This window comes from Rhinoderma darwinii, chromosome 4, assembly GCF_050947455.1.
Source record: "Rhinoderma darwinii isolate aRhiDar2 chromosome 4, aRhiDar2.hap1, whole genome shotgun sequence".
Taxonomy (NCBI): domain Eukaryota; kingdom Metazoa; phylum Chordata; class Amphibia; order Anura; family Rhinodermatidae; genus Rhinoderma; species Rhinoderma darwinii.
In genome coordinates, this window is record NC_134690.1 from 363,124,898 (window position 1) to 363,196,499 (window position 71,602).

General features: G+C 43.0%; 1 protein-coding gene across 2 annotated transcripts; it reads right to left on the reverse strand.

Moving 5' to 3' along the window:
* Positions 1-30,736: 30,736 nt before the first annotated feature.
* HAO1 (hydroxyacid oxidase 1) lies at positions 30,737-60,512 on the reverse strand. 2 transcript variants are annotated; one of them, XM_075863058.1, is made up of 9 exons: positions 60,319-60,512; positions 52,030-52,181; positions 47,156-47,411; positions 46,093-46,268; positions 44,471-44,562; positions 43,110-43,268; positions 42,938-43,007; positions 42,202-42,264; positions 30,737-30,983 (listed from the first exon to the last, which is right to left on the reverse strand). In XM_075863058.1, the coding sequence occupies exons 1-8, from the start codon at positions 60,453-60,455 to the stop codon at positions 42,203-42,205; spliced, it is 1,104 nt and encodes a 367-aa protein (XP_075719173.1). In that variant the 5' UTR covers positions 60,456-60,512; the 3' UTR covers positions 30,737-30,983; position 42,202. The 2 variants fall into 2 exon arrangements, with proteins under 2 accessions (XP_075719173.1, XP_075719172.1); XM_075863057.1 differs by lacking the exon at positions 42,202-42,264 and having other exon boundaries at positions 60,319-60,511.
* Positions 60,513-71,602: the final 11,090 nt, after the last annotated feature.

Consider the following 71,602-nt stretch of genomic DNA (forward strand, 5'->3'; position numbering starts at 1 on the left):
CCAGAGGAACCACTTGATCCTGCTGGAGGTAGTTTTTCGCGGAACCTGAGTCCAGATAGGCAGAGACCCGGTGCGTCTTTTCGCCAGACTCTATAGTCAAGGGGATGGACAATTTGGGAGTTAGTCTTTTATTTAGCGCCCTTCTGCCTAAGGAATGTCTCTCCAACTAAATCTGGGCACTGGAGTTTTTGGGGGCACATACGCACAATATGGCCTCCGAGGCCGCAATACAGACATAGTCCCGAAGTGCGTCTGCGTGGTTTTTCTTTGATAACTTGAGGCAGTCTACTTGCATAGGCTCCTCAGATGAATTAGATAATGAGGGCAACAGGGGTTGCTGAAATTTAGGAGCCAGCCTAGGAAGTCTTCTGGATCGGCATACCTCTTGAGACCGTTCCTGAATCCGCATGTCAATCCGGGTGGCTAGAAGAATGAGGTCTTCTAGGGTAGAGGGTGCCGCTCATCCTATCCTGATACACACCGACCACAAGCAGCTTACTTATCTCCAGTCGGCTTAACGGCTAAACCCTCGTCAAGCCAGGTGATCGCTGTTCTTCACCCGTTTGCCAATTTGTGCTCCACTACCGTCCTGCTGACAAAAATGTGAGGGCTAATACCCTATCCAGATAGTTTAAGACGGAGGACATTGTGGAGTCCCCCCAATGTATCGTAGACCCGTCCTGCATTATTACGGCTAATCCCCTGCAAGTTAGAGACATCCCTCTGGGGAGGACTTTTGTGCGGTTGGCAGACAGGAAGAGAATCCTTCGCTGGGGACACCGCTCCAAACTGACTGGACACGAGGGGGTTTGTAAAACTCGAGACCTGATAGCTCGTCATTTCTGGTGGCCCACGCTGCCCAAAGATGTTATGGACTTTGTCTCTTCCTGCACTGTGTGTGCTTCAAACAAGGTTGCTCACTCCCAGCCTGTCGGTCTGCTCCAACCTCTGCCTGTACCCAATACCCCATAGCAGCACATTGCAATGGACTTTGTCACTGACCTCCCTCCCTCAGCTGGATGAAATACTGTCAAGGTGGTGAACTGGTTTTCGAAGATGGCACATTTTATCCCGCTGACCGGCCTACCTTCTGCTCCCCGACTGACAAATCTCTTCATTCAGCACATCTTCTTGCATGGCTTGCCCCTTCACATCGTGTCCGATCGGGGGTTCAATTTACCTCAAAATTCTGGAGAGCCCTCTGTAAACTCCTGGATGTGAGGTTGGACTTTTCCTCAGTCTATTACCTCCAGTCCAATGGGCAAGTCGAGAGGATTAACAAGATCATGGAAAATTATCTCCGCCACTTCAGCTCCGTGCAGCATGATGACTGGGTACAGCTTCTTCCGTGGGACGTATTCTCGTATAACAACCACATCATTCTACATTGTGTACGGTCAACATCCTAGAATCCCTCTTCCTGTGTCGGCTACATCTCATGTACCCGCAGATGGCTCTGCATTTGAGGACTTTCTGCAAATCTGGAAACAGACCCGGTCCTCTATTGTGCTGGCAGTTGATCGCATGAAGTGAGATTGGTATAAAAACCATGTGGGCAACGCCATGAAAAGGCCTTTGTAACATCCACGGCCACGTACTTTTGGGACTACTCACCCCCCACCGGCCGCAGCCATGGATTTGTGAGCGCTGGTCCGCACCTCCTCCCCAGGAGATGCCAGCGCTCAATTCCGCTCCACTCTGCTGTGTCCCGTAGGGTGTTCACAGACGCTCGCGCCCGGCCTTAATCGGCCAGTGCGCGTACATGTTTAACATGTTTAACATCACTAATTAGTCAATGATCACCCTGGACATAAGTAGGGCCCTGCCCTTTTGCTCATTGCCTGAACGTTGTTTGTATTCATCTGTTAGTCTTGCAAATGGTCCCTTAGTGTTATCCTGTTCCCGTTTTTCCAGTGCCCTGCTACCTGTATCCTGTATCCCGTGTTGTAGTTGTTCCCACTATAGTGTTGGAGTCGAGTTCTGCCATCTGCCACGTCTGCTGTGTTACACCCAATGGCGGATCATCATTGGGCATTTTGGGCGGCCGCCCGGGCCCATGGCCGCCCCAAGTATAATGCGTTTTTGCAGCGATTTTGCAGTGAATCACGGCAAAAAACGTGACAAAACAGCATTGTGTATATCCCGTAAAGGACCTGCAGACATAAAGGTCACATGAGCTTATGTCTGAAGTTCTTGTTACTGATCAGAGACCTGCTGGTCACATGACCGCGGGTCCTACAACAGCAGCAAGAGAGATAAGTATAAGGGGATAATGGATTTGTTTAAGGGGTCTGTGTTTAGGGGGTATGGTCTAGGGGTCTGTATTTAGGGGTCTGGTCTGGGGTCTGTATTTAGGGGATCTAGCTGGGGTCTGTATTAGTTTAAGGGGTCTGTATTTAGGGGGTCTGTATTAGTTTAAGGGATCTGCCGGTCTGTATTTAGGGGGTCTGTATTAGTTTACGGGGGGTGTATTTAGGGGGTCTATATTAGTTTAAGGGGTCTTGGGGTCTTGGGGTCTCTGGTCTGGTGTCTGTATTTAGGGGTCTCTATTAGTTTAAGGGGTCTGGGGTTTGTATTTAGGAGGTCTGGTATCTGTATTTTTAGGGGGTCTGGTCTGGGGTCTGTATGCATTGTAATTTATTCATCTGAGTAAAAGGGGTTGTCCGGGCACATCAATAGGTCTTCAGTACGAAAAACCGGTCCATGCCCGGACAACCCCTTTAATGTATGGTCCTGGACCTTGGTGTCTGAATTTTTGTGTGTGAAGCGAGGAGCAAAGATGTCTCATCAGGAGAAGTCACCATACCGGTCTGTGTCAGATGGAGAAATCACTTGTGAGTCACTGGATCTATAGAGGATCTGTCCCCTCTCCTGACATGACTGTTGTAGGAAATCATTGTATTCCACATAAAGTCTTTGTGTACCCAGGACTAATAGACAAATGCGTGTTACCATTCCCATTGTCAGGAGGATGTGTCCCTACACAGTGTTATACTGTCAGTGATGGTTGGCGACTGTCAGTATGTAGAGACAAAGTCCTTTGATAAGAGGAATCGTAACACCCATTTTTCAATGCTCGCACAAAAAGGTGGTGTTCACTATAGACACGGCAGAGCGGCAGAGTTGGGAAGGGGGGTCCAAGTTTGTGGAACATCCCAGGGCATATGGTCTACTTGATCCGCAACTGGTTACGCCACGTCTTGCGTCATCTGTCTCGTCTGCATTACCTGCCGTCAAGATCCCATCTGTGCCTAGCCGTTGCTACTGTCTGGACTATCACAGGTACCCTTGTGCTTGGACTAAATATATTAACTTGGTACACTGTAGTTTGGCCAGCTGCCATCCCGCTATGGCGGTGCGGCCCTGTGGGTCCACACACCCACAGATGGTGACAGCCTTCAAAAGGGAATGTCACACCGGTCCTACTCTCAGTATTATGGTGTGGGGTCGCATAATGTACGGTAGCCAGACCCCTCTATACTTCATTTCAGGTACACTTACAGCTCAACGTTACATTAATTTGGACATGGAACCAATGGTACAGCCATTTCTCATAGAAGCCGTTTTTCAACAGGACACCTGGTCGCATATTGTTTGTGCTACTGTGAGCAGCCTGTGTGGGCTAAACGTGCTACCATGACCTGCAGCGTCTCCGGGCTTGTCTCCCATCGAGCACATATGGGTCATCAATGGCCGGCAATTGCAAAGGGAGCTGCCAGCAGCTAATCTTGATGATTTGCATTTCCCAACTTTCAAAAATTGCAAAAAGTGGCAACTTTTTCTGTTTTAAGCCACGCCTCTTATCCCACACCAATCCCCGCCATACACACCCAATTTAGCCCACACAGTATCATGCTCCCATAGTGCCTCCCAGCAGTATAATGCCCCCCTAGAACTCCCATAAACAGTGTAATGCCCCTATAGCTTCCCTGCACACAGTATAATACCCCAGAGTGCCTCCCACACAGTATAATGCCAAATAGCTGCCCCCACACAGTATAATGCCCCCATACAGTATAATGCCCCCACATATGCCCGCATACAGTATAAAGCCAAGACAGATGCCCCCATACAGTATAATGCCCACACAGATGCCCCCATACAGTATGATGCCCACAAAAATTCCCCTATACAGTATAATGCCGCATAAGTAAACCTCATACAGCATAATGCCCCTATAGCTACCCGATAGAGTATAATGCCCTCATAGATGCCTCATACAGTATAAGGCCGACACAAAATCCCCCATACAGTATAATGCCCCCATAGCTGCCCCAAACAGTATAATGCACCATAGCTGCCTCCATACTATATAATGCCCCAAAGCTGCCCCAATACTGTACAATGCCCCATACCTGCCCCATACAGTACAATACACCCACGGTTGCCCCATACTGTATAAAGCCCCTATAGCTGTCCCATACAGTATAATGCTCTTATAGCTGCCCTCATACAGTATAATTCCCCCACAGCTGTCCCCATGCAGTATAATGCCCCCTTAGCTGCCACCATACAGTATAATGTCTTCTTGGCTGCAACCATACAGTATGTCTCCATAGCTGACTTCATAAAGTATAATGCCCCCTTAGCTGCCCCCATACAGTATAATTCCCCATAGCTGGCCCCATATAGTATAATACCGCCTTAGCTGCCCCTATACAGTATAATGCCCCCTTAGCTGCCCATATTGTCAGCGCCCACATATAAACTGCCAGTGCCCACTTAGATAGTGCCACAGTGCCCATGTAGATAGTTCCACATCCACCATGGAGATAGCGCCACCCACCTTTAGAAAGCGATACTCCTCCCTGTATATAGCGCCATTGGGGCTCCCTCTTGGAGTGTAATCCCCAGCCAGAGAATAGGCCATGCTCTGGCCGGGGATTCTGCTCCAGGAGTAGGCCATGACGTCACTGTTCATATATGGATAGTGACGCCAGGGGCTCGACCAGGAGCGGAATCCACGGCCAGAGCATCCTGGAGGGAGCCTTTGACTACACTATAGTGATGTCAGGGACTACTTCTAGGAGCGGAATCCCCAGCCATATATGGACATTGATGTCAGGGGCTCCCTCTAAGAGCGGAATGCCCAGCCAGAGCATCGTCAACACTCTGGCCGGGGATTCTGCTACTGGAGGAACCACTAACGTCACTGTCCATATATGGACGGTGACGTCAAGGGCTTTTCCAAGACAGGTCTTCATAGTTGAAAGCCTGACATCACTATCTATATATGGACAGTGACGTCAAGGGCTGCCCCGGACTCAGCGTTTAAAGTAGCGCTGTGCCCGGGGAGTCCTCAACGAGTGGACCATCAATGCTGAAGCAGGGAGCTGACAGTTTATTGCTTCAACATTGGATGCAACTGTATCTGCGTCCTGAGGACGCAGATACATTTGACAGCGGGACTTACCACCGGCCGCCTGGGACAGTGCCCGGAATCTGGGACTGTCCCGCTGAATCCGGGACGGTTTGTAGGTATGCATTCCTCAGACAACCATGAATAACCTCATTGATAGCATGCCAAGGCGTGTAAGCGCATGCATTTCTGCACATGGCGCTCATACTCAATACTGAATAAACCAAGATTTTAGAAAAATTTGGTTAACATTTTTCTGTAATTTGCATATCATTAACATGTCTATCAATTCTGTGATTACTACAATTCCAAAACGTTTCCTTCTTGGTGTTGCAATTTCAATGTTGAGGAGTGCATTCATGTGTCTATACCAATCAACAATTAGCCTTTTATAATCCGGGGATAGCAGCAATTATATTCATTCATACAAAGGAGTTTAACCTTACCTGGGAAAACAACTGATCGTCTCTAATTTCGGAGGCCGAAACCCACAGCAATCAGCTGATCGCCATGCCAGCTGCCATTGAATAAGGGGTTGTAAAGATGACCCTTTTAAGATAGACCACAAAGACTTCACATCTATTAGTTTGAATTGGGAAAAATTCTTCCACCGGAGGTAGGGTTTTGACTCTATGGGCTTTACCTTACGCAATCTTCAGGAAGAATAGCTTGAAATAGATCTCTTAGTATGTAGGTCAAAATCCGAGTATTTCCTAATATTTCCCCATTCCGATCCCATTTTTGACCCAAAATATACATGGACCACAATTGTAAATAATTTAGATTATTTGTGGATATTTGTATTCAATTTGACATTAGTTGTTTCTGTTGGTCATTGTCAAATAAAACCTAATTAAAACCATTCTGACTCAATGTCATTGCACAATTAAACTTGAAAAGTCCAAGGAGTAAAAACTTTTTTATAGGCACTGTGGACGCCCTAATATAAGATTGCCTGTCTACTTACAAACAAATCATAGCTCTCTGCATTATCATATAGGTAGCAATTCACTTTGGACTGAAATGTTGGGGATCATTTAGTATGTATTATTAGCCCAGCTTTATTACGGCATCTTAGTCCCTAAGTTAAAGATGCCTGCTTACTAGAAGACGAATGCCTGCTAACTAGAAGACGAATGCCTGCTAACTAGAAGACGAATGCCTGATTACTAGAAGATGAATGCCTGATTACTAGAAGATGAATGCCTGATTACTAGAAGACGAATGCCTGCTTACTAGAAGATGAATGCCTGCTTACTAGAAGACGAATGCCTGATTACTAGAAGATGAATGCCTGATTACTAGAAGACGAATGCCTGCTTACTAGGAGACGAATGCCTGCTTACTAGAAGATGAATGCCTGATTACTAGAAGACGAATGCCTGCTTACTAGAAGATGAATGCCTGATTACTAGAAGATGAATGCCTGCTTACTAGAAGATGAATGCCTGATTACTAGAAGATGAATGCCTGATTACTAGAAGATGAATGCCTGATTACTAGAAGATGAATGCCTGATTACTAGGAGACGAATGCCTTCTTACTAGAAGATGAATGCCTGATTACTAGAAGACGAATGCCTGCTTACTAGAAGACGAATGCCTGCTTACTAGGAGACGAATGCCTGCTTACTAGGACACGAATTCCTGCTTACTAGAAGATGAATGCCTGATTACTAGAAGATGAATGCCTGCTTACTAGAAGATGAATGCCTGATTACTAGAAGATGAATGCCTGCTTACTAGAAGACGAATGCCTGCTTACTAGAAGATGAATGCCTGATTACTAGAAGATGAATGCCTGATTACTAGGAGACGAATGCCTGCTTACTAGAAGATGAATGCCTGATTACTAGAAGATGAATGCCTGCTTACTAGAAGATGAATGCCTGCTTACTAGGAGACGAATGCCTGCTTACTAGGAGACGAATGCCTGCTTACTAGAAGATGAATGACTGATTACTAGAAGATGAATGCCTGCTTACTAGAAGATGAATGCCTGATTACTAGAAGACGAATGCCTGCTTACTAGAAGACGAATGCCTGCTTACTAGAAGATGAATGCCTGATTACTAGAAGATGAATGCCTGCTTACTAGAAGATGAATGCCTGATTACTAGAAGATGAATGCCTGATTACTAGAAGATGAATGCCTGATTACTAGGAGACGAATGCCTGCTTACTAGAAGACGAATGCCTGATTACTAGAAGACGAATGCCTGCTTACTAGAAGATGAATGCCTGCTTACTAGGAGACAAATGCCTGCTTACTAGGAGACGAATGCCTGCTTACTAGAAGATGAATGCCTGATTACTAGAAGATGAATGCCTGCTTACTAGAAGATGAATGCCTGCTTACTAGAAGATGAATGCCTGCTTACTAGAAGATGAATGCCTGATTACTAGAAGATGAATGCCTGCTATAGTGTTGGAGTCGAGTTCTGCCATCTGCCACGTCTGCTGTGTTACACATCTGGTATCATCACCTGCCGTCAAGATCCCATCTGTGCCTAGCTGTTGCTACTGTCTGGACTATCACAGGTACCCTTGTGCTTGGACTATATATATTAACTTGGTACACTATAGTTTGACGAGCTGCCATCCCGCTACGGCGGTGCGGCCCAGTGGGTCCACACACCCACAAATCGTGACAGTCATAAGACCGGTGTGGAGAAAGCATCTCAGCCTCCCTTCTGCAGAAGACGTCTGCAAACTGGGAATGAGTGGGTAATCCCGCTACTGACTGAGGCAGCGGAGGCTGGACGGGATGGATCTGTACCAGGCAGTGGTGGGGACATTTTGGGCCCCATTGGAGAACTTATCCAAGTGGAGCCAAGGCAGACCCAGCAAAAGCAGATTGACAGCTTTAGGCAAAACAAGGAATGTGATCAGTTCCGTGTGAATAGCTCCAACTTGGAGATTCAGTGGCTTGGTCTCAGACACGATCGGATCGGGCAGAGGAAGACCATTCACCGAGGCAACAGCCAAAGACGTCTCCAGAGGAACCACTTGATCCTGCTGGAGGTAGTTTGCCGCGGAACCTGAGTCCAGATAGGCAGAGACCCGGTGCGTCTTTTCGCCAGACTCTATAGTCAAGGGGATGGACAATTTGGGAGTTAGTCTTTTATTTAGCGCCCTTCTGCCTAAGGAATGTCTCTCCAACTAAATCTGGGCACTGGAGTTTTTGGGGGCACATACGCACAATATGGCCTCCGAGGCCGCAATACAGACATAGTCCCGAAGTGCGTCTGCGTGGTTTTTCTTTGATAACTTGAGGCAGTCTACTTGCATAGGCTCCTCAGATGAAGTAGATAATGAGGGCAACAGGGGTTGCTGAAATTTAGGAGCCAGCCTAGGAAGTCTTCTGGATCGGCATACCTCTTGAGACCGTTCCTGAATCCGCATGTCAATCCGGGTGGCTAGAAGAATGAGGTCTTCTAGGGTAGAGGGTGCCGCTCATCCTATCCTGATACACACCGACCACAAGCAGCTTACTTATCTCCAGTCGGCTTAACGGCTAAACCCTCGTCAAGCCAGGTGATCGCTGTTCTTCACCCGTTTGCCAATTTGTGCTCCACTACCGTCCTGCTGACAAAAATGTGAGGGCTAATACCCTATCCAGATAGTTTAAGACGGAGGACATTGTGGAGTCCCCCCAATGTATCGTAGACCCGTCCTGCATTATTACGGCTAATCCCCTGCAAGTTAGAGACATCCCTCTGGGGAGGACTTTTGTGCGGTTGGCAGACAGGAAGAGAATCCTTCGCTGGGGACACCGCTCCAAACTGACTGGACACGAGGGGGTTTGTAAAACTCGAGACCTGATAGCTCGTCATTTCTGGTGGCCCACGCTGCCCAAAGATGTTATGGACTTTGTCTCTTCCTGCACTGTGTGTGCTTCAAACAAGGTTGCTCACTCCCAGCCTGTCGGTCTGCTCCAACCTCTGCCTGTACCCAATACCCCATAGCAGCACATTGCAATGGACTTTGTCACTGACCTCCCTCCCTCAGCTGGATGAAATACTGTCAAGGTGGTGAACTGGTTTTCGAAGATGGCACATTTTATCCCGCTGACCGGCCTACCTTCTGCTCCCCGACTGGCAAATCTCTTCATTCAGCACATCTTCTTGCATGGCTTGCCCCTTCACATCGTGTCCGATCGGGGGTTCAATTTACCTCAAAATTCTGGAGAGCCCTCTGTAAACTCCTGGATGTGAGGTTGGACTTTTCCTCAGTCTATTACCTCCAGTCCAATGGGCAAGTCGAGAGGATTAACAAGATCATGGAAAATTATCTCCGCCACTTCAGCTCCGTGCAGCATGATGACTGGGTACAGCTTCTTCCGTGGGACGTATTCTCATATAACAACCACATCATTCTACATTGTGTACGGTCAACATCCTAGAATCCCTCTTCCTGTGTCGGCTACATCTCATGTACCCGCAGATGGCTCTGCATTTGAGGACTTTCTGCAAATCTGGAAACAGACCCGGTCCTCTATTGTGCTGGCAGTTGATCGCATGAAGTGAGATTGGTCTAAAAACTCCTGGATGTGAGGTTAGACTTTTCCTCAGCCTATTACCTCCAGTCCAATGGGCAAGTCGAGAGGATTAACAAGATCATGAAAAATTATCTCCACCACTTCATCTCCGTGCAGCATGATGACTGGGTACAGCTTCTTCCACGGGACGAATTCTCTTATAACAACCACATCATTCTACATTGTGTACGGTAAACATCCTAGAATCCCTCTTCCTGTGTCGGCTACATCTCAGGTACCCGCAGATGGCTCTGCATTTGAGGACTTTCTGCAAATCTGGAAACAGACCCGGTCCTCTATTGTGCTGGCAGTTGATCGCATGAAGTGAGATTGGTATAAAAACCATGTGGGCAACGCCATGAAAAGGCCTTTGTAACATCCACGGCCACGTACTTTTGGGACTACTCACCCCCCACCGGCCGCAGCCATGGATTTGTGAGCGCTGGTCCGCACCTCCTCCCCAGGAGATGCCAGCGCTCAATTCCGCTCCACTCTGCTGTGTCCCGTAGGGTGTTCACAGACGCTCGCGCCCGGCCTTAATCGGCCAGTGCGCGTACATGTTTAACATGTTTAACATCACTAATTAGTCAATGATCACTCTGGACATAAGTAGGGCCCTGCCCTTTTGCTCATTGCCTGAACGTTGTTTGTATTCATCTGTTAGTCTTGCAAATGGTCCCTTAGTGTTATCCTGTTCCCGTTTTTCCAGTGCCCTGCTACCTGTATCCTGTATCCCGTGTTGTAGTTGTTCCCACTATAGTGTTGGAGTCGAGTTCTGCCATCTGCCACGTCTGCTGTGTTACACCCAATGGCGGATCATCATTGGGCATTTTGGGCGGCCGCCCGGGCCCATGGCCGCCCCAAGTATAATGCGTTTTTGCAGCGATTTTGCAGTGAATCACGGCAAAAAACGTGACAAAACAGCATTGTGTATATCCCGTAAAGGACCTGCAGACATAAAGGTCACATGAGCTTATGTCTGAAGTTCTTGTTACTGATCAGAGACCTGCTGGTCACATGACCGCAGGTCCTACAACAGCAGCAAGAGAGATAAGTATAAGGGGATAATGGATTTGTTTAAGGGGTCTGTGTTTAGGGGGTATGGTCTAGGGGTCTGTATTTAGGGGTCTGGTCTGGGGTCTGTATTTAGGGGATCTAGCTGGGGTCTGTATTAGTTTAAGGGGTCTGTATTTAGGGGGTCTGTATTAGTTTAAGGGATCTGCCGGTCTGTATTTAGGGGGTCTGTATTAGTTTACGGGGGGTGTATTTAGGGGGTCTATATTAGTTTAAGGGGTCTTGGGGTCTTGGGGTCTCTGGTCTGGTGTCTGTATTTAGGGGTCTCTATTAGTTTAAGGGGTCTGGGGTTTGTATTTAGGAGGTCTGGTATCTGTATTTTTAGGGGGTCTGGTCTGGGGTCTGTATGCATTGTAATTTATTCATCTGAGTAAAAGGGGTTGTCCGGGCACATCAATAGGTCATCAGTACGAAAAACCGGTCCATGCCCGGACAACCCCTTTAATGTATGGTCCTGGACCTTGGTGTCTGAATTTTTGTGTGTGAAGCGAGGAGCAAAGATGTCTCATCAGGAGAAGTCACCATACCGGTCTGTGTCAGATGGAGAAATCACTTGTGAGTCACTGGATCTATAGAGGATCTGTCCCCTCTCCTGACATGACTGTTGTAGGAAATCATTGTATTCCACATAAAGTCTTTGTGTACCCAGGACTAATAGACAAATGCGTGTTACCATTCCCATTGTCAGGAGGATGTGTCCCTACACAGTGTTATACTGTCAGTGATGGTTGGCGACTATCAGTATGTAGAGACAAAGTCCTTTGATAAGAGGAATCGTAACACCCATTTTTCAATGCTCGCACAAAAAGGTGGTGTTCACTATAGACACGGCAGAGCGGCAGAGTTGGGAAGGGGGGTCCAAGTTTGTGGAACATCCCAGGGCATATGGTCTACTTGATCCGCAACTGGTTACGCCACGTCTTGCGTCATCTGTCTCGTCTGCATTACCTGCCGTCAAGATCCCATCTGTGCCTAGCCGTTGCTACTGTCTGGACTATCACAGGTACCCTTGTGCTTGGACTAAATATATTAACTTGGTACACTGTAGTTTGGCCAGCTGCCATCCCGCTATGGCGGTGCGGCCCTGTGGGTCCACACACCCACAGATGGTGACAGCCTTCAAAAGGGAATGTCACACCGGTCCTACTCTCGGTATTATGGTGTGGGGTCGCATAATGTACGGTAGCCAGACCCCTCTATACTTCATTTCAGGTACACTTACAGCTCAACGTTACATTAATTTGGACATGGAACCAATGGTACAGCCATTTCTCATAGAAGCCGTTTTTCAACAGGACACCTGGTCGCATATTGTTTGTGCTACTGTGAGCAGCCTGTGTGGGCTAAACGTGCTACCATGACCTGCAGCGTCTCCGGGCTTGTCTCCCATCGAGCACATATGGGTCATCAATGGCCGGCAATTGCAAAGGGAGCTGCCAGCAGCTAATCTTGATGATTTGCATTTCCCAACTTTCAAAAATTGCAAAAAGTGGCAACTTTTTCTGTTTTAAGCCACGCCTCTTATCCCACACCAATCCCCGCCATACACACCCAATTTAGCCCACACAGTATCATGCTCCCAGAGTGCCTCCCAGCAGTATAATGCCCCCCTAGAACTCCCATAAACAGTGTAATGCCCCTATAGCTTCCCTGCACACAGTATAATACCCCAGAGTGCCTCCCACACAGTATAATGCCAAATAGCTGCCCCCACACAGTATAATGCCCCCATACAGTATAATGCCCCCACATATGCCCGCATACAGTATAAAGCCAAGACAGATGCCCCCATACAGTATAATGCCCACACAGATGCCCCCATACAGTATGATGCCCACAAAAATTCCCCTATACAGTATAATGCCGCATAAGTAAACCTCATACAGCATAATGCCCCTATAGCTACCCGATAGAGTATAATGCCCTCATAGATGCCTCATACAGTATAAGGCCGACACAAAATCCCCCATACAGTATAATGCCCCCATAGCTGCCCCAAACAGTATAATGCACCATAGCTGCCTCCATACTATATAATGCCCCAAAGCTGCCCCAATACTGTACAATGCCCCATACCTGCCCCATACAGTACAATACACCCACGGTTGCCCCATACTGTATAAAGCCCCTATAGCTGTCCCATACAGTATAATGCTCTTATAGCTGCCCTCATACAGTATAATTCCCCCACAGCTGTCCCCATGCAGTATAATGCCCCCTTAGCTGCCACCATACAGTATAATGTCTTCTTGGCTGCAACCATACAGTATGTCTCCATAGCTGACTTCATACAGTATAATGCCCCCTTAGCTGCCCCCATACAGTATAATTCCCCATAGCTGGCCCCATATAGTATAATACCGCCTTAGCTGCCCCTATACAGTATAATGCCCCCTTAGCTGCCCATATTGTCAGCGCCCACATATAAACTGCCAGTGCCCACTTAGATAGTGCCACAGTGCCCATGTAGATAGTTCCACATCCACCATGGAGATAGCGCCACCCACCTTTAGAAAGCGATACTCCTCCCTGTATATAGCGCCATTGGGCCTCCCTCTTGGAGTGTAATCCCCAGCCAGAGAATAGGCCATGCTCTGGCCGGGGATTCTGCTCCAGGAGTAGGCCATGACGTCACTGTTCATATATGGATAGTGACGCCAGGGGCTCGACCAGGAGCGGAATCCACGGCCAGAGCATCCTGGAGGGAGCCTTTGACTACACTATAGTGATGTCAGGGACTACTTCTAGGAGCGGAATCCCCAGCCATATATGGACATTGATGTCAGGGGCTCCCTCTAAGAGCGGAATGCCCGGCCAGAGCATCGTCAACACTCTGGCCGGGGATTCTGCTACTGGAGGAACCACTAACGTCACTGTCCATATATGGACGGTGACGTCAAGGGCTTTTCCAAGACAGGTCTTCATAGTTGAAAGCCTGACATCACTATCTATATATGGACAGTGACGTCAAGGGCTGCCCCGGGCTCAGCATTTAAAGTAGCGCTGTGCCCGGGAGTCCTCAACGAGTGGACCATCAATGCTGAAGCAGGGAGCTGACAGTTTATTGCTTCAACATTGGATGCAACTGTATCTGCGTCCTGAGGACGCAGATACATTTGACAGCGGGACTTACCACCGGCCGCCTGGGACAGTGCCCGAAATCTGGGACTGTCCCGCTGAATCCGGGACGGTTTGTAGGTATGCATTCCTCAGACAACCATGAATAACCTCATTGATAGCATGCCAAGGCGTGTAAGTGCATGCATTTCTGCACATGGCACTCATACTGAATAAATCAAGATTTTAGAAAAATTTGGTTAACATTTTTCTGTAATTTGCATATCATTAACATGTCTATCAATTCTGTGATTACTACAATTCCAAAACGTTTCCTTCTTGGTGTTGCAATTTCAATGTTGAGGAGTGCATTCATGTGTCTATACCAATCAACAATTAGCCTTTTATAATCCGGGGATAGCAGCAATTATATTCATTCATACAAAGGAGTTTAACCTTACCTGGGAAAACAACTGATCGTCTCTAATTTCGGAGGCCGAAACCCACAGCAATCAGCTGATCGCCATGCCAGCTGCCATTGAATAAGGGGTTGTAAAGATGACCCTTTTAAGATAGACCACAAAGACTTCACATCTATTAGTTTGAATTGGGAAAAATTCTTCCACCGGAGGTAGGGTTTTGACTCTATGGGCTTTACCTTACGCAATCTTCAGGAAGAATAGCTTGAAATAGATCTCTTAGTATGTAGGTCAAAATCCGAGTATTTCCTAATATTTCCCCATTCCGATCCCATTTTTGACCCAAAATATACATGGACCACAATTGTAAATAATTTAGATTATTTGTGGATATTTGTATTCAATTTGACATTAGTTGTTTCTGTTCGTCATTGTCAAATAAAACCTAATTAAAACCATTCTGACTCAATGTCATTGCACAATTAAACTTGAAAAGTCCAAGGAGTAAAAACTTTTTTATAGGCACTGTGGACGCCCTAATATAAGATTGCCTGTCTACTTACAAACAAATCATAGCTCTCTGCATTATCATATAGGTAGCAATTCACTTTGGACTGAAATGTTGGGGATCATTTAGTATGTATTATTAGCCCAGCTTTATTACGGCATCTTAGTCCCTAAGTTAAAGATGCCTGCTTACTAGAAGACGAATGCCTGCTAACTAGAAGACGAATGCCTGCTAACTAGAAGACGAATGCCTGCTTACTAGAAGATGAATGCCTGATTACTAGAAGACGAATGCCAGCTTACTAGAAGATGAATGCCTGATTATTAGAAGATGAATGCCTGATTACTAGGAGACGAATGCCTGCTTACTAGAAGACGAATGCCTGATTACTAGAAGACGAATGCCTGCTTACTAGAAGATGAATGCCTGCTTACTAGGAGACGAATGCCTGCTTACTAGGAGACGAATGCCTGCTTACTAGAAGATGAATGCCTGATTACTAGAAGATGAATGCCTGCTTACTAGAAGATGAATGCCTGCTTACTAGAAGATGAATGCCTGCTTACTAGAAGATGAATGCCTGATTACTAGATGAATGCCTGCTTACTAGAAGATGAATGCCTGATTACTAGAAGATGAATGCCTGCTTACTAGAAGATGAATGCCTGATTACTAGTAGATGAATGCCTGATTACTAGAAGATGAATGCCTGATTACTAGAAGATGAATGCCTGATTACTAGAAGATGAATGCCTGATTACTAGAAGATGAATCCCTGATTACTAGCAGACGAATGTCTGCTTACTAGGAGTCAAATGCCTGCTTGCTAGGAGACGAATGCCTGCTTACTAGGAGACGAATGCCTGCTTACTAAGAGACTAATGCCTGCTTACTAGGAGATGAATACCTGCTTACTAGGAGACGAATGCCTACCCACTAGAAGATGAATGCCTGATTACTAGAAGACGAATGCCTGCTTACTAGGAGACGAATGCCTGCTTACTAGGAGACGAATGCCTGCTTACTAGGAGACGAATGCCTGCTTACTAGGAGACGAATGCCTACTTACTAGGAGACGAATGCCTGATTACTAGAAGACAAATGCCTGCTTACCAGTAGACTAATTCATTGTCTCCACTACAATATGTATATTGTAATGAAGGTGGAAATGCATAATAAATATGTGATTATTATTATTTCAGGTCAGTTTAGTACAATCCAAATGTCCATAAGGGAAATCTTGGCTAACTGCTTGAGTGAACACCTCATAAGAAAATTTAAAGCTTTGACATATTGTAACATTATAACTTTAAACTCTGTCCCAACCTTGCTGAAGTACTTAACAGGGAGCCAGCTTCTGTGGTTCCTGCAATGAAGAGGCTATTTATAATAGCTTTCAATAAATTGAGAGCCAGTTTCACTTCAAAAGCAACTTTATAACAGATATTCTTACACTGAACCTCAGCGCACAATCATGACTTCATACTTCAGCATTCTGCATGCATACTCTGTTTGATTTGAGTCCTTGACAGATGCCAATGAAAGCATGCTTATTCCAGCCCCGTTACATTGAAGAGTTTCCTTATTTCATCCTCTGCATTCTCCACAGAGCCAAAGGCTGTGCTGTGTTAAAGCTTTGAGATGGCTCGTTGGCATTTTTCTCCACTTCCAAGGGAATTACCATTCAGAGGCCAACAGGGGTTCATTTAGTTTGTGTTGTTCAAAGGATATAAAAAAGCCTTTCTATGATTAGCTGGCACAATTCTCACATTTACTGTAAGCTTTCCTCTTACTTGTGGACAGATACAGTACTACAGGCGAGTTGTTGTTTTTTTTAATGTTCCTTTTGGATTTGTGAAACTAATAAATACAATATGTTAATCCATTAAGAAGAAAGCTCATTTGCTTTGGCCTGTATAGAAACAATTTTTTTTTATCTTCAACTCATGTCGTTCCTTTTCAGTTTACCTACTAGTATATGTTTTCTTTTTTCACTTTTATGCCAAAGCATTAGTTTCATTATCGTTTATATTTAAAGGGGTTGTCTGATGACAACACAATTTTTTCTTTTATAACCCGTCAATCAGACAAGTCATAAAAGTAAGTTAGATGGCTGTCCGAGCTCTTGGAACCCCGCCACTGCCATGAGTGAGAAGACTTGAAGCCCCATTTTCGGCCAAAGAGCAGGACAGGTGTAACGTCTTTGGCCACGGCCTGTCCTTCTGACTTACCCCTCGACGGCCGCCGCCATGGACATGTGTGGTCCGTGCAGCGTCGTCCCCCTGTGAGGCGCCGGCACTCACTTCCTGGTATCGAGACTGTCTACGGAGGAAGCGCGCACTCGCGCGTGCACGGTCTTAGAGGGCCAGTGCGCGCATAATTGCAGGAAGTTTGCAATCAAGCCCAGAATGCTACTGGACTATAAAAAGGGCTCTGCCCTCTTGTTCTTTGCCTGAGCGTTGTTCGTTACCCAAAGTTTGTCTTGCAAATGGTCTCCTATTGTTTTCCAGTTCCCAAGTGTCTCCCCTGTTCCTGTATCCCGTGCTGTCTTGGTCAAGTGCCGTGCTGAAGCTGTTGTCGTGTTCTGCTACTCCTCGCCTGATGTCTACCTGCTGCCTGGTCCCAGCCGAGCCTGCCTTGCTACTGTCCGAGTTGCCACAGGTACCCTTTCTGGACTATAGACTCTGTACTATACCTGTTTGGCCAGCTGCCATCCCGCTACACGGTACGGTCCAGTGGGTCCACACCCCGCATCGTGACAACAGGCATACTTTGTCACTCTCAATAGAGATTATTGGGAGTGTTTGAACCAGCGAGTGCGCTTATTTCCGATGCTCTCATTCATTTTTATGGAGAGTACATGAGAGACATGAGAAGATGGTACATGCTTATCTTGCTCTCCAGCCGAGAACAGAGATTTGGGGCTCCTCATTCTCACCAATGTTGAGGGTTTGACCTAACTTTTTTGACCTGCCTGCTTGACAGTTTATAAAAGTACAAACAGGGGTTGTTGGAATAATACATAGTTACATAGTACGGCTGAAAAATGACATGTCCATTAAGTTCAACCAAGGGATGGGAGATTAAACAAAAACCTGTGACAAATTACAGTACGCTAAATGTGAATGTTTTTTTAACCCCTTAAAGACCCAGACATTTTTAGTTTTTACATTTTAGTTATTCACTCCCCGCCTCCCAAGAGCCATAACTTTTTTATTTTTCTGTTAATAGAGTGGTGTGAGGACTTATTTTTTGAGGGAGGAGTTGTAGTTTCTAATAGAAACATTTAAAGTACCTGTAATGACAGGGGGTTGGGAAACAGACAGTGAGCCCTAATCTACCCACCACTCAGTCCCTGCCTACTTGCAACGACCCGCCCTAGGCGACGGGGTACAACTGGGCGACGGTCCCTATGCTCAGTAGGTGCACGACAGACAAACGGACAAGGGGACACAAGCAAAGGGAAATGGGGCAGTTGCCCACAGCAACACCGTGAGCAACAAGAGAGGTGAACGAGCCGAGTCAAACCAGGAATGTACGAGGTACCAAACGCAGAGCAGGAGAGTAGTCAGAAAGCCGGGGTCAGTATGAAGCAAGGTCAAATAGCTAAGAGCTGCAGCAAGGCCAGGAAACCACACGAGAAGAATCACAAGCAAAGGAGGAACAGGAAAGGCAGGTATAAATAGACAGAGGGCGGGAGCTAGCTCCGTCTGGCCAGGCTGCGATAGGCTCTCCCACTCCTAAGCCTGCCATCCTGAGAGGTGGAAGATGGAGTCAGTCTCAGAGACATAGACTCAGGTGCAGACTGATTACCTATGGGAGTATACACAGAAGTTGTGCCTGGCAGATCCTTTACAGTACCATATAATGTACTGGGAAATGCAAAAAAAAATTCTATTTGGGGTGCAATTGGAAAAAAACATTTCCTCCATTGTTTTTTCAGTTTTGTTTTTACAGCTTTCACGGTGTGGTAAAAACGACAACTCAACTTTATTCCGTGGTTCAATACAATTACGGTGATACCAAATTTATATAGGTTTTTTTTTACATTGTGCTTGGGCAAATTTTTTTTATTTTACACGCCTGAAAAATGTATTGAACTTTTTTTACACATTTTATTAGACCCCCTAAGGGACTTGAACCTGTGATCATTAGATTGCTGTTACAATACACTGCAATACAAATGTATTGCAGTATATTGTAATTTTTACAGACTTGTGGAGGCAGGGCTTAGCAGAGGTAGGCAGAAGGCAGACCTGGGGGCCTTCATTAGCTCCCCGGGCTGCCATGACAACTATCAGCGCCCCCGATTGCGTTGCAGCGGGCATTTTGGGCTGTCCTAACGGTTTAAATGCTGCGGTTGCTACTGACCACGACATGGGGTTTTCCCATGAGGGAGATTTATGACATATCCGCAGGATATGTCATAAATGTCAGATAGATGCAGGTCCCACCTCTGGGACCCGCAGCTATCTCTAGAACGGGGCCCCCTAAACCCCGTTCTTGCTTTTTGTGCTCATGCTGCCTCCTGGACACTTACTGATTACATGGTCGGGAGTTACGCAAACAGCTAAGCTGTTTCCATAATTCCCATAGAACTGAATAGTTACTGCCATTCACTACTTTGGGAGTTACGGAAACAGCGTAGCTCAACGAGTTACGCTGTTTCCGTAACTCCCGATCATGTCATGACCATGTAATCAGAAGTGGCCGCGAGTCTTCGTGAGCACAAAAAGACTAGAACGGGGTTTAGTGGGCCCCGTTCTAGAAATAGGTGAGGGTACCAGAGGTGGGACCCGCATCGATCTGCAATTTATGACATATCCTGTGGATATATCATAAATGTCCCTCATGGGAAAACACCTTTAACTAATTAAACAGCCAGGAACAGCGCGATCGCTGTTTCTGGCCATTAGAGCAGTGCAGGGCCGTCATCAGGGAGGTACTAGGGGTACTGCTGTAAGGGGCCCGGCCAAACCTAATTGAAAGGGGGCCCGGCAACTGCCGCGACTTGCCTTTGGTAGAAAAAAACAGGCCCCTGCAATGGGGCCCATTCTATTCACCAAAAGAAAGTCGTGAGCTGCGGGCCCCCCCCCCTCTCGTCATGGGTGTCCGGCCGTCAAACACCGCTTGCGCGCACCTGTGAACGCCCGCACGCACCCACGGACGGCCGCGTGCTCCCGCGACTCACCTGGGCCTCCACCAGAGCATAGCTGCGTAAGGAGAGGGGGAAGAGTCAAGTTGCAGTGCGGCGGCAGGCATTCTCCGATCCCCGTCATTTTCTGGAGCCTGGAGGTGAAGGACTGGACCTGGAAGACATCGCCTGACAACGAGGACTGGAGTGGGAGCCAGCAGCTCTTCTGACACAGTGAATAAAGCGTCTGAAAGTGCTGATTATGTATGGCCCTGTTCACACAGATTATTTTGCAGGCAGAAAAAATCTGCCTCAAAATTCCTTAAAGAATTTTAAGGCTGATTTTGACCTGCCCACACTATCTTGCTGCATTTTTTGCTGTGTTTTTTGGCCGCGGCGATTGAGGACCGCAGACCGAAAGCGCAGCGAAAAATGCATTTTCTGCCTCCCATTGATTTTGATGCAAGGTCAGAGGTGGAACCGCGACAAGAAAGGACGTGCTGCTTTTTATTTTTTCCGCGACTGGCTCCCATTGATTTCAGATGAAATCAATGGAAGGCGGTTTTGGAAGTTTTTTTGACGCATTGTCCGAGTCAATATCAAGGCCCAAAAACTCTGTGAACTGGGCCTTATTGTTAGGGTAGGAACACAATAGTCATGAACGCTGCGGAATTTCTGCAACACATTTCATTGCAGAAAATCCACAGCGTATAACAGTAGCAGCAGAGTGGATGAGATGTGAACAAATCTCATCCACACACAGTGAAAAATATTGACCTGCAGTTTGTTTTTTTAAGCCACAGCATGTCGATTTAGTCTGCGGAATCGCTGCTCCTTTGTTGCGGAAATGCTGTGGTTCTGCCGCAAAAATCACAAATGAGAAAAAAAAAAGTATATTTTTATTTAAAATGTAAAAAAAAAGTTTCGACTTACCCCGGCCGTAGTCTAGGCAACGCGATCCTCTATTCTTAGCGCAGTCCGGCCTCCTGTCATGACGTTTCATCCCATGTGACTGCTGCAGTGGTCACATGGTCTACAGCGTCATCCCAGGAGGCCGGGTCAATGGGTTTAGTTGGCGGCAGGTGTTGTCCGTTGTGCAGCGGAACAGGCGCTTCTTATTTTTCCGTTGTTCTGCTCTGACGGAGGAGAATAATGGAAAGCTGAACGCAGGTGTGAACCCAGCCTTACATTTTGGGCATTTTGCGTAAAATAAAACTTGCACTCCCATGCAGGCGGAGCATGTACGGAGCGGCGGTCAAACATGCACTCTGCTCTTCCTGTCATTCCCATACACTTTGAATGAAATGGAAGCGTGCACGCTTGATCGCCGCTCAATTCAATGTCCCCCTCACTGTGGGGGGTGCAGTGAGGAGGATCTGGGGGTTTGGGACCCTCGTTCTTATGAACAGAAAAAAAAAAAATAATTAGGCCGGATTCACACGAGCGTGTGCGTTTTGCACGCGCAAAAAAACACAGCGTTTTGCGCGTGCAAAAGGTCCATAAAAGCTCCGTGTGTCAGCAGCATATGATGCGTGGCTGCGTGATTTTCGCTCAGCCGCCATCATTATGACACTCTGTTTTTATGTTTGTAAACAGAAAAGCACGTAATGGGTCGGGACCCGGCACGTAATGGGTCGGGAACAGGTTAAGGAAGCGTTCAGAAGGGGTAAAACAAAGAGTGAAATCCATTGCAAATCCACAGTAAAATACACAGCACCAGGCACACATTTTTCCACAAATCTTCTTATGATTTGTGACGTACGCGTCGCTGAAAAACTGCTGCGTCTGAACTTAACAACTTTGGCAGCCACAATGATTGTGCCTGTACACAAGTGAGACTAGAAGCTCTAAAATATATAATGGCAGAGATTAGAGAAAGGTTTTATCTCCTACCTTTCAGCTAGTAAACTCCATGGACAATACTTGTTTTACTAAAGGAAACCCCCATTGATGTGAACAGTGGATTTCCTTACATTATGAGCCAGCTACGAATAAAGAGACCAGGTAGCTGACTGGTCATAATCAATGCTCATAGCCATCAACTTGTTATATATATTATATATCGGAAAGCATGTTTTTGAATAGTATCTTTTGCCATGAAATTCCCATAGTGGAACAAACCATAAGAAAAAAATAGAAGATAATTAAAAAAAAAAAAAAAGTTGTAAAAGAAAATCACAAGTAGCATGCATTTTAGTGTAAATGAAATATAACAATAAATAACCTACACAATGCTGGTTGTTAAAAGGGATGCAGGGGTTGGTTGTTTTAAGAGGGATACATTTAAACATATTTGCAATTGTGAAAGTAATGTCCCACTGGAAATGGTTCCTAATGTTGAAAATATAATTCATATGCTTTACTGCAGGTGTATATCATTTTTTATTGAAACTCTTTTTATGCTAATGTTAGGGTTTGTCGCTTTTGGATGGCCAGAATATCATAGTCTGCTGTGCTATTGTTTCCTTTAAGCAACCTGACAGACCCATTAGAAGTCAATGGGATCCATCCATTACACAGCAGATCCGTCACAACTGTCATGGCTCAGGTAAGAATGGAAGCCATGATGCTAGTGTGAATATAGCATACCTCCAAATGGGGGGAGACCAAGTGGTTGTTTTGGCCCATTACCAAGAGGTCTCCTGCAGACAATAGAATAATACAGCATGCAGCTGAGATCCCAAGTAAACACAGCAGGCACAGTGCAATGGAGCCCAGCAGGCACAATATTAGGGGACACTTGTGGCAAGAAAAAGGGGGCAGTTTTAGGGGGACACGGGGCAGCGCAGAAGGCACAATATTGGGGGCAGAAGCAATATTGTAAGTAGCAGCAGGTGATTTGTAGATGAAGATCTAGGCCAGATGTACAGAAAAGATAAAGGAAACAACTACAATTTTCCAAGCATCACAATTGTGCCCCATTGTACTAGTTCTAAAAAAATGTAAAATCTTTGCAAAGAGTATCTTTTATCAAAAATAGATGTGTCCAAAGATCAGACTCCCCAAAATACCCCATTCAATTGTTTTGTTTTTACCTACTTGGCTCTGGTTACGTCCCCCAGTAGTCCTTCTTCTAACAGGACGATCACGTGCACTGCTCCGCTATGTCAGTATAGTGGTTCGCTTCCCCTCCCTGTGCAGTGAGACAACACTTGCTCCATAACTGCAGTTCCTGTTCTTCCCGTCTTCACTGCTCGGCTATGTGACAGTCAAGCATGCGCAAAAGACTTCCCTGCTCCTGGGAAATGAAATCTGCAGTAGAAAGATGGTGGTCACTGGGTGTGCTGTGCTGGACCGCACTTTTTGTCACCAATATGGAGAAAATGTCAGAGAGCTGCGGGGGTGCAGATTTCAGAATGTAGGACAAGTAGTAGGTGAGTTAAAGCACAATTTGTGTGCATTTTCTTTAGCTGCAGATGTAGCCATCTTTATCTTGACTTTTAACGCATTAAATACACGGTGGCAAGATCCTTTAACTTGACTCTTTCAATTACTTTTCAATTGCTTATGTTGTGTGATATCACCCTGCAGCAAGTTACCAGTCAAGATAAAGATGGCGACATGCGTACTTGGGTATTTGAGTTTGAAAAAAAATAAGAGATGTTTGGAACACCCCTTCAAATGTAAGTTTCTGACTTTTTGGGGTGGGGGGTGACTTTTGCTATGCGGTCCTGTGATTTCTATATACGCTCCTAAGATTTAAAATTGTATATGAGTGACCATACTTTCAAAATGATGCAAGTACTTGGCAAGCCGCATACATTAGCATACTGGACTTGATGTCATATCACATCCACAAAGTAATATCCAAGTACTTCCTTAATAGGGCTCAGCTGAAAAATCTCAAGATGATCTTCACAAATGAATTTGACTTAAGCCTGAAATATTAAATTTTATAGTTAGAGCAAAAGAAAAACATTCTACTTCACCGAATGATTTCATACAAATCACCTTCTGTGGCAAGTAAAATATACAGCTCCATATAATACCCACATATTAAGCATTTCTTTCAAGCTGAGGTTTGGTTCTTGTGTAGATTGGCCAGACTATGCTTACATGGTAAAATACACCTCCAAACACAACATTTAATGTTAATGACTCTTCCTCTTCCTCCATGGAAACCAAAGCGTGTTATTATTCTCTTAGATGATTAAATATGAAGCAGAATCATTCAAATAGTATTGGTGAGAGGAGATATGGGTAGGCCTTATAGGTTTAAATTCATGGGTGTATTTATTACATGTTTATCACCTTTTCATGACTATTCTGCACCTAGACTCGGTTCACACAGCGCTTTTCTTCCCGACAAAACAACCAACACTATGAGGGAATGCGACAGACTCCATTATAAGCCAATAGGGTGTGTGTTGCCCCGGTGGTATCCGTCATTATAAATGGAAACCACGACACAGTTGCAAGCAAAGCCTTAGAAGTTAAAAAGAAAATAACCTGTTCTAGGTCTAAGAAATTTGAGTTTGAAATTTAACACAGCACAATAAATCTAATAACAAATGATCGAGAACATTTAAAAAAAAAAATGTAAAAAATTATTTGGTTTGAGTCTATTAAAGTTTTACAAGTTATGTTTGAGATGCGTTTCTCACTTGGGGGGCTCTTTCTATGATTTATTCCTATTATCCCTAAATAAAGAAAATATGTTAAAACTGAATTAAATGTGTATGAGGAAAGGCATTTTTAGCAAGCAATAGGGTGAGGAATTGTCCCATGGAGGGTGGGGGGGGGGGACGGACCAGGTCCTTCTGTCCCGGGTGGAAAAACCAGGGCAAAAGGCATATTCCCTTCTAATGCTTCTTTACTCTGCACTCTCATTTTATCTCCTGCTTCACACAATATATATTCCTTACCGATCCCTCATCGTCCCCTTCCTACACTTCTTCACACAGTGGGATGGATGGGAGGGAAGAGTTATCTAACTGAGGGAGAGGGGAGGAGAAGCCTTATTACACATACTGTATTGACTTCTGACTGGAAGAGTATGATTTTAGCCGTATGAGAGTTAATATGGCTGACAGGATGGCACTTCTTCTGTCGGGAGAGACGTGGAGCACAAGCAATTGGGCACACACATATACAGCATATACACATTTAGGTATTTATTGGCACTGTCAAGATTACAGTTTTGGCTGGATGTACGCTCCGAACTAACAATTATTTGATTCCAGAGCGGGTGTATTTCTTAAATGCACTCTGAGTCCTTGTCTGAACAAGGCATAGCAGGCATTGGGGGAGCAAATTTCAGGTATGAGGGAAAAATGTTTGTTTTGTTTTCTTTCAATGGAAAGAGTTAAGGCTTGAGTTAAGATTTTCCCTATACCCTCCATTCTGTAATATTGGCATGTTTGCCTCCAGACATGTTGCAGAAGTTTGTTCTGGTATATACTGTATATGCCAGATTATACCCTAACCTGTCATATGTCTGCACATTTGACTACCAGCCAGCATCTATATATAACACTCAGGGTGGGGGTGGGTTTTGGCCTAATATAAGTGTGTCTGTGTGTGATCAGACAGAAAATGCAGTAACGTCGACCTGGCAACTAGGGCTAATGCCAAAGAGTGTTCTAAAAACCTACACAATAGTGTGCTATAGTGCGTAAATGTATCACAAGATATACAAACTTCTTTTGATTTATATATATATATATATATATATACAGTGGAGGAAATAAGTATTTGATCCCTTGCTGATTTTGTAAGTTTTTCCACTGTCAAAGTCATGAACAGTCTAGAATTTTTAGGCTAGGTTAATTTTACCAGTGAGAGATAGATTATATAAAATAAAAAAAAGAAAATCACATTGTCAAAATTATATGTATTTATTTGCATTGTGCACAGAGAAATAAGTATTTGATCCCCTACCAACCATTAAGAGTTCAGCCTCCTCCAGACCAGTTACACGCTCCAAATCAACTTGGTGCCTGCATTAAAGACAGCTGTCTTAAATGGTCACCTGTATAAAAGACTCCTGTCCACAGACTCAATTAATCAGTCTGACTCTAACCTCTACAACATGGGCAAGACCAAAGAGCTTTCTAAGGATGTCAGGGACAAGATCATAGACCTGCACAAGGCTGGAATGGGCTACAAAACCATAAGTAAGACGCTGGGTGAGAAGGAGACAACTGTTTGTGCAATAGTAAGAAAATGGAAGACATACAAAATGACTGTCAATCGACATCGATCTGGGGCTCCATGCAAAATCTCACCTCGTGGGGTATCCTTGATCCTGAGGAAGGTGAGAGATCAGCCGAAAACTACACGGGGGGAACTTGTTAATGATCTCAAGGCAGCTGGGACCACAGTCACCAAGAAAACCATTGGTAACACATTACGCCGTAATGGATTAAAATCCTGCAGTGCCCGCAAGGTCCCCCTGCTCAAGAAGGCACATGTACAGGCCCGTCTGAAGTTTGCAAATGAACATCTGGATGATTCTGAGAGTAATTGGGAGAAGGTGCTGTGGTCAGATGAGACTAAAATTGAGCTCTTTGGCATTAACTCCACTCGCCGTTTTTGGAGGAAGAGAAATGCTGCCTATGACCCAAACAACACCGTCCCCACTGTCAAGCATGGAGGTGGAAACATTATGTTTTGGGGGTGTTTCTCTGCTAAGGGCACAGGACTACTTCACCGCATCAATGGGAGAATGGATGGAGCCATGTACCGTCAAATCCTGAGTGACAACCTCCTTCCCTCCACCAGGACATTAAAAATGGCTCGTGGTTGGGTCTTCCAGCACGACAATTACCCGAAACATACAGCCAAGGCAACAAAGGAGTGGCTCAAAAAGAAGCACATTAAGGTCATGGAGTGGCCTAGCCAGTCTCCAGACCTTAATCCCATCGAAAACTTATGGAGGGAGCTGAAGATCCGAGTTGCCAAGCGACAGCCTTGAAATCTTAATGATTTACAGATGAACTTCAAAGAGGAGTGGGCCAAAATTCCATCTAACATGTGTGCAAACCTCATCATCAACTACTAAAAATGTCTGACTGCTGTGCTTGCCAACAAGGGTTTTGCCACCAAGTATTAAGTCTTGTTTGCCAAAGGGATCAAATACTTATTTCTCTGTGCACAATGCAAATAAATATATATAATTTTGACAATGTGATTTTTTTTATATAATCTATCACTCACTGGTAAAATTAACCTAGCCTAAAAATTCTAGACTGTTCATGTCTTTGACAGTGGGCAAACTTACAAAATCAGCAAGGGATCAAATACTTATTTCCTTCACTGTATATATATATATATATATATATATATATATATATATATATATATATATATATATATATATATATAATGTGAAAAAGAGTAAAGCAGCACAGCAACAGCAGTGGGTGCAGGCCTCCTAGGTTGAGGCTAGGAACCCTTGCTAATGAAATCCAAAAAAATTAAGAGGCAGCACTCCAAGGAAATTGGTGAAAAAAAGTGGTGTGTTTATTCACCCCAGGCAGGCAACGTTTCGATCCGTCTCTATGGGATCTTTGTCAAGGCTTGACAAAGATCCCATGGAGACGGATCGAAATGTTGCCTGTCTGGGGTGAATAAACACACCACTTTTTTTCACCAATTTCCTTGGAGTGCTGGCTCTTCATTTTTTGGGGATTTTATATATATATATATATATATATATATATATATATATATATATATATATATATATATATATATATAAAAAGCTATACTACCATTTTTAACAATAAAGAAGCCGGTTGGCCTTTTTTGCTATCTATCTATCTATCTATCTATCTATCTATCTATCTGTCTGTCTGTCTGTCTGTCTATCTGTCTGTCATTTATCTGTCTAGTATATATTTAACATAAGCAAAACAATCATGATAATGCGACTGATTTCATGTCTGCTTGTCTAGTGAATATGACCACCATGCTGATATATGTATCAATGTAATCCCCAGTATCCAGCAGTACAATAGACTAAGTATTATTCCAAGTGTTCCTGGTCATAATGTATGAGCAAACATAACTAGATATGAGCGAACCGATTCTAAACAAACTTTTGGGAATTGCGGCGCACAAATTGAGGCAAAATGGTGGACACCAGTACAGATTAGTAAAAAAAATGACATGATTTCAGGTGTGTTTTCACTTAATGCCATGCAGGAAGCCTTCCCAAAATACACTGCATTATTTGTTCCTCTACCACAGACAATCATGAGAGGTATAGGTGGAGGACATTACTAACGCTGGCTTGGCGATAAAGAGCTTCAAAGGGCTTGGATGCAATCCTAGAAGACGTTGGAGAGTCTGATACGTGTTTTCAGGGCAACCAACGTACATGCGATTTGTCGTGAATTTATTTGATCCAATCATACCAATTTGATCAAATCTCTAATTATAACATATGGTAAATAAAAAAGCAAAAAGCCCCCCATAAACATTGAATAGGGGGTAGATACCCAGGACCTGGAGTCTGACCTAAAGACCACTTTTTCTTATAGGAGGAGACCAGTACTATAAATGATGCGTGATAGTTGGGGGCCTTGTTAAAGATTTTGCATAGAGGATAGAGAATGTGGGTGGAAAGAAGAAGGAAGGGATGAACTTTGTTTCACCCGATTGATTCTTGAGGAAGGCAAAAATCCCAATATGGATAGAGTCAGTCTACCTTAAAAAGATTGCTAGGCCATAAACATAACAAATACTTTTTTTTTTCTAGCACACTACATTATAAGATGAGAAGCTTAAAAGGATTGTCCCAGGATCGACAATTATCAGACATCTACAGTATAGGTAATAATTGTCTGATCGCTGGGGGGCCCCACCACTGGAACCCCAACCGGGTGCGAGAACTGTGGTACGGAACCCCCAGATCCTTCTTCCTGCCACCCCGCAGTGAGGAGGAGCTTGAATTGAACGGCGGTGAGCATGCGCCCGCCGCTCTATTTAATGTCTATGGAACTGATGATAACTGTACTCGTCTGTTTCCATCATTCCCATTCCCATCAGACTTTGAATGGAACGGCAGTGTGCGTGCTCTACTGCTGCTACATTCAATGTGCTCCTCATTGCTGGCGAGCAGTTAAGAGGGACAATGGGTTTGGGACCCCTGTTCTCACAAACAGTGGGGCCCAATAATAGTACTATTTCCACCTATCCTCTGTATAGGTGATAATTGTCGATTCTGGGATTTAATGACGTTTTCATTATTATTATTATTATTTTTTTTTTAAAACAGGTTATAAGTAAATATAAATGTATTGTTTGCATCATTTCTACACGTGAGACTACAATTTCAGATAAAATACCATGTTATATAATATAGTGATAATATTCTATATTGAAGTCATGTCTTTATGTTCCAGGATGTTAAGTATGTGAACCTCCCCCATTCCATGTGAAACCCAGCAGACAACTTTGAGCAAATGTATTAAGCTAAACACTCCCATTGCTTGCAGGAGATTACTTTCCTTTGATAGATCTTGTGCAGATTTGACTGTGTTTTTACAGCCAGGATTTTCTTCTCCTAATTCCTTTTTAAGTAACAGCTTGGAACTTTTGCGTGAACCTTGTATTTGTTCCACAGATATACTCCAGAGTCCGGGGAGAAAGTCGAACTTAACACCTGAGGTTCTTGATTAATGTTTGTGGACCTTCTGAAAAGCATCTTTATGGAGGCCATAAATGATGTCCTCAGAATTTCCAGACTCCTCAACAAGACAAAAAACACTAGATGTAGTGAAGAGCTGTTCTGCCATAATGAATTACTTCAGTGGTCTGACTTAGTTGTAGTATAACCTGTGGAAATATTTTATACGCACACATTACCAATTTAGGCATAGTATATAGGTGGGTATGTTAATATTAGTAAGAAACAAAACGTAGAAACGTCTGGGTCATCCACACGGTAATAACTCTTATGGTACGGTGTTACAGGCATACAGAGACATTCCAGGCATAACTATAGAGGGAACATTAGTTTATATCATATAAATATGCATGCGGGTATTAACAGGAGCTAATCCATGATGCAGATGGAAAAGCAGAAGACAGAGGAACCTTATCGAGCGAGTACTAAAGGGTGAAAACATATAGTTGTTTCCTTGAAATTCGCTTTTTAACATTAAAACTTCACCTGTTTAGCATAAACTTATATCAGATGGAGGAAAGTAAATATATACATGGACTGATTGTATGTATACCGCACAAAAAAAGGTATGGAATAGCGTAGTAGACTACGCTATTCCATCCCACAGAGTCAAGTAAGCAAAAGTATACGGTAAATGTAAAAAATGTTTAATATGGGGGCCTGTGGGTGACAAATGCCACTCTATCACACCATAGGGATCCGTTAAATACATACATTATAAAGCTTTTTAAGAGTTTTTCATGACGTATCCGTTAAACCTATGCCATTATAGCCCATGGGTGATGGGTGCCTGTGACGGACGCTTAACTGTCACATCCATCACCCATGGGCTATAATGGTATCCATTTAACAGATACGACATGAAAACGGTCATGAGAGTATATGATGTATACATTGAATGGATGCCAGTATACCTATGGGTGACAGATGCACAAATGTTTAACGTATAGACGGTAGCTTTGCCTGGCGTATAAGTGACACGTAGGCCAAAACACATGATGTGGACAGGGTCTTTCAAGTCAAGATAATTTAATTTGTAACAGGAAATCTACTTAAAACACTTAGCAGCAATATATAGTATCATGATTTAATTAATTTAATAAAAATACATAAAGAATACCAAGAAGATTAAATATCACATCAAATCAATGTCCATTGGGCTTTACATTTGACTGGTTTCTGTTCAGTGGTCTATATTTTGGAAGGAAAGTGTTCTTGACGCACAAGCGACTTGTCGATTTTTTCCACATTACAGCAACCTGTACAAAAAGAGGCATCTTGTTCAAAATGCATGTGATGGTACCACCGAATATTGCAAATTTGGATGATTCAACAACTAAATTAAGGACATTTATATAAATATAAATTTAATAAATGTTATTTTATTGATTTCTCATTTTATTTTTTTAGAAACATGTTGCTTAAAGTTCCACCCTTGGAATTGAAATCAACATTTTCTAAAATCTTGTGCTGATTATTTCGTAATATGTCTTTATAACGGTTGTCAACTTGTTTTTCTGACACAGATCTCCAAATTCCCTGCAGAAACAAATTCCCTGTAATGTATTAAACTCAATAATAGGACAGTATGCAGTAAGCTCCCATGCTCCCTCTAGTGGTGGCTGCAGATAGCCAGCATGTAATATTTTAAATTCATGTCTATGCAGGGGATATCGAGCTCTGTATAAGAAAATAATTATGATAAAAGATTGAGATTCACTTTAAATACATGGAGTCTGATGTACTAATACTGTCTTAGTTTTAGACAGTGTACACTTAGACATGGCAGTCTAAGTTTGGGCTACATTTATCATAGCGGTGCATATTGTATGATAAATTTGGTGCATCTAGCAAAACATGTTATACACTTTTCTCTTCTTTAGTACACCTCAGGGGCATAGCTATAAGGGGTACAGAGGTAGTAGCAGTTGCGCCCAGGCCCTGGTGTCTGTGGGGACTCAAACTCGAATCTGCCACATAAGTATTATAAATGGCACATGGTAGATGGGGGGCACTGTCATAGATCTTGTATTGGGGCACAGGAGCTTCAAGTTACGCCTCTGGGGCTGAGTGCTTCTGCCCCATTGTTTTCGCAAATGGTGGGGATCTCAGTACCCAGACCCCGCCTGATAAAAACTTCTGACATGACTCTATGAAATATTAAAACTTTTCTGAAAATACAGTTACTCTTTAAAGCTTCCAATTGAGTTCAATGGCAATGTTAGTAAAAAAATGTTGTATGTGGATGCAATTAAATTACACATTGCATTAAAAAAAAAACGTCATGTCAACTCGTTTCTGCTCCGAAAATGCATCAAATTTTCCCATTGATGCCAATTAGAGGCTTTAAAATGCTACCACAAACGATTGGTATTTTGAGTGCTTTTGCATGTGTAAGGCTACGTTCACATGGGGCGGATACGCTGTGTAAAAGTACACACCGACTCCACCCTGGTGGCCGCTGGGAATTCCGGGCGAAAAACCGTTCCAAATTGTGGTGCAGTATTTTCCCCCAGAATGTCCGCTGCGGAAAACTGCAGCATATAGAAGGCCTGCTGGCAGGCAGACTAGCCGGCCGGCATCCTGGGTTGATGTTTCATCCCAGGAGATTGCTGCAGCCGCAAGCTGCAGCGGCAGTCACATGAGATAAAACGTCATCCCAGGAGGCTGGCCCTCTGGCCTCCTCCAGTGTGGCCTCCTGGGATGACGGTTCAATACCCATGTGATTGTCTGCAGCAGTCACATGGGATAAAACGTCATCCCAGGAGGCCGGCCTGCAGAACGTCAGAGGTAAGCATAAGGTGTTTTTTTTCTATGTTGCAATTCTAGCGGCGTAATCAGTACAATTCCGCTGCAAAAGTCTCAACACTTGACTATTGTTGCGGGTTTTAGATCCTCATTGAATCCAATAGGGAAAACCCGCAACAAAATAGCGGCGATTCCACACCCACAATTGCCATACTGCGACTTAAAAAAATGCACCGCAGGGTCAATTTGTGTGCGGAATATCCACATATCACGTATGCAGCGTGTGGATGAGACTTCTATTATACTGCGGATTTTCCGAAGCGAAATATGTTGCGGAAAATCTGCAGTGTTTACGACACGTGTGGACTAGCCCTAAATGCATGCAAAATATGCAGCACATATTTTTTTGGCTAGTACATTTTTAAACATACCCCCCCCCCCCCCCAGTTATTTAGGTACAGTATCTAAAAAAGCATGAAAAGGCGGTGAAACAACACGTCAAAATATGCATTTACAATAAAAACAATATAAAAACCTATGCGTTTTTTAAACGGACTTTGCATTGGATTTTTTCTTCCTACAAACTACTCCATGTGAACATTCATTTGTAACATTTGTTTTTTCTAGGGTAGGTTGTTCATATTGCGTTTTATAGTTGACTCAAAAATTTTGAGTGAGAAACCATTCTCACAGAGTGAAAAAATTGTTGTGAAATCCCATTAGAAAAATTATCACATTTGGATTAAAGGGATTTCCCAGGATTTAAACTCAAGATTGGCTCAAGGCCCTATTACACGGGCCAATGATCTGGCAAACGAGCGTTCACATGAACGCTTGTTCCCGATTATTGCCCTGTGTAATCAGGACTCGTTCATTGGCTGATATGCTCTTTTATGCAGCATTAAAACTCATCATTGTCGGGAGCACATCTTCTTGTGTAATCAGGGAGATTCGCTGCCGACATGATGAAAATGTATGAGGAGAAACGGAGTAACGATCGCTCATCCCCATATGGATGTAGCCATCTTTATCTTGACTCTGATAACTGGTTGCAGCGTGATATCACACAACAAAAGCCATTAATAAGTCATTAAAAAAGTCAAGATAAAGGATCTTGCCACTCTGTATTACCCGTTACCATCGATAGAGATAAGTGCTTTGCAGTAGTTATATTTTTTGCTACAGAACTGTTCTGGAATTTTGTGAATGTTAATTTAATTGTATTCTTATTTAGCGGCAGTCTTTACAAAAACAACAATGGTAACATCCAGAACATCTAAAATAACATCAGGATTAACAACATCAATAACGTCTATAATAACATCATCTGTAACACCATCTATAACACCATCTAAAATAACACCTTCTACAATAACATCATCTATAATAACATCATCTATAAGACCATCTAAAATAACACCTTCTATAATAACATCATCTATAATAACATCATCTATAACACCATCTAAAATAACACCATCTATAATAACATCTATAATAGAATTTCGATAGCATCTTAAATTCTCGTGAAGACTTCTCTATAGATGAAACCTCTGTTTAAAGAACAGGATAAAGATTCGGTAAGTTCTATGATAATAAATGTAACATTTTCATGTTTGGGGTAAGACTCTTCTATGTGTGGGGGTCACAGTCCGGTCTCTATTGGGTATTTATTTATTTATTTGTCTTTCCTTTGTGTTTTTGTCTTTTTTAAACACCCTTTATCATTTCCATTTTGTTCTATTTTTTTTTTTACTTATTTAAAATGTTTAATTCTTTAATAGGATCAGACTATTCTAGTGCCTAAAGACCTGAAAATTGAGAATTATTAGAAAAAATGTCATCCCATCCCATTCAAGGTTGCAGTCAGGGCCAGACTGTCCATCTAGCAATTCTGCCAGATTGGCTTCCATAGCTCCTAAACCTCATGTCTGACCTGTCTTAGCATTGGTCAGTCAGTCACCCAACCCCTGCAGTCTCGGGTGTGCTCCTGCTAGGTATAACAGTAAGGGTTGGGGCCTTTTGGGAGAGAAGGTGGGGCCTCCCAGATTACAGAACTGTTTATAACTGGAAGCAGCAGCAGTGTGCTTGTCTACACGTGTATACAGGTGTAGTGAGAGGTGTGAGGGATTGCAGGATAAGACTGTATGTTGAAGGGAGCTGAAGGGATGGAAATTAAGTTTTTTACATGGGACTGTATGTTGGAGAGAGCTGAAGAGAGGGGAAGGATGTTTTTCACATAGGACTGTATGCTGGAAGGGGGTGACGGCTGCGGAGTGACTTATTTTTTAACATGAAACTATATGTTGGAGGGGTCTGAATGGATGGGAGTCATGTTTTGCACATGGGACTTTCTGTTGGAAGGGGCTGAATGGATGGAAGTGATTTTTTTTGCACATGTATTGTATGTTGGAGGAAGATGAAGGGAGGGGAGTGATGTTTTCCACATGGGACTGTAAGTTGGAGGGGGCTAAATGGAGGGGAGTGATGTTTTGCATATGGGACTGTATGTTGGAGGTGGCTGAAGGGAGGAAAGTGATGTTTTGCACATGAGACTATGTTTGTGGGGGCTGAAGGGAAGGGAGTGATGTTTTCCACATGGGACTGTAAGTTGGAGGGGGCTAAATGGAGTGGAGTGATGTTTTGCATATGGGACTGTATGTTGGAGGTGGCTGAAGGGAGGAGAGTGATGTTTTGCACATGAGACTATGTTTGTGGGGGCTGAAGGGATGGGAGTGATGTTTTGCACATGGGAAGTTATGTTGGAAGGGGCTGAATGGAGGGAAGTGATTTTTTTTCTTCCGTTGGACTGTATGCTGGAGGGGGCTGGAGGGAGGGGAATGATGTTTTGCGCATGAGACTGTATGTTGAAGGGGGCTGAAGTGAGGGGAGTGATGTTCTTTTTTACATGGACTGTATGTTGGAAGGGGATGAAGGGAGAGGAGTGATGTATTTTTTTTTTTAAATACGGGACTGTATGGATGTAGCCATCTTTATCTTGACTCTGATAACTTGCTGCAGGGTGATATCACACAACAAAAGCCATTGAAAAGTCATTGAAAAAGTCAAGATAATGGATCTTGCCACTGTGTATTTAATGCGTTACAAGTCAAGATAAAGACGGCTACATCTGTATGCTCGAGGAGTCTGAATGGGAGGGAAGCGATATTTTGCACATAGGACTGTATGTTGGAGGGGGCTGAAGAGAGAGAAGTGATGTTTTCTTACATGGGACTGTATGTTGGAGGGGGCTGAAGGGAGAGAAGTGATGTTTTCTTACATGGGACTGTATGTTTGAGTGGTGTGAAGGGAGGAGAGTGATGTTTTGCACATGAGACAGTTGCACATGTATGTTGAAGGAAGATGAAGGGAGGAGAGTGATGTATTCTTTTTTTTATTGCACTGTATGTTTTAGGTAGCTGTGGGGAGGAAAGTGATGTTTTTTGCATGTGACTCTATGTTTGAGGGGGCTGAAGGGAGGGGAGTGATGTTTTGCAACCTGTAGGGATTTTATCAGCAATAGGATAGGTGAGCCCTGCTGTTCTGCTCCACTATGTATTTATTACTTGGCTATCAGTCCGGCCCTGGTTGCAGTATGTAAAGCTGGACTGACTACCATGTTCACATCATCTAAAGCTCCTTCCACATGTCCTCATCATTCTGGACCTCTTTCGATCCTTTCAATAAAGAGGTCATCTGCAGAGGTACTACAATAATCATCAGGCTAAGTGCACCATCTCCAGTATGTCATCATCCTTGACAGAACATACCTCCAAGGATGCTGACATTAACAAGTGTCTTCATGCTCCAAGATGCGAGATCCTCCTGCCTTCAGAAATCAGCAATAAGGCCTTCAAAAAATGACTCTGTGACACAAACAGTCAATTTAGCCGGTAGAAGCAACGGCCAGCCAGGCATTTCTCCTGCAGCGGCCTCTGCAGGAGAAATGTAGTATTACATAGCAAATATTTTTATGAATGGCCGTCCATGTAATACAGTAGGCCACTCATACAAAATAGGCTCTCCACTCCGGCTCATAGAGCAGAGTTCCAAGTAAAGGACTTCTCTCTATGATGTCCATATGCCTTAATAGGGCATATGACAGGAGTTGTCTTACATTTTTTTTATCTAAAATTTTAAATATGTTAAATATAGATTTTTTTTTAATACGTTTTGTTCAGATTACCATAGAAGGTAAAAAGATTGTGCTGTACAGGTCATTATAGCAACTAGTGTTTGATACAGCATGGGTCTAACTAACAGCTGCTATGTAACAATTACAAGGCTTACTACACTAGATTTTTCCTGAGTATTTAATGTGATACATTCAATCCAAAGCCAGTAAATGTAGAGCTGAAACAAGATCAAGATCATACTTATAGTCAAGAATATAGCGGCCCATAGATAGACAATAAAAAGACCCAAAGAAAAACAGGCCAGTATTTCCAAACTCCCAGTCAGTGATTAGGGTGTGCAATGCTGAGAAAATACTTCACTGGTCAGCCAATGTACCTAAGCCTATCATTTCAATCTCGGAGAACCACTCTACATTCACCCATGGCCGGCCTTAGCTATGTTCGACCAGTGCGGTCGCACAGGGCGCCAGCCGCCACACAGCAAGAGGGGCGCCAGCGGGTGTGTGTATCCCCTTGCCGTTGCAACTACCAGCGGGGATACACACACTAACTGCAGTTGCCTTTCCACCTGGGCGCTTCTTCACTTAGTGGCCGTCGCTAACGCTGTAGCAGCCATAGCGGCTGCTAGCGGTGACACCGAGCATGAGGGCGGTGGCGCCGCTAGCAGCTGCTGTGGCTGCTATAGCGGTAGCGACAGCACTATAGCAGAGCAGGGAGATATCTCCCTGCTCTGCTGTCTACTAGTGCCACTGTAGCTCCCTGCAGGGGCGGAATCCCCGTGTGGCCGGGGATTCCGCTCCTGGAGCGCTGCTTGATGTCACTGTCCATATATGCCATCTACAGGGGGGCACTATAGCAGAGCAGGGAGGACTCTCCCTGCTCTGCTGTCTACTAGCGCCACTGTAGCTCCCTGAAGGCACGGAATCCCCGTGTGGCCGGGGATTCCGCTCCCGGAGCACTGCTTGATGTTTCTGTCCATATATGGACAGTGACATCAGGGGAAACTCCAGAAGCGGAATCCCCGGTCACAGCATTGCAGACTCTATGACCGGGGATTCCACTCCAGGAGAAGCCAATGACGTCATGGACACAGACGAACAGGAGCTTCTCCTGGAGTGGAATGGATGGTCATAGCGTCTGCAACGCTGTGAGCGGGGATTCCGCTTCAGGAGTTTTCCCTGATGTCACTGTCCATATATGGACAGAGGCATCAAGCAGCGCTCCAGGAGCGGAATCCCCCTGCCCCACGGGGATTCCACTTCTTCAGGGAGCTACAGTGGCGTTATCTTTACTGGAAGGGAGGGGGTTGCTATCTACAGGGGGCTGTGTGGCACTACCTACAAAGGGCAACTGTGCAGGAGCACACAAAATACCCAGCTTTCCCGGGTATCAAAAAAAAGTGTGGAAATAAACTAAGATATAACTTTTATTTAATCTAGCTAAAAGGATTAATCCTTTACTCAGACTAAATAAAAGATATATCTTAGTTTATTTCCACACATTTATTTGATAGCTGGGAAAGCTGGGTATTTTGTGTGCTCCTGCACAGTTGTCCATTTTTGAATGTCTATTGCCCGCCAGCTATCAGGGTCATTTGCACTACCTACAAGGGGGCTGTGGGCTGTGTGGCACTACCAACCAGGGGGCTGTGGGCTGTGTGGCACTACCATCCAGGGGGCTGTGGGCTGTGTGGCACTACCAACCAGGGGGCTGTGTGGCACTACCTACCAGGGGGCTGTGTGGCACTACCTACCAGCGGGCTATGTGGCTCTACCAACCACGGTGCAGTGGGCTGTGTTGCACTACCAACCAGGGGGCAGTGGGCTGTGTGGCACTACCAACCAGGGGGCTTTGGGGCACTACCAATAAGGGGGCTGTGGGGCACTACCAACCAGGGGGCTGTGGGGCACTACCAACCAGGGGGCTGTGGGGCACTACCAACCAGGGGCTGTGGGCTGTGCGGCACTCCCTACCAGAGGTCTTTGCGGCACTCCCTACAGGGGGCTGTGCGGCACTCCCTACAGGGGGCTGTGCGGCACTCCCTACAGGGGGCTGTGCGGCACTCCCTACAGGGGGCTGTGTGGCCCTCCCTACATGGGGCTGTGCGGCGCACTCTACAGGGGGCTGTGTGGCGCTATCTACAAGGGGGCTGTGTGGTGCTATCTACAAGGGTGCTGTGTGGCGCTATCTACAATGGGGCTGTGTGGCACTATCTACAAGGGGGCTGTGTGGCGCTACCTACAAGGGGGCTGTGTGGCGCTACCTACAAGGGAGCTGTCTGGCGCTACCTACAAGGGGGCTGTCTGGCGCTACCTACAAGGGGGCTGCCTGGCGCTACCTACAAGGGGGATGTCTGGCGCTACCCACAAGGGGCTATGTGGTGCTACCCACAAGGGGCTGTGTGGCGCTACCTACAAGGGGGCTGTCTGGCGCTACCTACAAGGTGCTGTGTGGCGCTACCCACAAGGGGCTGTGTGGCGCTACCTAAAGGGGCTGTGTGGTGCTACCTACAGGGGGAATCTGTGAGTGGTGGGCTGATGGTCATTTTACTGTGAGTGGTGGGCTGATGGTCATTTTACTGTGAGTGGGGGGCTGATGGTCATTTTACTGTGAGTGGTGGGCTGATGGTCATTTTACTGTGAGTGGGGGGTTGATCGTTATTTTACTGTGAGTGGGGGGGCTGATGGTCTTCAAGTGGTTTCCACCTCTGACCTCCAATTGAAATTAATAGGAGGCAGAAAATACCTGCGGCGCTCGTTTGGACCTTTTTTTCTTGCGTCTTTTGCATTCGCTTCAACAGCTTAAGAAAAAACAAAAAAAAGGTCACACAACGCTGTCAGTTGCTGAAGGAATTTTGAGGCAGATTTTTTTTGCCTTACAAAAAACGTGTGTGAACATACCCTACGAGTGTAGTGCTTGTTCTTAGCCATTTTCTGTCTTTCTCAAAACTATTTTTGGTAGGGGGGCCCTGAGGAAATTTTGTTTTTCCAGTGCTGCCTCGAGTCTGAAAAGGTTGAGAAATTCTGTACTAGGCTACAGGGTCCCATCATGGAGCAGCTCAATTCGTCATGGGAAAGGGGCCTACGTGAGTACAATTTTTGTTTTTGTTTGGGGGCACTGTCTACAAGGGGGAGGTGGGGGACTGTATGGCACTGTCTACAAGGGGTAGGTGGGGGCTGTATGGCACTGTCTACAAGGGGGAGGTGGGGGGCTGTATGGCACGATCTACAAAAAGGAGGTGGGGAATTATGGCACTGTCTACAGGGAGGCTGTATGGCAAAATCTACAGGGGGGCACTATACTGTGTGGGGGCCCACTAAGCAGACATTATACTGTGTAGGGGTACTACAGATGGCATAATACTGTGGGCACAATTAGAGGACAAAATACTGTGTCATTGAAGGGGTTGTAATATATTATATTATTAAATATTATTATTATACTGTATGGGGGCACTAAAGGGGCATTATAATTTTTTTATAGGCCATTTTTTTTAATGATGGGGTGGGGCGCCGATAGATCATTTCGCACAGGGCACCATCTATCCTAGGGCCGGCCCTGCTTTCACCATCATGTAATATTACCGGATTTCATAATATTATAATTTCCAGGCTCAGTGTGCTGCTAAGCCGTTGTATCTAAACACATTGCTGTGGCAGAAGTGCACTTAAAAAACCTGAGCGCAACACCCAATCGGGCCTCCAACTGGAAGATGAGTGGCAGTGCACAGGCCTTTGTATTATTTATAGGTTTGGGTCTTGATTTGAGTGATAAGGGTTGTCCAGCCATATCAATTTTTTATTTTTTTTTTGCAAAGAGCTTACAATGATATGAAATAACAAAATAATTAATACTCACTTTACTAATCTCCAGCTGCTCCCCTGCCATCGCTTCCCGGGTCCCCTGTTGTCCTCTATTCTTCCTGACGTGTTGACATGACAAGTGACCGAAACAGTCAACCACTGGCCGCAGCGGTGACCTCAGTGGTGTTGATGCATCCCCCTTACAATCAGTGATTGGCTGCAATGGTCACATGTCGTGTCAACACGTCATCACTGGAGCAGGAAGAACATAGACTGGCGTGAGACCCGTGAAGCATCAGCACAGGAGCAGTAGAGGACTGTTAGGTGAGTATTACTTCTTTTTTTTGGGTTGTTTTATAACATTGAAAAATTGTATGTGCCTGGACAACCCTTTTAAGTGTTTGCAGGTGAAGGTTGCAAAGTAGGATAAGCTTGGTATTATTCTTACTACTGCCCTGTATAAAAACTATGCCAAATAGGGTCCCCTTTAGCACAAGAAAATTACAGTGAAAATGTTTTATTAGCTGTCTTGTCTTTGAAGAGATTAAAATATCTACAAAGAACTTGCTTTCAATGCAGAGATTAAAACTTAAGAACAGTAAATAAATAGGATGAAGTCTGAATTGTTTAACATGTCAGTCATTACCTGAACACTTTTGTTTTGGGTAAAACCATTCCTTGATATGTGACAGAGAAGCTTGACACCTGCTATAAATCCTCATTTAATTAACTGGCTAAATAAAGTGGGTTTATGGGGTATTACATGTTGAATGCCTGTTCTAATCGCTCCATGAATGCATTGAAAACTAATTAGGATGAAGCTCTATAGGAAAATATATAGTTCGAACCATATGTGGTTTTACATAAAGATTATATATATATATATATATATATACATATACATGCATGTATATTGTGTGTATATATATATATATATATATATATATATATATATATAGCAAGATAATTTGAAATAAGAATTTATATTACATTCTGATAATATGCACATTCCAAACATACAGACAAGAAGGTGAACCGTGAATGATGGGTAAATGTTTGCACAGAATTCAAACCAGTCAAATTCCTTATACCAATGGCAGAGTCTGAACACCATATTACGCAGGTATTCTTCCCTAAATGCTTCTAGGGAGAATAACTACATAATAAGGTGTATAATGAAACATGGCATCATTTATTTTCTCTCAGATTTATACAAAATCCGATAGAAATAATCCTTGGTATGCCTCCATATGAAATTGGAGGAATATAGATGTAGACTAGAGTCCCATAGAAGTCTATGAGTGCTGTATTCCGTCTCCATACATATCTCAGAGGTTGTATGGAGCCATTATACAGTAGTTTGCATGAGCCCTAAATTGGGGTCTGACAACACATTAATTGAGCTGACGTAAGAGAGCTGGATATCCCAAAATGCCGTCAAATTGCTGAATGCAGAATTAAGTTGAACAAGATTTTAACCCCATTGATGGTTATGTATAAGTTGTGATAGTATAGTACAGTGACATAAATAGATTCCATACCGGATTTCCTTGATTTACAATAATTTACACTGAAACATTAACATCTATTTTACATTACACATGTCTGTGTAGTAAACAAGTAGCTACAGCCCAGTCACCGCCTTACATAAACCAGACATTTCCTATAGTAGAAATTCACTTTGCTATTTTGCAAATGTAGACCATGAATAGACCCCAAAGCACATCTGAAGCCCTGGCATTTGAAAGTTGGGCACATCGCACAATAGTTTTCAGATAAAAAGGACTTACCTCAATCATGGGCATGATGCCAGTGGCTCAATCGACCAGACACTAAACTACCAACAAGGCACGCTGTAGAAATATTGGTCATATTTATAATCAGTGGCGGAGCTATAGAGGCTACAGTGGTAACATCACAACCTGGTCCGTTGATGCCGTATGCTATTTGCACAGCAATAGTGCTATACACAGCTATCTCACTATACAAATGATAAATACTAATTTGGAATATGGAGAGTTATTATATCACAAAGCATTGTAGGGCGTTGTTAGACAGTGATACTGGTGCATCGGGGTGTAAGATTGTGGAGGAGAAATCAAACTTTACAAGCAGTACATGCACATAACGTGACATAATTAAAGGGGTTGTAAATGATTAGAAAATCATGGCTGCTTTCTAATATAAATAGTGCCATACCTGTCCATCGGTTATGTCTGGTATTGCAGATCAGCTTCATTGAAATGACTGGGGCTGAGCTGCAATACCAAACACACCCAGGTGTGGTGCTGTTTATGGAAGAAAGCAGACATGTTTTTCTAATCCTGGACAACCCCTTTAATGAACACTCCGAGCAGAACTAATACACTGTATTATGTCTAGTGCAGGGCCTGTGGGGGATGTGCATGACACAGGGATTCTCTATTAGTGTTCTCCATTTGTCATGTACCAGCACCCCCCCCCCCCAGGTATAACACAACGTAAAAGTGTTGCACTGTCTAATAGAAGGTACAGATTTTGACATACCCGAGAGAGCCATTGCTAGCCGACATTCTTCTCTAAGTATACTAAGAACTTCTTTCACACCATGTTCTCCCTTTTGTTCATAAAGAAAGGATGAATTAGTCATTTATATCCTCCTAATTGTGATATACTATAGGTGTCCACTAAACATCTATATGCTGTTTATGTACTGTACCTGATAGGCTAAACCCCATAATACAGGTCTTCCTATGAAAACGGCCTTGGCACCCAATGCTAAAGCCTTCAAAACGTCAGTTCCTTTCCTTACTCCACCATCAAGATATACTTCGACTTTCCCATCCACTGCTTCCACAATTTCCTGAAGCACATCAATCTACAAGTAAAACAGTGAGTACATGATGTTTATTATCTTCCTGACCGTGTTCACCTACATGAGATACAATGAGGCCTCAATGTACAATATAAATTTATTCAAAAAATACACTACAAAACATTATCTAAGACAGCAGGCACATGAAAAATGACACATTGATACTGTAAAAATCTCCAGCCTTCATTGGCACTATTAGAACTGGTGTGGAGACTTGTGGTCTGTACTACAAAGTTGGCACCTAATGACAGTACAAAGGATCCACTTCAGACTGTGTGTAAAATGTCACCGGTCCTTTCCACTATAATCCTGAACACCATTTTTTTTTATCTAAACAGACTAAACAGAACCAAAACTATTTGCTGATTAATTTTTACTATATATTTATAGCAGTTGGAGCATTAAGATAAATAATAGAATTTTGGCTGCCTTCGGCCACCACTAAAGGGAGCTTGGGATTTTGCTGCATACTGTTTATACATTGAATTCAATGAAAAAACTGTATGCAGTAGGCTCCTAAGCTCCCTCTGGTGGTGACTGCCAGCAAACAGAATTTCATAATTTAATTCTATGTCTATTTTGGTTATTTCAGCTTTTTTATCCCAAAAACCAATAAAAAGATATACTAAGAAAATAAAAAGCACAGGACCTATAAATGATATGGTGTTCAAAGGTGGAGAATCACTTTAAGGTTCATCCAAGCCCCTGATCCGCTTCTTCTACCACACAGGAAAACCTTTGCTGTAGACCCAAAGACCTGAGGTACCAACAAGCACATTTCTGATTGGCTGTTTATTCTGGCCAAATGCATTCTCCTTAGTTATTTAGTAGAATAAACTATTGCCATTGTAAAGTGAGTTTACAATGATTATGGAAAGCAATTATAAGGTGAAATTATGTTAAACAAAGCCCAAAAAAACGTGTAAATTGTACACTACTTGTACACTATATCTTCAATGCATAAGCTGACAGCAGCACAAATGGTAAATGTTGCTCCTTGACTTTCCGTACCAACTCCTTGTAAAAAGATTGAGCTTCTAAAACGAACTCTGGATCTTGAAGTTTGCTTATAGCAGGCAAAAGTACTGTTAAACAGCTGTAGAATTATGTGCCACCTTTGTGATATTAACTGGTTCACATGCAACTGCTCTGGTGAGTATCTAGACTCTGACATGCTGCACACAATAAATTAACCATATACTTACTGTGGCTGGAACCCCATCCAACTGACGTGCACCATGATTAGACACCAGGATGCCGCTTATCCCACGCTTAACAGCTTCTCTAGCATCATCAGCTTAAAAGAAAAAAAACACCAATGGATTAATAAATCAATGCGGCTACAGTCAGTATCAGGCAAATATCATTCTGTTTGCTTAAAGTCAAAATCAGAATTTTCATAACTAGTAAAATCGATGAGCTGGGTCGTGTAACATACCAGTGCTGTTATTTGTTTTACATGCAAGTTTCCACTGTACATCATATGCACCACCTGAAATAACAAACACTGCTGAATGTTACTGGACTGTACAGGAGAAGTGGCCAAAACAGCTATTAGTGGAAGCTGCACCTCACAGACTTCCTGCGCTGCCCAGGTCCTCTACACATAATACTGGTAATACTGAGAGCTCTCTCCCATTTTAGCCGTTTCCTCCTGCATTTGGACCAGAAAGCAGGGGAATTACCTTAAAGGAAACAGAAAGCTCTAAGTATTACCAGTATTATTTACAGTGTGTATGCAGAGGGCGGAAAGAGCAGGAAGTCTGTGTGGTGAAGCTTCAGCCAATAGCTGCGGAGCAGTAAGTAATGTCAGAGAAGGGGACATCATTTTTGCAACTTCTGCAGTCTAGCCCAGTAAGATGCAGCCATTTTGTTATTTCCTGTGGTGTTAAGGACCTATTGTGTAAAAAGCACCTTGTAAAATTCCATGTGGAGGACCAGAGTAAAATAATTCACAGCCCTGGTATGTTACATGACCCTAGTATGTTCATTTAATTATGACAATTTGCCCAGAGTTTCACTAGGAGTTCTTCACTTTGAACAAATAAATTATAATCTGTCCTTAGGCAGCTGGAGATGTTCTGTTTATCAGATATAGTGAAGCCATAAATGTTGTGTCCTACTTGTATATTTTGGATCTTTTTCCTTTTCTCTGTTGACTTCTGTAAGTGCACAATTTCTCTTTCTGTGCTTACTATATGGACTAGCCCAACCTGGTGTAACGTAAAAGCAGTGCTGTGTGCCCTGATCCAGTCAGAAGACGTTTTTCACCTGCTGCTCTTCTTCTTCTCTCCCCCTCATGATGCTTCACACTAGATGAGGCAGAGACTGCAGCTGCATCCCCCTTCTCCCCCTCCCCCAGCTGCCTAATTTTCTGTGCTAATTGGGCCCTAACCAATCAATCATTGATGACCTATACTAAGGATAAGCCATCAATGTTATAGTCCCGAAGAACCCCTTTAAGCCTCAATTAAAATGTTATTTATTTACTATTACAATTTAAATTTGTTTATTTTTTTAGTCTAAATATAACAAAATAATTTGTATTAAATGGTATATGAAATGGGTGTAGTCCCATGAGTTGAGATGCACACCCACTATAAGACTTGGTGGCACATTACAGTCAGCATACTGAAGGAGCATTGTACTCTGTAGAGTTACCCCTTTTTATTCTTGCAACCTATGGGATATCAGGTTACGGATCCCCACTGATGCCATCTTGTGATATGACTAAATGAATTGTCAGAAGATAATTATAGATTAGAGCACTATAGTCCTCCCTGTTAATGTAATACTTTATGTAACATATTCTTAAATATTTACTGACCACTTAAAATTCCTTTGGCTACTATGGGTAGTGAGGTTAATCCTTTAAGCCATGCAATGTCATCCCACTCGATGGAAGCATCAATAGCTTGGGACACATATACGGCCAAACCACTGTTGTCTCCGTAGCCTTGTTTTGATGAAAATGCCAAGTCTTCCGTCTCAAAGTTTTTCATCCTTCAGATAGCAATAAGGCAGACATAACAAGTGACGTGCAGATGTAGGGGAATTAATCATAATACACCTGACTAATGCATCTCAGAAAACCCATCTAGGTATTCCGTTTATCATTAGGAATATAAATTCACAAAAAACAATTGTGGAATGTTTGTGGTCCTTAAAGAGGATTTCACTCAAAATCAAAAAAATAGACATACATTAATAAATAAAAAGCCTGCCGCATACTAACCTGAAGATTTGCATGGCGCCAGTTCAGACTTCCTGAGCCCTTATATGTAGGTAAAACTCTCTGGACCAGACGTTCACTGACTAAGAATCAAAGTTTACTTGTTAACTATAGGGTCAGGCACACTTATTGACGTCTTATTGTTAGGGTTTATCCATTTCATAGGGACAGACTAGGGCATATTGCCCCTGTCAATTTAACCTTGTTACATTCATTTAACAGGATATCTGGGTGCCTTTAATGCATGGGCCCTAGGTCGAAATCTGGCCAAGAGCAACATCTGCAAAAACTCTCTGATTTCTATAAGGATAGCTCTAGTGTGTATATGTGTGTCTTTATGAAAATTAGATTATGAGCCCTACTAGGGACAGGGAACAATTAGCAACCTTCTCATTTATTAAGAAATACCGTAAAATAAATTTTGGGTGGAATCCTCTTTAACATGTAGAGTCAACGCTAACCCATTTTGACCGCTCTTTATCATATATTTCACACAGTCCAAACAGCCCTGTACAATCTACATGACATGGGTTAATTTTTTTGCTTTCAGTAAAGCTTATAAAATGTATTTTTGAGTTATAATCTATGATAAAACGTTTAGAACAGGATGCATTATAATTTTCCAGAGTTATGATTTATTAATGAAAGGTTATAAAACCTGAGATGAGGAGGGAGTTGGAATTTATTCCGCACATCATCAAGTCTCCTCCCCAGATAAGGAGTGTCCACAGTTAAGAAGATCGCTTTGTATCCATATTGTTCAGCCCTCTGCACAAGTGACTTTGTCAGGTTGCGATCTTTATAGATGTACAACTGCATCCAGCGTAGACAGTCAGGTGCAGCCTCTGCAACCTCTTCAATGGATGAGGTGGCCCAAGAGCTCAACATCATTCCTGTTCCAACTGATCTACAAGCTAATATGTAAAAAGAGACTAAATATAACATGGGAATATAAGAAACTTGGTTATAGTTGTAAATGATGAGTTAAAGGACAGTATAAGTAAACACCCACTGAGGTAATATAGAAGAAGTATATAATACATTATCAATCTGGGAGGGGGTTCCTACTACCTGAAAATCCCCCCTGTGAGCAGTTCAGGAGAAAACATTAATATAAATATATAATTGTAAACTACTAAACCACCTTAAATCTCCAGGGATATTATGTATTAACTCGTAATGTCTTAGATCACTGCGGATAATGGATATCAATATTAACCCCATCATCACCTTTGACCCCCAGATATGCTAGGTATTAACTTCTAAGTCTCTTTATATCTCCAGGGATATTACAAGTATACTATCACTAACACCTTAACCACACTAAGTAAAAGTATTGTACAATGTACAAATTTTAGGCATCGATGGCGGGAGAAGAGGGGAATTTTGCCAACTCTGTCTTGGGCACTAACTGAAAGCGCCCTTCAACAATAGATGATCCTAAAAGGTGACCTTTCTTTTATGTAGTAACAGGAACTGATCTTTCTTGACCTAAGTCAAGCCTTATTACCTGGTGTATACTTTAGATAAACTATAAATGCCAGCATATTAGATATTTTCTTAAAAAATAAATTAAAGGCATTAATAGGTGTCTGATACCAAACAATAGGACTCGTGACTTTTATAAATGTACATGACAAGGGTTGCCAAGCTTTTTTTTTTTTCTGGTCTATTTAGTAAAAGTTAAGATTTTTGCAGATAAATTAGGAAATATAAATGAATTCTAGAGATAAAAAAAGAACGTGTCTATAGTTCAGAATACTAAAATTCATAAAATATGCGTCTATTTATTATTATAGACATTGGACAAATATCCCCTATTTTAAAGTGGTTTCCCAATACTTTTTTTTTAATCACTCCAACGCTTCTCAATTTATCTATTAATGCCCCCTGAATATCGTTATCTACATTTTTATTTGTTAATTTACCATTATTCTCTTTTGTTTACATTGAGAGGTTTGTTTAACTCTGTGTATTTGTTGTCTTGCTCTTCCGGTCATACAGTTCCCGGCATGCACAGCTTGTGTCCCAGCATGCAATGCGCCAGCAGGAGGGACTCATCACGCCTACTACACCCAGCTATAAACAATCTCTGTTGGCATTTTACTGCTCTCATTAGATTAGTGAGAGATAACGATAAACCTGCAACATATCAGTGCTGTACCAAACAACTCTCTCTTATATAATGGTTAAAAAAAAAATCATTTGAACCCAGAGTCCCAGAGCAGGGAAAAGCACTAGTATAGGCTCTGCTCCGGGATTCTGGGGAATCCCCTGGCATCACTGTCCATATATGGACAATGTTGTCAGGGGCTTCCCCAGAGCTGGAGTCCCAGTCAGAGCGTTAGTATAGGCTCTGCTCTGGGACTCTGCGGAATCCCCTGACATCACTGTCCATATATGGACAGTGTTGTCAGGGGCTTCCCCAGAGCCGGAGTCCCGGTCAGAGCGCTAGTATAGGCTCTGCTTCGGGACTGTGTGGAATCCCCTCTGACTGGGACTCCAGCTCTGGGGAAGCCCCTGACAACACTGTCCATATACAGCCCTCCCTGTAGACTGTGATATACTTTCAAGTATCACAAAGAGGGACAATCGATGTGGCACGCAGCGGAATTTTTTTTTATTTTAAGCCACGCCTCTAATCCCACCCAATCATATACACCCCGTTCAGCCCACACAGCATAATGCCCCCATAGCTGCAATCATACAGTATAATGCCCCATACAGTATAATGCCCACACAGATGCCCCATATAGTATAATGCCCCATAGCTGCCCCATACAGTATAATACCCACACAGATGACCCATACAGTATAAATCCCACAAAGATGCCCTCATGCATTAAAATGGCCAAACAAATTCCCACATACAGCATAATACCACAATGTAGCATAATACCCCCATAGCTGCCCCCACAGTATAATCCCATAGCTGCCCCCACACATTATAATGCTCTCCCATAGCTGCCCCCATAGTATAATGCTCCTATAGCTGTCCCCACACTATAATGCCCACCATACAGTATAATGCCCCCCATAGCTGCCCCCACACAGTATAATGCCTCCCATAGCTGCCCCCACACAGTATAATGCCTCCCATAGCTGCCCCCACAGTATAATGCTCCTATAGCTGTCCCCACACTATAATGCCCCCCATACAGTATAATGCCCCCCATAGCTGCCCCCACACAGTATAATGCCCCCCATAGTTGCCCCCACAGTATAATGCCCGATAGCTGTCCCCACAGTATAATGCCATCCATAGCTGTCCCCACAGTATAATGCCCCCATACAGTATAATGCCCCCATAGCTGTCCCCACAGTATAATGCCATCCATAGCTGTGCCCACATTATAATGCCCACATAGCTGTCCCCACAGTATAATGCCCTCATAGCTGTCCCCACAGTATAATGCCATCCATAGCTGTCCCCACATTATAATGCCCCCATAGCTGTCCCCACAGTATAATGCCCCCATACAGTATAATCCCCCCATAGCTGTCCCCACAGTATAATGCCCCCATAGCTATCCCCACAGTATAATGCCCCCCATCGCTGCCCCCATACAGTATAATGCCGTCCCATATAGTAAAATGCTCCTATAGCAGCCACCATATCAGCCCCCCTTCCCTACCCAGTATAATGCCCCATAGTGCCTAATAGAAAAATAATAACATAATTACTTACCTATCCCCGTGCCCACGTTGGGTGGAGGATCCTTCTCCTCCAGTCTGTGCTGTGAGTAACTCGGCGCAGACAGGCGATGACGTCACTACATCGCGCCTGCCTGCGCCGAGACGCTCACAGCAGTGTGAATGCTGGGGCACAGAACTGTTAGCTCCTTGCTCCAGCATTCAGGAAGCGGGCTCACCAGGTTTAAGGGCCCGGTCGCAATTGCAACTGTTGCGACCCCTAGAGCTACGGCACTGTATACAGTAGCCTATGGCAGAGCACGGAGATACCTCCCTGCTCTGTCATAGTGTTCAATAGTATCTGGATCCAAAGGACGCAGACACTATTGAATAGCAGCTGCTTGCGGAGCCTCCGGTAATGGGGGGGCCTGTGTCGGATGTCGCCACGGGCCACCTCATGCTGCGGGTCCCACAGCAGCTGCTATGGCTGCTACAGCGGTAGTTACGCCACTGGACGTACCCGTACATTAAGCCAGCCGGAGAACGAAACTCAGATCATGGACGGGCTAGCGCCGTAAATAAAGGATTTTGGTAGTGGAGATGCATCACGTGACCAGCGCTGGAATCGGGTGTTAGAAGATGAAATAAAAATGTGAGTATATTACAAATTCTATTGTTTTTATATATATATATATATATATATATATATATATATATATATATATATATATATATATATATATATATGCGCAGTGAAATAGAAATTTGTTAGTTGGTCCTCGAAAACCCCTTTAATGGATTGCCTGTGAATGTGCAGATGTTTTTTTTTTAATTCCCTCCTTCGAGCAGACCCTAAAATGTTTTCGGATGTGTAATGTAGAGAACGAACTAGCTACATTTGACGGGAACTAGACAAACTAATTAAACTATGCGTGAAATAAATAACATCTAAGTCAAACTGTTGCAGTTGTTTTACCACTGGGCTATTACTGACCTCTCTTTAACATCCCTTTTAATTTTGGCTTAAAAAGAGGCCTGCCTTTACTTTTATAAATAGAGCCCCTACTATGATGCCTGAATTAAAATATAAAAGCAAAAGATACAGTATCTCAAGGCTTCTGAGAAAGATCCAGACTCAATTGCCCCAGTTCTACATTAAAAGGATATTCCGGTTTCAGGAAATAAAGCTCATTCATTGGTCAAATGTAAAATTGAATGGGAATCTTCATTGTTTACGTCCAAAGGATAAAACTACAGCTATGCAATGGCCAAATAATACTCCCATATAGTGCCCACATAGTCCTACTGGAACCGACAGTGGAACGGAATGTTTGTCCTTCTCTATTTTCATGTTACTCCTGTGGATCCAGTCCTAAGGGGCCCCCTAGGAAACGGTGGAACTGGGCAATTTCCTGGTTTTCCACCAATTAAAACCAGCTCTGGCAAAAGGGTGCTACATGTGATGCAGAAAATAATAGGCAGCATAGAAAAATAAACTGCTATGTACCCTTTAGTAGTACGTACTGTTTATATACACAGTAGAAAACAATTTGAGAAACAATGGACTCTTTACTTGCAAAGTAATAAGTGGAATTTGCTCAATAAAACCATTATCTTTCATCATGTCATGTTCCTTTTTGGTATTTGAAGTAAAGAGATATAGAAATATTATATCCACTTTTAAGAGTTCAGTTGGGATGTGAAACAAGCACTGAGGTAAGAAGATAAAGTCTTCACTGCAAGAAAAATATTATTTAGGCCCAGCAAACTTGGACACATGAAGGTGATGGGCTCTAATCTTGTGGCCCTCGTGTGTTTGGTATAACATAAGTCTTGTAGTCCAGGTCTTATGAGGCATTTTATCTACAGTACAACACAATACAATGGGAGGAGGTTTACCTCGTACAGTTGCGGTTTCTCCATCAGGGTGAGCCATTCTCTGCATTGCTGTTGCTCCTACACATATTGGCATGCTCACTTTCTGTCCTAGTATAGTTGTCGATAGATCAGTGGCAGAAACATCTCTGAGAACACGAGGATACAACCGCCATCTGACAGCAATGAAACGTAAATCAAGCTTTAGACACCAAACACATGTTTAGCGTTTGTTTTCACATTTTTCTGCAATTAAGCAACTGTTTTCAAGTCAGTTCTAAAAGGATCCATTTTCATGGCAGCTATTTGTGCCAATTCTTTAATCAACGTGTTAATGACAAGAAGCAGTTCTGAGACAGAATCCAATTATACAGCAGACATCATATTATTGCTACAGTATACGACACTGTTTGGGTCACATTTCTGCAGAAGATTGGTCATCCTGCTCATGGCAAGACTGCTAAACTAAAGTCTAGCTGTCTATGTGTACTCTGCCCATTGTAGGTACTGGTGGGTATTTTAGTGGCTACATGAATTGTGCTATTCCCCTTACTTCCTATCGGCGCCTATATCCTCTTATCTCATTGTCAGTGAATCTTCAGTAGTTTTCAGCATTTGAGACATTTTGTATGTTTGGGTCCTCTACCTGGTATATTACAATATTGCTGCCTTATAGGACTTCTTAGTTATTCCTATAAATAGTCCGTCTCAAATGAGAAGGGAACAGCCTATGGCTCCCAAATAGACATGATGTAAAGCAAAATCAAAAAAAGGCGCATATAGACTAGAATATATATTGTATCAAAAAGATGTTTATTTATTAATTTAAGCAACAACAAAGATAAAACCACAAATATATAATGTATTACAAAGATAAAAGAATGTACTATGACATAATTAATATTATCATTGGTTTGAAAATGGCATAGTAAAGTTCTTAAGTTCTTTGTGGTTGTTTTCTGGTTATGATTATGTATATCCTTCAATGACATATCACTTGTATGTATTATTGTATGCAGGTCCATGTTCGGGGACCAAGGATGGTTTATATTGTTTGAAAAAAGATGTAAAAATTTTTCAATAAAAATTTATTGATTTAAAAAAGAATGATATCAAACACCAAATATACAACGCCACATTGGTTTCCATGGAGTGAGATATGATATTATTTTGCTACATTAGGTAAAAGCAACATGGCAAGGAAAATACGTTGCGGATATATGTCTATAAGTAAAGGTCAGTACATATCACAATAGAGGTGTATTGAATCACCACCTTGAAAAACCTCTGGCATCAAATATGCATGCATATAGTACTGAAATCTTGCCAGGGAAAGAAAAGATTAAACTCTTACTCACATGAAATAAAGTGCAGTGCAATACACGCCAGTTACTGCACTGCACTTTATTTCATGTGTTTCATACAGTTACGTCTTTGCAGTTAGGTACCTAACGCAACAGCGCGTAACTGTACATGTCAGTGACGGAATGGGCTCAGAAGCTAAATCAGCTCATCACCAGCCGGTGTCAGCTGTATATTACAGCTGACATCCTGCTGTATGGCCAGGACAGGAGCGGCAACTCCGCAACACAATCGTGGGGGTGCCAAAGGCTGCTATGGTAACTGGAGGCCTAACAATGGCCTCGTGGTCTGCCAAGTACGGAAGCCGATTAGGCCTTGCCCGGAGGCCGTGCCTAATAGGCTTTCTGTCAGTGAACAACTGATAGTTCTAATGCATTGTACTACATAGGTAGTGCAATGTATTAGAAGAGCAATCAGACAGTTGGAGCTTTAAATAACCTAGTGGGACAAAAAAAAAGTTAATTAAAATGTTTTACAAAAGTATAAAAATAAAAGTTTCAAGTTTAAAAAAACAATAACCGCCTTTTTCCCCATAAAAAGGCTTTATTATAGGAAAAAAGTGAAAACTTTAAAAAAAAGTACACATATTTGGTATCACTGTGTTCGTAATGACCCAAACTATAAAACTATCTTGTGTGATTTTTTTTCCCACAGAGTGAACACTGTAAAAAAATAAAATAAAAAACAATACCAGAATCGCTGTTTTTTGTCACCCCCTCCCAAAACATAGAATAAAAAGTGAACAAAAAGTCGCACGTGCCCCAAAATGGTACCAATAAAAACTACAGCCCCTCCCGCAAAAAATGAGCCCTCACAAAAAAAAGGTGATTTTATTGTGCAAACGCTGTGAAACATAAAAAAAACTATATACGTTTGGTATCACCGTAATTGTATCGACCTGCAGAATAAAGTAAAAAGGTCATTTGTAGCCCGCTGTGCGCACTGTTAAAAAAAAGAATAAAAAAACATCAGGATTTCTGTTTTTTGGCCACCTTGCTTGCCACAAAAAGAAATAAAAAGTGATCAAAAAGTTGCATGTATGTACCCCAACATGGTACTAATGAAAACTACAGATTGTCCTGCAAAAAATAAGCCCTCACACAGCTCCATTGGCGAAATAATAGAAAAAAAGTTCTGGCTCCCAGAATATGGTGACACAAAATGCGCAGTGTGTTCCAAAAGGGGGATAAGATTGGGCACCATTTATCAGTGCGACACTGGCCACACATCTCTGAATTAATATTTATTTACAGCATCATTATACCCTTTTTTTATGCCCTGATGTACTCCACACAGCTTACATATGCCCGACATTATAAACTGAAATAGAAGTAAAACCCCAAACAGAACAACTACCAAGCCAAATTCCACGCCAAATGGCGGTACCTCCCTTCTGAGCCTTACAGTGTGCCCAATTAGCAGTTTATGTTTACATATATGGAATTCCCATACCCGGTAAAACCTGCTTAACACTTTATGAGGTATTCGTCTGCAGTGGCACAAACTAAAATGGCAATTTTCACTTTGCACCATCAGTTGCGCATTAATTTCTAATGAAAAATCAACGGTGGGGTCAAAATGCTCAGTACAACTTTTAAAATGCCTTAAGGGGTGTAGTTTCCAAAATGGGGGTGACTTCTTTGGGGTTTGTTTTACTATATGACCTCAGAGCCCTGCAATTTGGGGCAAAATCACCAAAATAGGCCTCAAATGCGCTTGGTGCTTTTTAATTTCTAAGCCATGTTATATGACCAGGCAAATGATAAATGCCTTGAGGGGTGTAGTTTCCAAAATTGGGTTACTTCTCGGGTGCTTCCACTGAACTCCGGTACCTAAGGAAGATCTGCAAATGTGACATGGCGCCCGAACACGAATCCAGCAAAATCTGCATGCCAAATAGCGCTTCTTCCGTTCTGAGCCCTGCCGTTTGTCCAAACAGCAGTTTATGACGACATATGGGGTATTGCCGTACTGAGGAGAAATTGCTTTACAAGTCTTTGGGTGCTTTTTTTCCTTTATACCTTGTAAAAAAGAAAAAATTCAACATTTTATTAGAAAAAAATGTTTATTTTCATGTTCCGGCCTTATTCCAATAAATTCAGCAAAAAACCTGTGCGGTCGAAATGCTCATTATATGCCTAGATAAATTCCTTGAGGGGTGTAGTTTCCCAAATAGGGTCACTTTGGGGGGTTTCAACTGTTTTGGTCCCTCAGGGGCTTTCGAAATGCGACATGGCATCCAAAAACCATTCTAGCAAAACGTAAGCTCTAAAAGCCAAATAGCTCTCCTTCCCTTCTGAGCCCTGCCGTGTGTTCAAACAGTAGTTTATTGACACATATCCGGTATTGCCGTAATTGGAAGAAATTGTCTTTTTAATGATTTGGTGCTTTTTCTCTTTTATTTCTTGTGAAAATTGAAAATGTTTAAGTTTTATATGAAAAAATGTAGATTTTTAATTTCACGGGCTAATTCCACTAAATTCATTAAAAAAACTGTGGGGTCAATTTGCTCACTATACCCCTCTATAAATTCCTTGAATGGTGTAGTTTGCCACATGTGGTCACTTTTAGGAGGTTTCCACTGTTTTGGTCCCTCAGGGGCTTTGCAAATGTGATATGACACTGAAAACCATTCTAGAACAATTTGAGCTCCAAAAGTCAAATGGTGTGCCTTCCTTTCTAAGCATTGCCGTGGGTCCAAACATCAGGTTATTACCACATATGGGGTATTGCCATAATCTGGAGAAATTGCTTTTCAAACATTGGGGTGCTCTTTCTCCTTTATTCCTTGTAAAAATTGAAATCTTCTATGCTTTATTGGAAAAAATTTAGATTTTTATTTTCACGCCCTATTTCCACTAAATTCAGCACAAAACTGTGGGGTCAATAAATTCCTTGAGAAGTGTAGTTTGCCAAATGGTGTCTTTTTGACGGTGTTTCTTCTGTTTTAGCACCACAAGACGTCTTCAAACCTGATATGGTGTCTAAGATATATACTAATAAAAATTAGGCACCGAAATCCAGTAGGTGCTTCTCTGCTCCTGAGGCCTATGTTTGAGGTCTAGGGCCACATGTGGGATATTTCTAAAAACTACAGAATCTGGCCAATAAATATAGAGTTGTGTTTCTCTGGTAAATCCTTCTCTGCTACACAAAAAATTGATTCAATTAAAATTTTGGCAAACAAAATGAAATTTGTAAATTTCACCTTAACATCTTTATTCCTTGTGAAACGCCTAAAGGGTTAAGAAACTTACTAAATGCTACTTTGAATACTTTGAGGGTGCAGTTTTTAAAATGTCGCAAATTATGGGGGTTTTCTAATATATTAGGCCCTCAAAGTCGCTTCAGAACTGAACAGGTCCCTAAAAAAATAGGTTTTCGAAATTTTCATACAAATGTGAGAACTTACTGCTAATGTTATAAGCCTTGTAACGTCCTAGAAAAATAAAAGGACGTTCAAAAAACGATGCCAATCTAAAGGAGACATGGGAAATGTTAACAAACAACTATTTTGCTAATTTTCTCAAAATTTTGGTGTTTTTCACAAATAAACGCTGAACGTATCGACCAAACTTTACCACTTACGTAAAGTACAGTGTGTCACGAGAAAACAATCTCAGAATCGCCCTCAGAAAAAGCATTCCAAAGTTATTACCAGATAAAGTGACACGTCAGATTTGAAAAAATTGGCCTGGTCCATAAGGCCAAAACAAGTTGTGTCCTCAAGGGGTTAAAGGAGTTGTCTTATCGAGATATTCCCTTTACATAAAGTATGCCCTATTAGGCTATATGAACGTCATATAGGGGGTCTTCTGCTCAGGACCCCTTCTATGATCCAGAGCGGAAAGCAGATAGTGAAGGAGCTCCTGCTTTGATGGATCTAGACCATCCATGTATTTTATGGTCTTCCATTCATCTGAATAGATAGCATGTAAAACTACATACCCCCGGCAGATGCAAGAAAAATGTATGGTCAGCTGGAGATTTGCCTGTTGATCAGGAGTTAGACCCGTAGACATCGTCAGACCACCAGGGCAATTGTGTTTAGGGAAGGAGACACAAAGAGCAGTCCCCACTTTTTTCCAAAATTCTGAAATCTCGCTTTCTTGCAAATTCGGAAGTTTATAAATTATTCCATAAAGGAGAAATGGACAGAAAGTGAGTGATTGAAAATATCAGTTTGATTTCTTCCCAAACTCTGAAACATAATATATTAAGGATAATTTTTACATTTTGATTCTCCCAAGATGTCAGATTCCAAAACCTGAAATATATTTTGGCATTGAAACAGCGAAGTTCAATGTACAGTATGTTTAAATTACACATTATGCAGATAAATTGTTATTTTATACTCTTTAGAATGCATTTACAACACAATTACAGCTAATTGCCTTCTTCTACAAATTTTATGTGAGCATAAAATAGAGAGACCCATTTCAGTGTCATTTTTATGACGTCTTTACATTTTAGCTAATTCCCCACACTCACTAAAGATAAGTCACTAGCCATTATGTAATGCCTAAATAATGGCACTGGAATTCCATCCATAATAACCTGACATAGAACCTGACTTTTTTTTATTTCTAAGTTTATTAAAGTGATGTCTTCTCTTCTATGCATAAATCAAGAGCTGCAAACATAATCACCACACACACATATTGGTCCATGTCCAAAAATATACAACCCTTTAAAGAGGTTGTCCGGGTACAGGACGTTTTGTTTATACTTGTGACCTATTTGCAGGATAGGTCATCAGCATATGATCGGTGGGGGTCTGACACCCAGACCCCGCACCGATCAGCTGTTCCGGCTATGCAGTGGCCGGTGTCAGAAGCAGACTGCTCCATATATTGTATAGCAGTCCTGCTGGGTTACTGCAGCTCTGCTCCTATTCACCGAAATATGTGATTTCTTCAGATTTTGTAGTGAATTACATGTATCAATAGTGTGCATGCAGTTCTGCCACAAATTTCCAAGTTTTTGGATCCTATATTTGGCCATGCTGTTTTTACAGGTAAACCGTGTTTCACCTGTAAAAAGCATTTGGCCGAAAACCGCCTCCATTGAGCCATGGTAATTTGTGGCAAAATCCCATGCACTTTTTGATCATGTGGCACACTACCGGTATGTGTGAATACACCCTTATAATACCTCTTCATGAAAACTCTTACATTTAAATGTTCACTGCTATCTACTTTTCATTAATAATAAGTTAACTTTAGCAAGTCTGTTATGAATGTATTATGTCTGTGAATGTTTTTTTATGTAGGCATAACAGGACTGTTTTTTTTAAGTGTACAGTATACAGTGTACATATGCCTGAAACTCCAGCTCTGCTCCTGACATCACTGTCCATATATGGACAGTGATGTCAGGGGAAACCCCAGAACCAGAGTCCCAGAGTGCTAGTATATGCTCTGCTCCGGAACTCTGGGGTAGCCCCTGACATCACTCTCCATATATGATGTCAGTGATGTGAGGGCAACCCCAGAGCCGAACTCCCGGGCAGAGCGGTACTAGCTCTCTGCCTGGGATTCCATCTCTGCTCCTGACATCACTGTCCATATATGGACAGTGATGTCAGGGGTTCCCCCAGAGCCGGAGTTCCAGAGCAGAGCGCTACTAGCACTAGCTAGCTAATAGCGCGCTCCTCCTTCAGATTTCTCTCTCCTCTCCCGAGGGAGCCACGGTGCCCCGTGGCCACAGATGACAGTCTCAGAGGGCGCATACGACCCGTGGGCCGTGTGTTTGAGACCCCTTGTTTAATCTATGTCTATGCAGGATATTTGGAATTCTATATAAAAAAAAAACAGAGCTCTGAACTACTATAAAGATGTATTATGGAATTAATCAGCACAAAATGTGAAACCTATCTAGAAAAAAAAATGGTATGTATTCATGGGTGGACATTCCCTTTAACAACTTTCTACCAAGCGCCGTTATAGTATGTTGCAGCTCGCATTTCGTTTCTGAGAGCTGCCATACTATTATGGCACAGTGATGTGCAGGCACAGAAAGTGTGCCCACGCCATCTAAGGGCTGGGATCGGATTTAACTCACATCCCGGCTGTTTAACGCTTTTGCGATAGCGACCATGGCGCATCTGCGCCCCCGTCATATGATCGCTAAGTGCCATTGGGGTTACTTTTGCAGATTTTAACCTGTCTGCCATAGCTAAGTTCCTATTAGGCCAAAGCATTTCTAAAGCAATCTCAACTTAAAGTCCCCTAATGGGACTCATTAAAAAATTAAAGTGTAAAATGTTAAAAATGTTAAAATAAAATAACCCCTTACAGAAAAATTATTTTATTTAATATCACTTTCTTGTTGGCCGGTAGACCCACTTTACTGCTTTGGTATTAACAGCTGTATACAGTATATTCTTTGGCTGGTGCCCTACACTGTGTATTGTACCAGGCCAATAAAATGATGTGCTTTTTGCAAGTGCGTTTTCCACCTGCGTATTTTAATTGGCTTTAATATATTATTTGGACATTTATCAAAGACTGTATGCTATTTGGATTCAGTTTTGCTGTGTACCATTTTGTTGTAGAGTCGTCCAATTCTTAAGGGTTTAAGGCAGTGTTTCCCAACATGACTGACAGCTATGTCACATTTACAGTAGGTATGATGTAGTTCTAGGGGTTTCCCATGAGGAGAAAATTTTGTCAATGGTTTCTCCAGGGTAAAAAAGGTTGGGAACTACTACTTTAAGGTGTGGAAATTCTCCGGTCATCGAGTGCATACTGTAAATACCTAAAAGAACATGAAAACAGACACAACCCACAATTTCAACACTGAGTACATAAAACGTATCAAACACTACACATTCTGTAGTATATAATTCAGCCATAGTTGTATAAAACCATAAACCTCTACTATGAGAATATCAATGATTTCTAAAAACAAAAACAACAGGAAAGAAAATCAGTTAATATTACGCCTTACCTTGAAAATGCAGCGACATTATCGGCTAAGGTTTGTTGATTTTCTGCCCCCGATTGATAATAATCAAATACAGATTTTTTCAGAGAACTTTTTGCATGTTGCTCAAAATCATGAACAGTAATTGGTTTTGCAGACATTTTGAGTCGGTGTGTCTGCAGTGTCACCGAGCCTTTACTCTGGGATATTTGGTGTTTGCTGATGCAATATAGGGTGGAAGATAATAAATAACTATTACTGTGCCATGTTTACATGACCTATGACAGTGCTCCCTGTAAATGTATAAACACCAGTTCACATATACACTACTTTTAGAATGGACTTTCTCCTTCACACAGAATTGGGACATTTACCACTTGCAGCTTGTATCCTGGCTTTTCAGGTTTTGCTTATACGAACATTATTATCTAGTTTAATATTTAACGGCATTGTGAAAGTTTTGAGAAAGAACAGTATGTGCACCTGTTCCTTGTGTCTTAGCTGAGAAATAGAAGTTGACATGTACCACCTAGGATGAATGGTGTTTTTTTTAACCATGAAGACAATAAGTAAAATTAAAGGAGTTTTCCCATATTCCAGTTTACCTCCGTCTTATGGCTACTGCTTCCCTCAACTTACTGGGTTGCTGCTATGTATCCTGGGTGGGGACTCATCAATGTGATGATTCATCGCTCTGCTGTCCTGGACATGCAGGCGACCGATGCTGCGCACTGTGAAATCCTGTAGTACAGCTTTATTAAATGGCTCCAGGGCTGCTACTGAGCATGCCCTGGAGCGGTCTATACAAGTCTATGGTGCTGAGAAGAGGGGGGGGGCATGAGTAAATGCACATACTCCAGGATGCGCGCTCCTAAGACCCCGGCCATTCTCTACAATAGCGCAGGCACCGTCACTACTGCAGGACTGCAGAGGTGGTCTTAACTTTAGATTAAGAGCGCACAACAAAGAGAGTTTGGGTTTCGCAAGCCAAATATTGGGAGAATTCCATATTTTTTTTAAATAAAGGCATTCACTAAAGTTCTTACATTTAGGTTAGCTGCTATTTTAGATAGGATTAACGAGATAAGAATATCCCTTTAAGAAGATATTTAATTTTAATTATTAATTAAATATTTTTATTACACATACTGCTCTCTGCTCATTTGGAGACTTCACAAGTTCCTGCAGGAGTTTTTTTTGTTCTTTGTTGAGTGATTGTAACAATCTATCCAATTCTTTCAGTCTCTACTCAATGGATGAGCAGTTCCTGGAGTTGTCCCCATTCTTGCCTGATTATGTGGCTCTGGTTCTCAAGTTTACTCCCATGTACCGTGTCGTGTAGTCCAGGAAGACATCACATCATATGACCACCGTTAATTACCACCCACCATGTTTACACACTCCTATGAGAAGGTCAAATGCATACCTCCCAACTTTTGAATTCGGTAAAGATGGACATTTTAAGCCACGCCCCGTAACCACTCCCAATATCCCGCATAAACACATCAAATCACGGCCAGATCCTTCTTCAAATGACAAGCGCACATTCTCACTGCGGATCTCTAGACTGTCTGGATATCACAGATATTATATTTCAGGTTATATCGTCTTTGTGTTACTTTTCCTATCTTGGGTATAACATTTGCTCGTCACGGCAGCAGCTGCAGGAAAAACCAAAAGGCTGAGAACAATGAAAGTCAAGAGGGAGGCCCCGTGGTGGATGACTTTTCAATTGACAGGTAGCAGAGTTACATGATGGGGATTTTTTTCTTCCAGTTGTGTACCACTGTTACCGGTCAATGGAAAAATCATCCACATGAGCCCCCTTGTAGATCGCTCCACACACAGCCCCCCTGTAGATAGCTCCACACACAGCCCCTCTGTAGATAGCTCCACACACAGCCCCCGTGTAGATAGCTCCACACACAGCCCCCCTGTAGATAGTTCCACACACAGTCCCCCTGTAGATAGTTCCACACACAGTCCCCCTGTAGATAGCTCCACACACAGCCCCCTGTAGATAGCGCCACACACAGACCCCTGTAGATAGCGCCACACACAGCCCCCCCTGTAGATAGCGCCACACACAGCCCCCTGTAGATAGCTCCACGCACAGCCCGCGTGTAGATAGCTCCAGACACAGCCCCCTGTAGATAGCTCCACACACAGCCCCCTGTAGATAGCTCCACACATAGCCCCCCTGTAGATTGCTCCACACACAGCCCCCCTGTAGATAGCGCCACACACAGCCCACTTTTGTACATAGCGCCACACAACCCCCTCCCCCTTGTAGATCGCTCCACACACAGCCCCCCTGTAGATAGCTCCACACACAGCCCCCCTGTAGATAGCTCCACACACAGCCCCTCTGTAGATAGCTCCACACACAGCCCCCTGTAGATAGCTCCACATACAGCCCCAGCGTAGATAGCTCCACACACAGCCCCCCTGTAGATAGCGCCACACATAGCCCCCTGTAAATAGTGCCACACACAGCCCCCCCTGTAGATAGTGCCACACACAGCCCCCTGTAGAGAGCTCCACACACAGCCCCCCTGTAGATAGCTCCACACATAGCCCCCCTGTAGATTGCTCCACACACAGCCCCCCTGTAGATAGCGCCACACAACCCCCTCCCCCTTGTACATTGTGCCACACAACCCCCCTCCCCCTTGTACATAGTGCCACACAACCCCCCTCCCCCCTTGTACATAGTGCTACACAACCACCCTCCCCTTATACATAGTGCCACACAACCCCCCTCCCCCTTATACATAGTGCCACACAATCCCCTTATACTTTGTCCCACAATGACGCCAGAGCGGAGAGCGGTAGACGTAGCCTACTGCTGCCACTCTCCGCTCTGCTTTGATGTCACTCACCGTCAGAAGAAGGCAGGAGTCTTGCAGCGGCGTTCTCACTGGTGTCGATGCCGGCCCAGGAGTGGACCAGTCCAGTCACCTGACTGGTGAGGTCAGATGACAGGTCAGGTGACTGGACTGGTCCACTCCAGGGCAGGCATCGATCCCAGTCAAAACACCGCCGCAAGACTCCTGCCTTCTTCTGATGCTGATGGCTGCTGCAGTCGTCTGGCATGCAGGGCGCCTGTCAGCAGTGATCAGCTGTTTTGATACAGCTGCAGCGCCCAGTGGGACATTTTGCAGACCGCCCAGGATGGCGGGACAGCGGTGAGAAAAACTGGGACTGTCCCGCCGGATCTGGGACGGTTGGGAGGTATGCAAATGTAGCAGTTGCAGCTGCAATGCAGACAAATAACACGATCTCATGCGATTTTACTGCAAAATGTTGTGGTTTTGCAATGCTGCTTTTGAACATGTGGTTTTAATTTTTTTTACATATTTTACCTGTAAAACAGCATGTAGGTCCTTTTTTTTACCGCATTGCGGCAGCACATCAACCGCTATGCGTGGCCTCACCCTTAATCTCTGAGTGCAGAGCTATGTGCACAGAATCTGCATAACAGTACATACAGGTCATATGGCTCCTTAGTATGTGCTGCCATCCAGGTTCTATCGCAGGGGTCTCAAACTCGGCCGGGTAAGTGGGCCGCATATAGAAAAAATGGGAAGTTGACGGGCCGCATTACTTTCAAATTTGATACAATACAAAATTATTGTTAATCAATTAGTTATTTGAACTACTATAACACTATATTACTATAATAATACCGCTAGGTTTAAAATTTGAGATATTTCTCCACGTGCTTATTTCAACAATCCAGCTTTCCAGTTTAAGTGTCGCTAAATGCAGATGCTGCCGCAGAGTCCTCCGTAGATGCTGCCGCAGAGTCCTCCGTAGATGCTGCCGCAGAGTCCTCCGTAGATGCTGCCGCAGAGTCCTCCGCAGATGCTGCCGCAGAGTCCTCCGCAGATGCTGCCGCAGAGTCCTCAGTAGATGCTGCCGCAGTGTGCCCTCCGTAGATGCTGCCGCAGTGTGCCCTCCGCACATGCTGCCGCAGTGTGCCCTCCGTAGATGCTGCCGCAGTGTGCCCTCCGTAGATGCTGCCGCAGTGTGCCCTCCGTAGATGCTGCCGCAGTGTGCCCTCCGTTGATGCTGCCGCAGTGTGCCCTCCGTTGATGCTGCCGCAGTGTGCCCTCCGTTGATGCTGGCACTCTGCCTGGGATTCCAGCTCTGCTCCTGACATCACTGTCCATATATAGACAGAGATGTCAGGGGCAACCCCAGAGCTGGAGTCCCGGGCAGAGCGCTAGTAGGCTCTTCCTGGGACTCTAGCTGGGCTCCTGACATCACTGGGAATCCTACTCTGGGGAAGACCCTGACACACTGTCCACATATGGGCAGCGATGTCAGGGAATTCCACAGAGTCCCGGAGCAGAGCCGACACCAGCGCTCTGCTCGGGACTCCGGCTCTGGGGAAGCCCCAGACATCGCTGTTCATATGTGGACAGCGATGTTAGGGAATTCCACAGAGTCCAGGAGCAGAGCCGACACCAGCGCTGTGCTCCGCTCTGGGGAAGACCCTGACACACTGTCCACATATGGGCAGCGATGTCAGGGAATTCCACAGAGTCCCGGAGCAGAGCCGACACCAGCGCTCTGCTCGGGACTCCGGCTCTGGGGAAGCCCCAGACATCGCTGTTCATATGTGGACAGCGATGTTAGGGAATTCCACAGAGTCCAGGAGCAGAGCCGACACCAGCGCTCTGCTCCGCTCTGGGGAAGACCCTGACACACTGTCCACATATAGGCAGCGATGTCAGGGAATTCCACAGAGTCCCGGAGCAGACCAGCGCTCTGCTCGGGACTCCGTCTCTGGGGAAGCCCCAGACATCGCTGTTCATATGTGGACAGCGATGTCAGGGAATTCCAGAGTCTCGGAGCAGAGCCGATACTAGCGGCTCTGTGTCCCGCGGGCCGCAGATGACAGCCCCAGGGACCGCATGCGGCCCGCGGGCCACGTGCTTGAGACCCCTGTTCTATCGGGTGCTATACGTATGGAGATATTCTACCCTAGAAGCAATGTTTCAACGGAGAATACTTATGCACAGATGTGTTCACCCTTACCATTGCTTGAATTTGGGACTCCAATTTCTCATGAAATCATTTCAAAACAATATCACGACATGCTAGCAAAACCCTTGTCAGGCTGCAATTCACATCACAACCACTGGCTGTCCACACATAGGCACATATAGCATAGACATCTTGGAAAAGAGTATCGTGAAATCATGTTGTTCTTTTTAAAGCTGGTCATCTTGCGGGAAACATCTAGGGATATGTTGAGATAAGAGGAAAGGTAATGAAGGACACATCTGTCCGTACAGAATCTGATGAGGCATGGCAGAATTTTTTTTCCTCTATATAAAATCTGAGGTATACAGAGGTACAGTAAGGGCCCACTTGTATAGGTATTATGGCTCTGTAAAATGCATCGGACATGAGACCTAAGACAGGTTCCTCGAAGATCCTCTATAAGGCTTGGGCGTGGTGATATATTGCATGTGATACAATATCTACGTTTGTTGACACTTAATTGACCTCAATTGGATTTCTTCGGTAATCACAAAAAATCCAACACTTTGGATGCATGACTTCGCAAGTGCAAATGGCATATCATGCAATCACATAGGCTTAACACGGCATGCGATATTTGCCGATATTTGTGCACGTTTAAATCCTGTGGGGCCCTGTTTTAGTAATTTTCTTCTGATTTGGTGCACTTGATTCTAATTTTAAGTCCTTCGCAATATAAAATGTTAGCACTATATAAGTAAAAGATTATAATATTAACAAATGACAAATAAAATGCATGCAGTAATCCCCTGATCTCATGTTAATGTTTTTCCAAGTACCATAGCGCCATCTGATGGATAAACTATATATCTACAGTACCTGTGTCTTAGTCTACAGTACTTTTAAGTTAGGTTATAACTCGTAACATTAATCACACACGACTTACTACAGGTATTTCCAGTAAAAGACCGCAGAAGACTAATTCTTAAGAGTAAATAAGGGAAATACTTTCCTTTACATTAAACTACTTTTCCCTTTGAGTTATAGTCTCTGCTGGGAAATTAAACGTTTGGGTTATACAAACCCTTCTTATAATATATGACATTCAGCTGGAAAAACAGCAGAAAGTTGAGTAAGAAGAACTCCATCATTGAGACAAAAAGTCCTTTGACACAGTACCGCCCCAACCGCACCCCAAGAAACAAACAAAAGAAACTAACACATAACAAAAAAAATAGTAGTAAATAAAAAACCAAAAAAAAAATCACAAATCGCTCCAACTTTGACATCTGGTGGCCATCTCCCCTTTTCTACAGTTGAAAGCATCATCAGCCATCTTCAATATAGTGGACGCTGGATCCCAATAGGATGTATGCTATTATTTCTGTATGTTCGAATCATTTTATGTAAAGTTCAGACCATGTATTGTATTATCAATAGGGTGTGTTCCTACACAGACTCACAGACCGTGTCTTATATATAAGATATATTTGTTATAACGCCCTGTAACATGTAAACTCAGTTTCAGTGCACCCTGTTGGCTTGGTGGCAAATTTCACTGCCCCTAAGTACTGTGTAGGACAGGAAAAAAAAAACCTGTGTGTTTCAGTATGAAATCGGTTGCATATGATGGTATGATGGTGCACTTCAGTGCCCTATTACAGCTCTGCACAACTGTAAAATGTTTGACGTTTTTTAAAGAGAGTTTTCCTAACACAGCAAGTGGAATATCGCTAGAGTTTTCCATCACTTGCTGACTATGGGGTCCAACAGCTGGGACCCACCAGGAGTAAAGGGGCCTCTGGCTCTGATTTTTACCAGACACAGCGCCATTCCTTCCGGGCATTTTTTGGTATTACAGCACAGCCTTAACCACTTGATCTGCTCCTGGTCTGGAGTAGAGATATTTAGAGAAAATGCCCATTCTTTTTCATGATTGGTGAGCTGTTGGACCCCCATTGACCTTCAAGTGATAACACATTCTAGAGGTAAGCCACCATTTATAAAGTTGGGGAAAATGCAACACTGTATTACATGTAATATAATACCAAATAATCCGTTCACACTCGCAATATGGCAAATATCATGGAGGAGGAGGAGGAGGAGGAGAAAGGCTGTCAGAAAAGGGAAGGGTACAGAAGATGCCATGCTGCACTGATCAGCCCACACGATTTCTAAGGAAAGGAGCCTGCAGAATGCCACTGAGGTGTCAAGGTTAGCAGTAAGGAATGAGGGGAGCCATGCTGGTTTACTGTACTAAATAAGAATAATAGGGGGAGCCATGCTGGGGACTAGAAATGATAATAGAGTCCTAATCAGGACAACAAAAGAGAACTGGGACATGCTGTTGACCAAGAGAGGAACCATGTTAAGAAACAAGTTTTAGAAAGGTGCCGTGCTGGGAACCCAGAATTAGAGCGTGCCATGCTGGGAACTAAGAATGAGAGAGTGCCATACTGGCGACCAGGAATGAGAGGAGGGCCATGCTGGGGACAGAAATTAAAGGAGAATCATGCTGGGGACTAGGAATGAGAGAGGTAACTATGCCCGGGATTAGGAATGAGAGAAAGAGTTATGGTTGGGACCAAGAATGAGAGGGCTGTTTGCATTATTTGTGTGCTGTAGATGTTTGCAGACTGCATTACACACCTTTGACCTGTATTCTGTGTACTTTTTCCTTTGAGAAGACCACTCGTGCAATTTAGGGTGGTCAGCTCAAAAGAGGTTTTACTGTACTTGTATTGCTAGCTTGTTTTCAGTAAGTAAAACAATGGGAAAAAATGAATAAAACGTACTACACATATAATTAATTATAAACTAGTTAAATCTTTTGGTCTGAAAAAAACATTATACATGTCAACAAATATGTGGATCACAGTCACAAAATATGTATAAATCACGCCTCACATATTAAAAAACAAACAAAAATCCTATGGACGCCCCCAAAGATTCAGTGGAATAGCTACTAGCAAGAAAAAGGAAAAAGAAATAAAGATTTATTTTGAGAGAGGCGTCCTCAAGCTACTTGGAAGGACCAATAAACGGCCAAAAGCAAAACCCATTAATAAAAATGTTACCTACGACGTGGCCTGAAAACACCAATAACAATAACCTAAATTTCTAGTTTTTAGTACAGTATTTGTTACTCCGTGGCTTCTTAACTGGAGTTAAATCATGAGACCAATGGATGGCCAAAACAAGGGTTCATCATAAGAGACCACAGACCATGTGACCTAAATAAACCAATGATAATAATTTTAAGTTCTGATACTGCCAAAAATGGCATACATATCTTACTACATAATACTACTGGTGAAATAATAAGTCATGATTTTATCAGCTCTGTCGCTACATCGTTTCATCAAACCTATTGTGAAGGAGTTTATTTCATCGCCTCATACACACGAGCAATGAGATTTAGAATGGACTGATATAAAAATGTCTGGTTCATGGAATATGTCCCAGAAAGAGAATCAGGCTTTGAATGAATTGAAGTGTAATTCTGAAATAATTGTAAAATCGGCTGAAAAGTGCAAAGTGTTGTGTTTTTTTTACATTTTTTTAAATGCACCTTTTTTTTTCAAATTCAAGAATTTTATGAGTTTTTCAAAATAACATTTAACATGGAAAACTGTACATATGCACAACTGGAAGGCAAATAAAACGTCCAAAAACAAAACACAACAGGCAAGAGGTGTCCACGCAGGTCTCCCGGCTAACCCTGTTGTCCAAACCCTGTATGTGTATCAGAGCTGTGTCTTCTAATGATCCAGCACCTGTGTGTCCATCACATGATCATGGACAGAATGTTATCCAATGGAAGTAAACAAGAAATGTTCCTACTAAATAACAACAAGAAGAGATCTTGAAAACGGTGAGGAATTAATACAGAATGTATATGAGAAAATTGTATCAATTTAATTATACAAAAATAACATTAATTTGCTGAAACCGGAGAACTTCTTTAAGGGATTCAAGGGATGTTATCAGTGAATTAAAAAAAATTTAAATAGATGAGAAATAATTTTTAGTGTTTGTGGGAAAAATGATTACCGACAAAAAAGGTTTTGTCCTGTGACTTTTAAAATGAGCTTTGAGCCATGAATATTTTAAGTATAATGAAACTATATACAGCATAATAAGACAGCGATGGGGGCAAAATATGCCCCCAATTATGCAAAAAAAAAATTTGGGCTCTCTGGGAACAGTTTTTTTTTTACTACCTCTACACTAGTCAACCCTGACAAATGAGGTATTTTAATATGGAAACATTATATAGACGATTGCCTTTTTGATTTGAAGGGATAGTTACATAGAACTCCAAAGTATTTTCACTAAGTTAAATGATAATTAGACTATACCATTTTCATGTGAATACAGTAGATTTCATTTTAGATTTAATGACTTTTGAAGCGGAAGGACTTTTAAAGACTAAGACATTTTTTTAACCCACTGGTAGAGATGGATGTATATAGTTGCAAGAAAATTAGTATTACCTGGATTTCTGAATTGATTACTAATAAAATGTGGTCTAAGTCACAATTATATAAAAACACAATGTAGATAAACTAATTACACACAAACAGTTGTACTGTTCATGTATTTTATGGAGCATATTGAGTAAACATCAACAATGCAGGGAGAAAAAGTAAGTGAAATTAACCCCTTCGCGCACCCAGATGTGCTATTATGTCCGGGTTCGGGGGGTGGGGGGGGGGGGTGATGTTTGGAGCGCGCTTTTCCCCCCAATGCAAATCTTTTTTGCAGCTACAGGAAACATTTGGTAGAGGTGATTTTACTTGGCAGCAGCTGCCTGGCACTGGTTTCTAAAGTTAACTTACCTGTACAACAATATTCCCAAATCCCTTTTCAGTGTCAGTTTTACTATTTAAAGAGGCTCTGTCACCACATTATAAGTGGCCTATCTTCTACATAATGTGATCAGCACTGTAATATAGATTACAGCAGTGTTTTTTATTTAGAAAAACTATAATTTTTGACGGAGTTATGACCTATATTAGATTTATGCTAATGTCTGATGGTTGGAGATGTGGGTTTGGGAATTGCCGGCTAGAGGCTTTTGGGTTAATATGCAAATCTCTCCATACTGATACTAGATAGGTATACGAGGAGTTTCGCTGTTATGACGTTAATGGAGTACCTACACAAAATTGTTGAATTAATTGCTGTTTTGTTACGATATGGTCGGAATATTTGTACCCATGTCACCCTTTCTTTCTTCTGTATCCTTACTTTGTTTGTTGAAAATAACAATTTGAAATATAAAAAAAAGATTTATGCTAATGTGTTTCTCAATGGACAACTGGGCGTGTTTTACTATATGGCCAAGTGGGCATTGTGAAGAGAAGTGTATGACGCTGACCAATCAGTGACCTATCAGCGTCATATACTTCTCTCCATTCATTTACTCTGCAGCTAGCGATATAGCTATATCGCTATGTGCAGCCACATACACTAACATTACTGCAGTGTCCTGACAATGAATATACATTACCTCCAGCCAGGACGGGATGTGTATTCAGAATCCTGACCACTTCTCTGCACTTCTCTGTGATTTACAGCACAGCACAGCGAGATCTCGCTGTAAATGACAGCTTACAGCGTAATCTCGCGAGACTACGCCTGCTATGCTGTAAATCACAGAGAAGTGCAGAGAAGTGGTCAGGATTCTGAATACACATCCTGTCCTGGCTGGAGGTAATGTATATTCATTGTCATGACACTGCAGTAACGTTACAGTGTGTTTATGTGGCTGCACATAGCGATATAGCTATATCGCTATGTGCTGTGTAAATGAATGGAGAGAAGTGCATGACGCTGATTCGTCACTGATTGGTCAGCGTCATACACTCCTCTGTACAATGCCCACTTGGCCATATAGTAAAACACGCCCAGTTGTTCATTAAGAAACTCATTAGCATAAAGCTAATATAGGTCATAACTCCGTCAAAAATTATCCTTTTTCTAAATAAAAAACTGCTGTAATCTACATTACAGCGCCGATCACATCATGTACAATATAAGTCACTTATAATGTGGTGACAGAGCCTCTTTAATAAATAACTAAACATAGTAATTGACAAAACAATTGTAAATAAAAATGCTTACAGCCAAATAGTTCACAATTTGATGAGGTTTATTATTTGGCCAAATCCAGGACTGAAGCCTAAGGCCCAGTCCACACTGAGTATTTTGGCACTGATTTTGACGTGGAAACCGCATTGGAATTTGCGCCAAAAAACTTCCAAAACTGCCTCCTATTGATTTCAATAGGAGGCGGTGGCTTTATTAT

Excerpts from the sequence above, each read along its gene's own strand:
- HAO1 (XM_075863057.1), bottom strand. The coding sequence starts at position 60,455 with ATGTCTGCAAAACCAATTACTGTTCATGATTTTGAGCAACATGCAAAA. Across the intron at positions 46,269-47,155 it reads CAACTCCCTCCTCATCTCAG|GATGAAAAACTTTGAGACGG; the intron begins GTTTTATAACCT and ends TGCTATCTGAAG. Across the intron at positions 43,269-44,470 it reads TGGATGGGGTTCCAGCCACA|ATTGATGTGCTTCAGGAAAT; the intron begins GTAAGTATATGG and ends TTTTACTTGTAG.